Source organism: Phoenix dactylifera, chromosome 3, assembly GCF_051530095.1.
Source record: "Phoenix dactylifera cultivar Ajwa chromosome 3, Ajwa_hap1_PhDact_Kaust_v1.1, whole genome shotgun sequence".
Lineage (NCBI taxonomy): Eukaryota > Viridiplantae > Streptophyta > Magnoliopsida > Arecales > Arecaceae > Phoenix > Phoenix dactylifera.
The window spans coordinates 49,047,661-49,116,968 of NC_143192.1; the positions used below are offsets into that span (position 1 = coordinate 49,047,661).

Consider the following 69,308-nt stretch of genomic DNA (forward strand, 5'->3'; position numbering starts at 1 on the left):
TGAGGTGGCGGGAGATATTTTTAGGAAGATGGAAGTGGTTAAGGTCGCCATTAGCGACCTTCAAACTAGAGAAGATCAGGAGGGTGAGCTTTTGGAGATTGACATGATGCGCCTACGGGGGCTACTTGCTAATCATCCCTCGTTACTACACCAGCATGAGATCTTCTGGAGACAGAAGTCCAGGATCCAGTGGGTTAGAGAGGGAGATCGGAATACCAGATTCTTCCACCGGATGACGGTTATCAAAAGGCAGAGAAACGCGATTCGTTCCCTGCGAGATGGGACAGGTCGGCAAGTGGAGGGGGAGTCAGAGGTCAGTCAGGTATTGCTTGATTTTTTCGGTCCAGATGGACGGAGGATAGGGATTCTTGGGATGTCGGCCAGCTCCCGAGGGAAGACACGCAACTCGGAGTGTCATAGAACACACTCTTGGTGCGGCCTATGACAGGGAAGGAAGTGCAAGAGGCGGTCTGGGCCCTGGCAGGGGACAAGGCTCCAGGGCCAGACGGCTTTCTACCTTTTTTCTTTAGGAGATATTGGGACATCATCCGGGTTGCGGTGATGGAGGCAGTGCTGTATTTCTTCAGTCAGGCAATGATGCCCGATGACTAGAGAGCTACCTTTGTCACGTTGATACTGAAGTGCCAGGATGCGAGGGAGCTTAGCCACTTTAGGCCTATCAGCTTGTGTACAACCCTTTATAAAGTTGTGGCAAGGATAATGGTAGGCAGGATGAAGCATCTGCTGCCAGGCCTCATCTGCCAGGAGCAAGGTGCTTTGTGGGAGGTAGGAATATCTCTGATAACGTCATGCTAGCCCAAGAAATGATGTGGGATCTTTGGTTTGCCTCTAAGCGACAAAGCCTGATGGCTGTCAAGCTAGACATGGAACGGGCTTACGACAGAATTCGATGGAGCTTCTTGCGGCGCGCTTTGGAGTGCTTTGGCTTTCATGAGATCTGGATTGAGTGGGTGTTGGGGTGCGTCCGGGGGTCGAGGTTTTCCATCTTGATCAATAGCATGTCTTCCCCCTTCTTTAGGTCTACTATGGGACTTAGACAGGGATGTCCTTTATCCCCATATTTGTTCATCATCTGTTTAGATGTCCTATCTCAGGCTCTGCGGGGTGCTTGTGCTAACCGAGAGCTGGAGGCGTTTGTTCCCACCCCAGGGTCTCGGTCTATATCACATTTACTGTTCGCAAACGATTGTCTACTCCTGGCCAGGGTGCGGGCAGCGGATGCACGAGTCCTTAGAAAAATATTAGCAGAGTACTGCGGAATGTCAGGCAGAAGGTAAACCTCCAGAAGTCAACCATCTCTTTCAACCCTAGCACTGAGCATAGGGTCAGACAGAAGATTCGGGGGATACTGGAGATGCCGGTTCAGGATGAGACCTGGAGCTATCTGGGAGTACCCATTGCGGGCAGAAGGTTGCGGGTGGCCGAGTGCTTCGGTCTGGTGCAGAAGATTCAGAGCCGACTGGAGGGCATCTTCGCTCTCTATGATGGGTAGATTGATGCTGATTAGATCAGTGCTAGCTTCCATACCTATCCACTTCATGGCAAACACAGTGGTTCCGAAAATAGTGTTGATGAGGATCGAGCGGCTACTTTGGAGCTTCCTGTGGGGGTCGTATGGAGGGGGTCATGGGACGCACTTAGTGGCACGGGAGAGTGTCTGCCTACCAGTAAGGGAGGGTGGCCTCGGTGTGTCGTCTCTTGTGGAGAGGCACGAGGCGTTGATTGTCCGATATGCAGCTCGATTCATGTTGGAGCCGCAAGGTTTTTAGAGTCAAACCATGGCTGCCAGATATGGCCGAACGAGCACTGTAGGGACGATTCGTAGTAGGCGTCGTTGCTCATTTATGTGGCGAGAGATCGCAAGATACCTGCCCACAGTTGTGGAGAATACTAGATGGTTGATAGGCGATGGACGGAGTATTGATGTGGTTAGAGACCCATAGGTGGGTGCCCTACCTTTGAGACTATGGCTGACTATGGTTGATATTGAGGCAGTGGAAAGACTGTGGGTCTGCGACCTCTTTGTTCCGGGCATGGCTGCTTGGGATGAGGCTAGTTTGGGTCACACCTAGCTGAGAGGGTTCGGTCCCTTCCGATTCCGGGGTATGCGAGTCCGGATACCCGGGTGTGGAGCACGTCGTGTAGGACCGGAGTGAGGGTGGGGGAGCTCTCCCGAGTGCTCCGGCCATAGCATGAGCCAGGTCCGGAGTGTGCCTAGGTCTGGCGCCTAGGCCTCCATCGGAGGGTCGCACTGTTCTTATGGAAGGTCGTATGGGATCGGCTTCCGACGAGAGCAGTACTTATCAGATGGGGATTGAGGATGCCCCCTGAGTGCGGGGCATGCGAAGCCGATGAATCGGTGGACCATGCACTGTTTCAGTGCAAATGGGCGAGGGCGGCATGGCGTGCGGCAGGGCTGCTATGGGAGGGTTGGTCTCAGGGGGACCAGTTCTTACGGACCATCCGTTGGTGGTCAGGCAACCCATTGACACGCCAAGAGGCGGTTAGAGCGACCTGCACAGCATACCAGATATGGCTGGCAAAGAATGCTCGAACCTTCGGGGAGCAGAGCATGTCGCCAAGGCTCGTGGCGGAGAGTGCCCAGGCGGCAGAGATTAGTCATTTTCCTCCTTAGAAGGACTTTTGATAGCTCGAGATATCTGGAGTTCCCATTCTGCGTTAGCAGCTTCTCGTACGGTGTTTTTCACCTAGGAATCCCTACCCCCAAGCTTCCTCAAGGTCAATTTTAAATGAGTCAATGCTGGATGGTGGCACAAAGGGTAGCGGATTTCTTCATTAAAGACCCGAACTCCAGGGTCGTGGCAGCAGAAAGCTGTCAGTAATTTGACTGCATGGTTCCTGGAGCAGAGCTGAGAGCTAGTTGGGGGATCTTCGACACGCTCAGCGTGTGCTCTCAGCTAGTTCAGTCATTTTGGAGGGTGACTCGGCTACAGTCATCAGCAGGATCCAGAAAGGTCCGAGGATCGGTGCTGCTGACTATCCTTTGATTCGCGATATCTGAATAATGATGAAGGACGAAGGGGTGGTCCAGACGAAGCACGTGTTTAAAAAAGCCAACGAAGCTGCAGATTGGATAGCTACGTATATGGCTAACCATGCTAATAGTACTCTATGGACGGAGGATGGAAAACTACCTCGGAAGCTCCGTGATATTTTGTTTTTCGATTTTATTGGGTGCATCTATATACATGGTGTATAAATCACCCAGTCTAGCAAAAAAAAAAAAAAGCAATCAAGAATAATATCCAGCCTATTTATGTATCAAAATCCATCAGAGATGCGAAAAAGAAAAGGATAATCTGGCAGTTCACGAAAACATTCGCACTGTTTCAGCTAAAAAAACAAAAAAAACATTCGCACTGTTTGACCAGTCTTCTTGGCAATGATAACGACAAGAATTGTCTATGTTCGAGGCTTGGAGCTCTTTATGTGTTCAAAAAATCTGACAAATCTATGAAAACTAGTATTTTTCACAATAATGAGATCTGGCAGGCATAACAAAACAAGCAACGAGAGTGAGATTCACAAGAAAAATGCGAAGCAAACCACCCATTCATCTGCAATTCTGATTAGGAAAGCTTGTTAGATGTTTGGAGCAGTAGACCCTTTACAACAATTCTTTGTAAATATTATAAAACAACCCATCCATGAAATTCGTTATGTAATCAACATGTAAGCATGCAAATGATCGGAAAGGATCAACAACTTTCAGCAATGCTGCACACTATTTTTCTGCAGATATTCCTGAAATCATGCAGGTGGACGACAGCTCATCTTCAACAAAACCTACCCAAGGATTCCAGAGATATGTATGCACAATGATCGCTCACCAGCAGAGTTTCCACCATTTGCAACATAGGCAGAAAGAACTGCCATGACCCCTTCCATCTAGGCACAAGATGCTTCCTCCAAATCGCAACTTCTATTAACACAACTAACATAGCTTCAGGAAGAAAAAATGGGGTAATCCTTTCGTCAGCGCTGGCTGTGCCCGAGGCTAGTGGCAATTGCCATCTCAAACTTCATGCCCACCATCAAAATCACCTTATAACTAGTGTGCCATGATGTAATTGTGAGAAGCAAACCCCTCCAACCTGCAGTTTTTCATGCACAAGACTGCAGAGGCATGTGTCAGCACAACCATGTTGCCGGACGCAAAGAACTTATCCCATCACAAATAACATCCCCCTGTAGCTCAGCCATTGTAATGAAGTTTCTGGTTGGGCGAGCTCTGACTTTGCGGATGTGGAGGTTGCAAATTTTGAGGCTGAGTGTTGTAATGAGCGAAGGGTTGAGAATAGAGAGGATTCATCAGGCCCTGAACAACTCAAATAATTAGGACTTCATAATTTACAAAGAAAACAAATTAAGAATTCCAGAAATGAGCACCTGCGATTGAAGAGGACCAGGTCCAGTCATGCTAAAATGGCTCTGAGACGACTCATCCTGTGAAGGGTCATTGATTCCTGCTTGGGTTAAAAGACCTTGCGACCCATGAGGCATGTAGTCCTGGATAAAACATTAATGAAGATTCAGCCAAGAAATGAAGGATAAAAACACAAGACTCTTTTCAGGAGCTCATTTAATTGGGCAGGAACAGAGGAGTGATTTTGGAGTCCACCTACCTGCGATATGAAATCATTTCCGGTGCCCAAATGGGAATATCCTGGCTGTGAATTCTGGTTCAAGTAACTCCCTGGGAATCCAGCCTGTCCTTGAGCAACATAATCAACACCATAACCACTCTGAGAAGCCTGTACAATGCAGCAGAAAATTGTTTCACTTGAAGCACAATCTAGAATCCAAGCAACATAAATGCTGCAAGGGCTTTCTAGAGGAGTAAAATAAAAGGTCATTTGATTGAAACATAACGTTCAAAACAGACATTTGGGAAAAGCACAATAAAGTCATTTAAATATGAGCACTCCACAGCCGGTTTGTTTTATGTTGCTTTCTAAAAAAGTCCTTTCTGTAACTTTTAAAAGCCAAAGTACGTCCTGTTGAAAGTAAGTGTTTTGCTACAAGAAAGTCAACAGTAGTTTTAGGAAAAGCTAAAAAAAACTAGCTTCTAACTTCTTTTGTTGTCAACAGTAATTTAAAAAGCAGAAGCTGCACCAAAAACACCCCTAGACTCCTAGAAGAAAGTACCACTCAAATCTAAGTTGTCACCAGAGATCAAGGTTTGAAATGAAATACTGTAGTGTCATGTCTCGGTAACGTACATACTGCAATGTGCCTCGATATCTACTCATGGTTCATCCTATGTTTGAAATACCGTGGTATGGTACAATCTACACCCTCAGAACACCACCATATGGGGAGTTCATATTGTGGTACAGTCAGTTTTAAAAATTTTGTGGGAAATTTTGAAACATTGCATACTTATGCAAAAAATACACATCTCAAACAGCATGATAGAAAGTCCTAGATAAGCATATCATATCATGATACATGCACTTCAAAAAAAAAAAAAAAAATCATCCACTAAAACTTGCAAAATGCTAGGAACAAAAAGCATCTAAATTCTCTGAAAAAAAAACATATATAAGAATAATTATCAGATATGTAGAACATGAAGGTAAAGTTTCACAGTACAGGCAAACATGACTGAAGTGCATTGCAGATTAAAAACATAGGGCAAGTCATGCACTAAGTTCCAGCATAATTCTACTGAGAGAATCAAAAATGAGGCAACCAGCATTGTTGACAAGTCATACCAAGAACGCTTATAAGACATATAACAGGTATTAATTATCAAGCAGAAAATACAAATGATCTGACATATCTGAAGTAGGCATACCCAAAATCAGCACCATTCACAAGTCGTACTAAGAACATCTATATGGCATGTAACAAAGTATTAATTATCAAGCAGCAAATACATATGATCTGACATACCTAAAGTTGCTAGATGCACCCAAGGCAAAAAAATTAAAACTTATAATCAAGTTGCCAAATTTCTAAAATACACAACACACAGGCTACACTATTTCCAGGTTAATTGAAAACATATGCATTGCAAACCAGCTGAATGCCTGCTGGAATATCCATGCCATGATTAGGAACCATCAACGTTAAGGTACAATTACTACTATCATGGGTATGTATAATACTCCTTTTATCACGTCTCATATCATAAATTTGCTAAGGATAATGCTCCAGCATGTTTGTGCCTAGGAAAATCATGAACTGTAACCCTTCCAAAGCACTCACCCACCTAAAGAAATTTTCTGGGATGAGCAATGTTACTTGTCCGACATGGTTCAAATATTGCTTCTTCAAAATTATAATGGTACAAGTGCACAATACTAAGGCCAGATAGTATGTTCAAGCCAGATTAGGAATCAAAATATTTTAAGAAAACATGGAAAATTGTGAAATGAAAACAAAAGCTTGTTGTAGTTGAAAAACAGCCCAAAAGCAAAAAGGACAATGGGCCTGGGAAAACATTAAAAAGAAAGACAACAATGAGAAATGCCTGAAAAATATAATGGTAACATCTGGTATGATAACGAAATACAGAACAACCCTGCACCCTTCTTCTTCTTCTCCTCAAATCCCATGCAACCCTTATTAGACCATATTCAAATAAAGAAAATGAAATAAGTGAGAGGTACACAGGGCAGGGCAGGGTGTGATCAGCCGATATTGAACTCCGAGGTGGCTATCTGCTATCTAGTATTATCCATCAGCAAATTTGAGAACAATGTCCAAATATAAAAAATAGAAAGAACACGTACCAATATAAAAATTCAAAGAATCAAGATGGGTTTTCAGGAAGTTTTTTCATTTAGGGCGTGCTTGGATGCAATTCCCATGGTTCTCCATGGGATTGGGGTATTTCCATGGAAGTCATCAACCTCACAGAAATAGAATAATCAAGTCTGTTACAATAAGATTTTAAAGATCCAAAAAACTATTGAAAGAAACAGATTCCTCAAGAAAAATAAAATCCACTCATTTTGGATTTTTATTTCCCACATTTGGCGAGCAAGGTGCATCCCACTATTTCTCAAAACAAAACAACACCCAGTTGAAGCCAAGCAGCATGCTCCCTCAGCCCATCCTTACCTCATCTGCCCTCTAATCTTTCCATCTTTTACTCAAATGGGTACTTCGGCTTCTGATTTGCAGGCATGAGCCTACCAATCCCCCACCCCACAAAAGTGGAAAAAAAGGGGGCAAAAACATGTTTGGAATTAAGGTGGGTTGAAAAAGGAAAAATAATTGGAATTAAAGTGGGATGAAAAAGGAAACAAAGAAGAAACAAGTTTTTTATGGATAATTAAAGAAGAAATAAGATAAGAAAGAAAGGAAGACGATGAAGAGAGGGTTATATTCTGGATGTGTCCACGTGCTGAGATATCTGTCATCATACCTCCTTTTGGCTTTTCTTTGGGAATGGCCATTTATTCAATGTATCTGCATGTGATTGCTATATGGGTTAGAGAAGGAACGGTGCTTAAGTTTTTAGTGCTTTCCCCCCTTGAGATAAGAGTTTTGCTCGAAATAAGAATATACTTTCCTATTTCAACTTCATTGCTTCCCTTCGACAACAAAGAATGCTAGCTGTTCTCTTGTTTGGAAAACTTGATGCACCAGCTTGCAATATAGTTGTGTTGGACTTGTTTTCAAATATTCAAGATTTCTAAACTTTCTTTAGGTTGACATAATTTTGTATGCCCTGTCATTTTTTTTAAAGAAAGAAAGAAATTGAAGATAAAACTAGATTGAAGTGGTAAGACTGGACCTAGAGATTCTTGCATAAATAATTGAATTTTAACCATATTATATGGTTGCTAAAGAATTCAATACCAGGACTCAACAGCCTCATCCGTTTAATTACCCCTCTGGGGGCACGGGGAAGGGAATAGGACATTCATATGGGTATAGCGTAATCAAGGGAGGAAAGCAAAAAGAGTGATTGATCAGGTATCATTTCGATCCTGATAGAAGAAGAGTACGCGCACTACGGTGCCTTTCGCTAACCTCTTTTTCCCTGTCAGCAAGCACCCCATTCAAAGGATCAGATTGAATCTTTTTGTAGATAGTTTCCAACTCAAAGCGTATAGAGTTCACATATCTTTTGATATTACCGTCAGTCTCTCTGTTCCAAAGCTTGAGTGCCTTTTGGCTTCCGGTTACCAGAAAAGGGGCCTTCGCCCAATTATATGTCTTCCGGTTTACAAAGGGGCAACCTCTACTCTAGGGTTTTACAAGAGGCGAGCCCTTACTATACTATACAGGAGCTTCTCGCTTCGCTTTGAGCGAGGGTGTGATGCTGAGGATTGCTTCTTATTACGTCGCGTCGAGTCAAAGGTTGTTTGTTACGTACGTAATTAAAGGGCACGTCAGGCACTGTGCTTTCAGCCAACGAGCTTAACTACTAGATGCTATTTCGACATCATAGACTCCTTCCCCTGGAATAGTGGAAGACTTTTGATCTTTTAAGGATTAGTAGTTCCTGATCCCGCAAGTAAGTTCGTTAGCTAGGCTAGAAGTACTTCTGGCCCGAGAGTCAGTGAAGGACTTTCTCGGGGAGTTCCTGAAATCATAGTTCTCACTACGCCGCAAGCCGCAAGAGTAGGCTTTTTGGCTGCTTGTTGCTGATTAAGAGCATCATTAATTAGCTCGAATACAGGGAACCCGCTGTGACCGAGAGGTCTAATGTTCTGTATACGATTTTCTGGAACGAGTAATAAAAGACCAACATATGTCGGGGAGGCCTCCGCTGATTGTGTACGAACAAAATACGAGTCCAAAGGTAGGGTAATAAAGGGTTTAGCTAATGGCCCTCTCCCGAATAGGTGTGAATTGGTTGGTGCAGCATAGCATGAGCGGCTTAGTCTTTCGCTACTCATGTGTTCCTGCGCTAAAGCACGAAGTAATGAATAGTGAATGTGAAAAAAAAAAGGCTTCAAAGACTTTCTCGATCATCAGTCTAGTCTCGTTGATAGTCAAAAGAGTCAAAGTAGTCGCTCTGTCAGCAAATCATCTCTCTTTTTTGCTCTCCTCCTTAGCGAGACGAGAATTTCTTGTTTTTCGCTAGTGGGATGGGAAAAAAATGATCTTTTTCTCGGGTTCCATACCTTGGGCCTTTATGTTCATAACGACGTCATGCTCGCTTTTGGTACTCCGAAAAAACAAATCTTGATCGAACCCATATTTGCCCAATGGATACAATCCGCTCATGGTAAGACTTCTCAAAATTTCCCATTTTTCACTCAACGATGGAACTTCGCTTATTTGATTTTTTGAAGATCGACGAATCAAATGATATTTCTGTTCCAATTTCTGCCGCTTCTTCTCGATTTTTGGCTTTGCCCAAGGTTGATGGTGTTGGCTAAAAAGGGGAAGAGAGGAATTGATTAAGTTCAAAAAATCGGTTAGGAATCGTACCGCTTCTTTGAACCATTTGCTATCGACTCCATTCCTCTTCATCTCGTCTATACTATTTCAAACAGATTCGTCGAGGTCTGGTTAGGAAAGAACAAAGGTTGACGCCGAAAAACAAGGGGAAGCTCTTCTCCTCTATGGAAAGAGAGATCGGAGGGTTGAATCGGATCGGGGAAGGAAAAGAGGAAGAACTCCAGGGGCTTCAGGTGCACTCATTACCATTAGCTAGATCAAAAGCGAAAATCCGTCTTTGTTTACGGCTCAATTGCTCTCGCTGCTTATCCTGCCACGAAGAAGGGTTGTGATAAGAAACGCTCAATTTTTCGTGCGAGCTAGGTTACCGGGATAAATCCTCTTCCCTTTTTTTATGCTAATCGATTGAGTAGTCATAGGAGTCGCATTACTGCTTCCCGAAACTGACCTGCTTACACTGCACTGCTTCTTCCAACAATACTGGAAGTGGGGCTGCCCTATATGGTCAAGCCAAGCAAAAAGGGAGTTTCCTCTTTGTACTATTTTAGTTCAGATTTGACTGATCGTATGACGAAAAGGGTTGTCGGTTAACCAGTAGAATCGGAATTTATGGATGAATAATTGAGTTTCCTTCTTTGTTTTGTCTTTTGCCGTCAATTTCGTCGTAGCACTCTTGGACTCATTGGTGGGGGACTAACATGACTATGTTGATTATCAGTTACCCCTCGATCAAGAAAAGATGTACGAAACTAACAGTTAAGATTGGTAAATTTCAGAGGATTCATCTTGTGACAGTGGAATACTAAACTCCTTAGTCCCGTACCCTTCCTTCCTGAGAACCGCCCGAACGAGCAGGTTTTCAAAAGAAAGCTTCCATCAGGGTACAAAATGAAAGGGCAACTGGCTGATCCCGGTGGCAAGCGGTTTCCATAAGGAGAATGGTTGGAGTTCTACTTTTTTGAGCGAAATCTGTCTTTCCGACGTTTGATTTAATCCATCCAATGCATTCGAAGATCCAGCGTTAATTCGTGCTACCAGTTTTCGAGGATATTGATTCGAAAACAGAGGCACAGATTACAGATTCAGGTATCCAGACGATAAGGCTTTGGGCTCACTCTTTCACACTAGTCGAGGCAAGCAATTCTGACTCCGAAAAAAGAAGACTATGACGACGCTTTTTTTTTTAGAGGCGTGTAGAATGACGGCGATCTTCTAGGTCAATTTTTCGCTGCATTAAGATATACCGCTTGGGGACTTTTTCCCCATCTTAGCCCCCAACCAATTTCTTACATAACCGATTCTTTCCCTGAATAGGTTGCTAGTGTTCGGTCCTGATCCAAGATGAGGAACCAAACCAAGTCGTCGAAAGTCTTCCTCAAGTGAGTACTGGTCCACCTATCCAGTATGTGAGTGAGGAAGGGCTCCTATTGAAACGCTTTCCCAAATCCGCCACTCACTCATTGGTTGGTGTTCCATTCTGTTATGTTAGACTATGCCTTCTTCAATTCCATTCTTCGTCTCCCTAGTCGCAGTCTTCTTGCTGGCCCAACCCAACATGCATTTTAGAGATTAGGAAATTATCTTACTGTAGGCCTAGACAAAGAGACTCTTCTTCTCCCTGCCGATTGATCCGAGCTCCCGCTCTCCTCCTCAGGCAAGAGCTACGGAACTAAAGCACCAACGGCTCCTCTTCCGGCATTGGCTACTGGGTCTGAACTCCTAAATAGATCCTTCTTGGCTTGCCCACTCTATTGCTATTGTCGCCTTCCAGCCCGCCTTTGGGTGGCTTTCTCTTACTCGTTCTATGGAAAGGGAATCCGGGTAGTTGTTTTCAAGCGTGACCATCAATCGGGTTAGAAAAGAAAAAGGAATTTCCCTTTTTGGAAAGTGCTAATTGAGCCGTAGATTGTGAGTGAGCTTACTGATTGATTCAAATTGCCTCGCCCTTCTAGAGAGTGATGGCTTATTCATCGTTAATTGACGGACGAGATGGCTTTGTCACCAACGCCTTCTCCCATTTGTTTAGTCTACTTCCTAAGTTACGAGCATCAACCCTTCAGGTTTCTAATCTTTGGCTTCGGGAAAAGAAACCCTCTGGGTTTCTTATCCCGAGCATTGAACCGAATCGGCGGCCATTGATTCATTAGATAGAGGGACACTTTCCTTAATGAAGGCAGTGAGCTCAGTAATTTGGCGACCCTTTTCTTTTTTTTCAAATATAGTTGGGAGACTTTCCCCAAGAAATGGGTACATAAAATGAAAAGATCGGAACATGGGAATAGATCTTATACCTATTTTTTTCAATAAGAAAAGCGCTTCCCCAGATCCCACAAAAGATCGTTGACAAGCCTGATCCCTAATCGTGGAATTGTGACTTTCGCTCCATTTCTGCCTCAGGAAAGATTATTTATACTGATACTCAAAAAAGAATTTTCTCAAGTAATGGGGACACTATAAGTATTCCATTAGTTATGTATCAACGTTCCAACAAAAATACTTTTTTGCATCAAAAACCTCAGGTTCGTGTCCAATTCCGAAGTTAGTTCTATACATATGACCAGCAACGAGAAAAATAAATGCAATAGCTAAATGATGATGAGCAATATAGGTCAACCATAAACTTTGCGTTTGTGAATGGAATCCCCCAAGTATGGAGTATAGCCAAGTGGTAAGGCATCGGTTTTTGGTACCGGCATGCAAAGGTTCGAATCCTTTTACTCCAGATTATGAACACCCGATCGGATTTGTCAAGAAGACAAAGAGAACTGGGCTTTTCCAAAGAATTACTGCAGCTTTCCCACCCCCTTTATTCAAAAAAATAAGTTGACTACTTCCCGACCCCTTCGAGACCATTCACCAAATATATTGGATTAGATAGAGCCGATGAAGAAAAGGAAAGCAGGTCAGTTTCATCGGGTTATTTCCATTCGACGTTTGGATCAAGGGAATCAGAAATCGAAAAAAAAAAAGACTCCCGTTTCAAAAATGGAACGTTCTAACTTATCGTTAGACAACATCGAATTGAACCACCATTTTTCCATAGAGTCTTCTTGCCCCCTATTTGATGAAAATACAATAGATGAATAGTCATTCCATGAATAATCATTTATGGAGTTTTTTTCGGCTTTTGAGTCAGGAAATCGCTCCACTTTCGGGCAAGTCAAGTTAGGGACGCTCGTCAGTAGAGCTTTCAGTTTGCTTTCTATAGATTGAGGATATTTTGAAAAAAGGGGGGGTACCCCCACAAAAAAACCCTCAATATTCTAATAAAAAACGAGCTTTACATCCCCCACATGATTGGAGATGGAAGGATTGCCTCGCCCTTCTAGAGAGTGACGGCTTATTCATCGTTAATTGACGGACGAGATGGCTTTGTCACCAACGCCTTCTCCCATTTGTTTAGTCTACTTCCTAAGTTACGAGCATCAACCCTTCGGGTTTCTAATCTTCGGCTTCGGGAAAAGAAACCCTCCGGGTTTCTTTTCCCGAGCATTGAACCGAATCGGCGGCCATTGATTCATTAGATAGAGGGACACTTTCCTTAATGAAGGCAGTGAGCTCAGTAATTTGGCGACCCTTTTCTTTTTTTTCAAATATAGTTGGGAGACTTTCCCCAAGAAATGGGTACATAAAATGAAAAAATCGGAACATGGGAATAGATCTTATACCTATTTTTTTCAATAAGAAAAGCGCTTCCCCAGATCCCACAAAAGATCGTTGACAAGCCTGATCCCTAATCGTGGAATTGTGAAGGTTTGGACCGGTACCCAGAACCCAGATTTTGAGAAAAAAAATGGACATACCGTGCGTACCCCTTACTCGTACAAAAACTATTTCATTGGCTTAATGGCAGCAGTAAGCACTTTTTTCCTTCATTCATTTTATCTCTCTGCTGGCATCATGGAAAATGCCAATTTCTTTTCCCATAATTGAGTCTTCCATCCGGCCTCCTCCATTTTTTGGGCTTCTTTGAAGATTGAGGAAAAAATAGGACAATTATGCCATTAGGAAGAAGTCTTCTACAAAGGGAAAGCCTGTTACGAGTAAGTGGAGAGGAAAATCTTGTCTTGCGGTCGGCCCGGTTCTCTCTCTTTCCCAGCCGGCCCTCTCTTTCACGCTGGTGAAGCAGCCCACGCCTCTTACGACGCCATCGCGCAGGGGTACGCGTGAGTAGCGCGCCTTCACGCAATCCAACGAGACCAAGGCTTGGCTAACCCTTGCTCCGGTGGATGGTTTCCATCTCAGGGCCCTAGTGATGGACTGAGACAAGCTTTACAAAAGGGCTTAAAAGAGTTGTTTGATAAGCTTTCACTGAACTATCAGCCCTAGCTTCCCGCAACGGAAAAAAGACGGATTCATTCTCTAAGCTACGGAATTGCTTTCGATGTCAAGAGTTCCTCTTCCAATGCCTCTTTCATCTTCCTCAAACGAGGAGAAGGAAGTAGAATACTTAGAATGCCAATGCTTTTCACACCTTCTCTTTATCTTTCAGTTCTTTCATTGGAAACGAGCAAGGTCGGTTGATTGAATGATTCGAAAAATGAAAAGCAGTAGTACTTCACCTAGAGAGAGAAAGCCAATAAGACCGTGCTAAGTAAGAGACGGAAAGCACTCACTGTGATGAATAGTTACGTACAGATCTGAATCGAGAATAGCAATTCCATTTCTGGAACCACAGATATAGACTTTGAAATGGTGAGCAGCTACCCGACGGCCGAGATGTGCGTTCGTACTAAGTAATTTAGTTGGCGAGTCAGTCTTCCTTTGTTCAGCAAAAAAAAAGAAAAAATCCTCTGTTCCTCGTATCGCGCGCATCTATCGAGGTCGGTTGGATGGGTTAGCAAATGTGCTAGTAATCATTCTTCATCACTATAAGGTCTTAAAGAAAGAGTCCGATCAAAGGGAAAGGGGACATCCCTACGTTCGGCATACACATTCACAAGTTCCATTCGGTACCTTTCTCTAGATGGAATCCCGATTCGACTTTGAAATGCAAGAGCAAGAATGCCATGAGGGAGCCCTATCTCAGAAATGCAAGGACAGATCCCACTTTCTTTAATCGAGCAGGTAAGGGAACCGTATGCCTGTAAAACCTTTTTCGCGTTAGGTACGTGCTTGCCCTGTCCGCTCATCTGATCGAGAATCTCGAATCTGTTTAGCCTTGCTATCATCTGCCGGTCATCCCTTTCATTCAATCTGCGTCCCCCTCGGGGGGATATCCGGTGAATAAGTCTACCTAGAAGGGGGGGAGTGCTTTCTGCGCGGGTGCGTGGGAAGCACTTCATTCTTCAATTTATTCCCCCTGTGAGGGGGGGTAACTCCGGAGTGAAAGAGGCCATGGACTACTCAATCAATCGGACAACCCAGCCCTCCGAAAGTCTTGTTGATCCTTGTCACGATATGTTTTATTTCTTAGGATACTATAGTGATACCTTTTTAATTTCCCTTTTAAGCTACGATGAAAGCTTTAACCTGAAAGACTAGTTAAGTAGCCAATTTTAAGTCAAGCTAGATTATAGTCCAGTGTTCGACTAATTTTGATTATGATAACTTTTTCTGGCACATTTTCCTAGAATTAGCCAAACAACAAATACCAAAAGATACCATGGTCAAAACTTTCTTGGTTTTCCCTTCCAGCATCATTCTAATCCTACATTTTTTTTAATTCTTTGGTAATTTTCATCCAAATATCCAAACAGGTCCTTAAAGGTTCCAACTTTCAGGGACATGGTAACCAACATAATGGCTGACGTAGGGGGTTGCGGGAGCAACCTCTAAGTCCCACTGAAAAGACATCCAATAACATGTACATTAATGAGAACCTGACTTATTATAAGCCCAATTTGAAAAGAAAATTAAAACAAATTATTGTGATCTAAATAATCAGGGAACGAGCAGCCCATCCCTAGAATTGCTGTGACCAATGGTCTTGTATTGAAGAGTTAGAGAGGTCTATAAACGATTGTGGTCTCGCATAATAAAGATTGCGAGTCAAACCACAGCATGTTGTGTTTTAAGGCATGTTGGGCCTTGGTCGGAGGGTGCAACCTCTCTTACATGCATGTCTTCGACATTCGACATTATAAAATGTGATGTCACATGATTAGAAGACAAAACAAGAGTATGGATGTGAGGCCTAGCCTCACTGGGCCGCCTGTTGGCCCGACCCCACACCAAGGAAAGGCCCTCTTCCCAGAACAGGGCAGAGCCCTGTTCAACCATGCGGAGGAGGAAGAGTCCTCCACCGCAAACACTGTCGGAGGCTAGGATAAGCCTAGCCTCCACTCTGATCGAGTCTATTCGTCGTGATTCTCGTGGCGGAGCAATGGCCCCGGGCTTATCTCTTTAGAATTTTTTTTCCTATAAATTCCCCTCTTCCTCCGCAATTGATCCACCTTTGAGCTTCGCTGAGCCTTCTCTTCCCTCTCCTCCCTCCTTCTTCGGTGCCCAGCTTGCCACCCCGACAGAGTACCGCCTTAAGCCCCCTTTCACCTCTGGTTTTGTCTGAGCGCTCCGTTACCTCTGTTCCGAGATCTTCCCCTGTTTCGAACTCCGCCGCCGCTAGCCACCAGACCTAGCCGCTTTCGGATGAGATCCACCACCTCCGTCGCCGGTAAGCTTCCTTCCCTCTGCTTTTTGATTCTTAGCCGAATCGAGCCTATTTTCCCTTCCTCTGTTTCAGGCTAAATCAAGACTGCTCTCGGTCTTCCCTCCTCGTCGGACGCCACAGCTGCCGCTGGGTGCCGGCTACTGGCGATGGATGGTCGTCGACCACCAAGGCTTGGCCGCTGCCAGACCTTCTTCCCCGGCCAATTCCTCTCTTCTCCCCTTCCCTCTCTTCCTTCGCAACTTCTTCTTCTTCTTTGTTTTTATTTGTTTTTCTTCCCATTCTTTTATTTAATTATTAAATCCCTATAAATATATGGCATCTGTTGTTCTTCCCTAAAATTGCTAATTTCTCTTCCTGGCCCATGGTCAGATGTTGTGATGGTTTATGCTACTATGACGAACAAAATTCAGATCCCTGACAGAACCCGAGCTGAGATTCTCTCTCCTCTCCCTTTTTCTCCCTCTAGACAGGCTCAGGGATCCTCATGCAGGCCTTGTTATTCTTGTTGCTCGGATCTAAGTCGACCCAATTTGGAGATCCTAGACTGCCCCGGCATCCAAGCAATAGACCGGCCCATTACCTCAACCTCAGCTAATTTGGCCACTTTTGATCTTCACTTGACCTGTTGAAACTTTCTTGCTCGGACCGACCTAAGCAGTCGAGCACTGCCATACAACTGACCTAATTTGAGGGCATGAGGTCGTTCTCCAGTAGTGTTTGATTTTAACTTCGCATGACTTATGGAATGATGATGAAATTTATGATGTAAAAAAGGTGCACCTGACCCATCTAACTAAAGTGGAATTTTGAAGTGATAAGAGATAAGAAATCTAATGCTTCAAAGCAAAAATTGCCGAACCGGTACCAGATGCCGTACCGATCGGCGCTCGGACCGGTTCAAACTGAACCAAACCAAACCGGTTGGCTTGGTTCGGCAATCCTTGGTCTGGTTCACACACCCGCACGCCGTATTTTTATTTTTTTGGAAGTTCTCTCTCTTTTCGAAATTTTTCTATGAATTTAAGTCTAATTTGATAGTTTTTGTTGTTTTCTTGATGTTTTTTATGCTTTCTGATGTTTCTATGATCCCGGTTTAAGCTAGATGATGTTTTTTGATGTTTTCTGTAGCAAAATTAACCGAACTTGGTGCGAACCGACTGGTTTGCACAGAGTCCTGGCCAAACCGTACGGAACCATCCGGTTCGCTCTTGTATCAGCCGAAATTCCTGTGGTTCTAACCTCATAAAGACCGAAACTGTTTTCCATGCACGAACCGACCTGGTCTGACCGGGCGGTACGGCCCGATTTGGCAATCCTTGCTTCAAAGTATATTTTTTGAATTTTTGGTAATATGATAATTATTTGATTAAATATTGATTATGATATCTGTTTTATACTTAGTTAAATGGGTCAAACATGTTGATGTTAAAATAGTAATTATTTTAAAATATACTGTGTTATGTTTCGAAATCTGAAAAAAGTGAAAAATCTGTTATATAAATATGTATTATCAGCACAGTTATGATCTGTTCTGGCCCTGCTAATGGGGATTATTCGTTGGCCCTATCGACTTATAATCTGTGAGAAACTGGTTTCGACACCGCGCCACCGGTGACTAAAAATAGTGGTTTTGGCACTTTGTGCATTCTGACCCATGCCACTACGTTACGTGGCCATAGTTTGATTTCTGACTTCTGATTTCTGTTATGGCATTTCTTGTGAAAGCTATAGTATATTTCAAAAGCAATATGCATTATTTGAGCAATGATTTATTTTCCAATCAATATTATGTTTTTAACTAAATTATTTGGCATGCTTTGACCCCACTTTAGGGTATTATATTGCTTACTAGACTAGTGTAGCTTATTATTATGTCTTTGTTTTTCATATTCGGATACATGATTGCTCGGGACTTGGGGAGTGCGCTAGTTCTTTCGAAGATACTTTCAGTCATTAGAGTTTTAGTCAGTCTAGTTAGAATATTTTATTTGGATTATGTTAGTAGTTAGCAATTGTTGACTTGTGTCACCTTGAAGATATTGCAAAATTTATTTGAATAAGATGTTGATTAAGTAAATTTTCAGAAATAATTTTTGTTTTGATATGATCTGCAGCTTTGCATGCCTGTATGGTCCACTATATAGCTGTGCGGCGTCTATCGCGCTCCGGATTTGGGGCGTGACAATGAAAGGGGCAAGTAAAAATCTTCAAAGAAAAAAATGCAGTTGCTTTGGTTGATGAAAGCCCAACATAGATGCACGGCAACCCACATCGTTCCTCACATGCAACTTGCATGCGATATGGATAAATAACAAAAAGAAATTACAGTGGAACCTGTCCTCCATTAAGATAAGTTCTCATTCAAATTTCACATTGAATTTATTAATGGACCTTTAGAAATCCAAAGAAAGAAAAATGCAGAATAATTACATACCTGTGTAGAGAAATCCGTAACATTATATGCAACATGTGATCCTTGACTTTTAAAGTCATCCGCCAAAAAATCCTGATAAACAAGGGTAAGTCCAACATTTGGCAACACTAACAAAGAACCAGAATAAAGAGAAGCCTAATCTGTGTGTGCACATCTACCTGAGACATGCCACCCATAGAAAATCCTTCACGAAAAGTTTGACTGAGACCTTGAACCGGTACCTGGAGGAAAGTAAGCACAAATTCAAAATGCAATCAAATATCTACGACTGGAATGTTGGATAGTGGAAAGAAGGTGGGAAACCTGTGTCATTAGTCCTGTCTGGGATAATGGACCCCCAGCAGAAGGCTGACTGTTTGGATGGTCCAAGGCAGGGAAATTAAAAGCAGAACCGATACCACCCAAAGCTTGTTGGGAGGTTTGCTGATGTGCAAGGTGGCCACCAATAGGGCCACCAGCATGACCACGACCAGTCCCAAAACCCCTATTCCCAGGTTGCGGGACCTGTGAAACAGCTCCGATAGGTCCATGAATAGCTCCACGAGTTGGAATTGCATACGGCTGAGAGTGGGGGCCTCCAGGGAAAGGTGGAACAGGGATTCGAGATAGAGGATATCCCGCTGGGTGCACACCAGGCTTATGAGTACCATTTTGCGGACCAAATGGCATATAGGAGTGACCTGATTTGCATAAAAGTCGAAGAATTAGGAGAGCAAAATAGCAAGATAATAAAGCCTGTTCATACATTCATAAAAGCAGCATACTTGACATGAGAGACACAAAAGCTTGAGACAATGTAATGAAAATGCTCAGCCTCTGGTGAATGAAATTCGGATCAGATATGAAGCATATCTACTCATCCAACAGGTTTAAATAGCATACCTTTACCGCGTCCACCCCTCCTGTCAGCATTAGGGCCTGAAGAACTGATGGACCCAAAGTTATCAGAATGCATGATCCCTGGACCACCCCCAAGGAAAAGTCTACGGTCACTGTAAATCTGTTGGGCATCAAAAAAATAGCGATTAGGACATTATTTCCAATCAAATGCTGGTTCAGCAAGAAATAACATGTCACTATACAGATCTAATTGAAAAGAGCATTGAAAGTCAAGAAAATGCCATAAGACATCCTTTGGGTGTGGGCAACAAACCTTTTTGGGCTTTTGAAATTGTATCATACTTTGCTTCAAGTTGTTCAGAGGCCCTTCTACGAGGCATTCATGCTCCTGTGAACATAAAATTATTAGAAAGAGTCGGCTGCACCTGCATGTGCTTAGTAGTTAAATTCTGTGTGGATATGGGCATGAGAGTTTGCTCACCACACATAACCAAGAATCCAATTCGACAAGAGGAACAAAATTAGGTCAGGACATGTAGAATAAAGAACAATATCAATAATATTGTATTCATGATTTTTATGGATTCTTTTATATTGTAAGATTAGATAATTAATGCAAACTATTTCTTAAAACAGTCCATCCTCTGCATACAATCAAAAAAGTGCTTCTTAATTTCTGAGTCCCAAATTGTTCCCAAATGATTATTTTATAGTTTTACTGTGGCATTTTGTAATGAGTACATAGAAAAGTGAGTTTTCAGGAGATCTTATAAAGTGCACACAAGAATTCTGTTGTCCCAATTGTACCAATCCATAAACCATAAAATCAATGAATTTGATAAGCATCTGAAGTTTCTGGCACAGCAAACTTGCAGATACATATTGACTGGGAAAATTCAGGTTGGATATGAGAATCCATGCGGCACTGAATCAAAGGCTTCGGCAAGCAACGTCAGCATCCCAAAAAATCCATTTAGAAGACCCACAAAAAAAAACACCTTCAATCATCACTAATTTTGATAGGCACTTAGTTAACAAATAGTGATGAAGAAATTTATATAAATAATCTAACTGGTGCATTTCCTTCATGATTTATGTTAAAACATTTAATTTTAGTTCAACCTCCACCAAATTCATGAAATGAATAACACTGCTCCAAAGGTAATTTCCCTAACTGATAAGGCGTAACGAGGAACCCTTTTTCACTGTGGCTAAATTATTGTCTAGTGAAACAAAAGACAGTGAAATGACCAATAAAGACAGCCCAACCAGAATAAAAAAGGTTAAGCATTGTCAATATTATTTTCTTCAGATGACAGCCAAACTATATGCCACCAAATTGTCTGCATCAATATTTTCAGATTCATAATTTTGACTTCCACTGAATTTCTTAATGCACTCTGAGGGTGTTCTTGGTCGCGTCAGAAAGATCCAACCTTTTCCTTGGATACATGACTCCAGTTTACAAAGCATCCACAAAGATCAATCCTCCAAATATTACAAAGGTGTCCCAAGCAAACCGTTTCATATAAGCCTAAAGGTGCAATTACATGCTAAACATTTCTTTAGGTCCATAAAGTCTTCATAAGTAGGGGTCTTCATAAATAATTCTGAAGGCAAACCACCTTCAAGGGGAATTCTATAGTTGAACCACATCATCCCAAAAGTAATTTTCCAAAGAGCTTCCCTCCTCTGGAAAGCAAGTTTAACACATTTAGTGAGATGAATGAGTTCACCACGGGAAAAATTATCAACTACAGAAATCTATGCTAAAATATCCTAGCTTATGAACATAGATGTATGAATTCACCTAAGCAGATAACAATAATTTCAACCCAAATATAATCAAAAATGTATATATATAGCATATTTTAATTGTTTCTGCATAGCTAGCTCCTATAACCAATAGCAAGGTCCGCAAAATCAGTACCGGTAACTGTACCGATAAATTACTGATTATCGTACGGTCGGTATGGTATGCACCTATACCAAGATAGGCTTTCAACACTTTGTTCCCACTCCAACCATCCAAAACCGGGCAGTATGGGTGTTATTGGGAAGTTTCGCTTGGTACGGTAGACTTTGACCAACAGGTTTCAAACACCAATTGACAAAAAGATCTCAAATTCTCAACTTTCTTTATAATACTGGTTTTAACCAAACATCATTGGTACTTACCAACAGTGAATCCCAATCAGTCCTCCAATTATCTTAACAAGAACAATTGATCAGCACTGAGAAACTACCAATGGTAATAGTGTTTGTTCCAATTAATCAATTTTGCTTAAATCCCAAGTTGGCCCCGAAGACTGAGAGAAGAACCAAATTCGCGATAGCAGAGGCATCTTCCAAGTTAATGTTGCTTTCATTGTGCATTGACAGGCAATGAGAAAATTAACATTATTTCATCTACCTCATGTGAAACCACTCCCACTTTCTCAGAAAGGATGTCAAGTTCTCCATCAACCTCTCAATCATAACCTTATAATTTCCTAGACATCACATAATAGACTAACAAGTTTGAAGTTCTTGAGATTGAGAATTCACCTCCTAGAAAATTGATACATAGTGCAAGAGATAAACTTACAGCCTCTTTAGATGCCCGAATAATCCATCCACCAGTAAATTACGATTGGTAGTTGTCACCACCTCAATAGTGCGATGGAAAGAACCACTGGACAGGTTTGGTTGGCCTCCAAGCACTCAGAAACCTGCTTTTTTAGAGATAATAGATTCCATTGAAAAGATGGTTTTCATTACCCTATATAACAGGAATTTAGGAGCCCAAGATTTCCCTCATCATAGAAGAATATCTCTCTGCCCAGATAAACAAGGGACCAAGCTTGTTCTATTTACTATATTATACGAAGTTCATGTAAAAGCCCACCAAGAAAACAAACTGCATGAACTTCTATCAGCACTAATAAGAAAAAAGCTGGACACCCCATCTCCAAGCACACTTAATCTCCTTGACCAATTATAATCATGTTGGATTTAGTTCATTCGACACAACCTAAGCATTAGTGAAAAATAATGGGGTTGGGCAACTTAGAGAAAACAAAACTGTAGAAACAAATTTAAAGAAGAGATGGTGTGGCTTTGCATGCTTCGCATGGGCACCTAAAGAGGCATGCAACACATAGCACATGCAACAAGGAACACACCCATCATTTTTATTTCATTCATGCATGGTATGTCGTACCGTACCAAACCGGACAGTACAGGACATACTATACCATACCAGTTCAGTATCGGTACGGAAGATGAAATTGGACAGTATGAAGCATATCGTATTATACCAGTTCGGTGCCGGTATACGGTACGAGAGGTGTACCGACACTCGGTACGTTGTACCAGCCCCATACTGTACCGTATCAACACGGTGATAGTGCAACACCGGTACAGGGCTCGGTACCGAGACGGAATACATTGCATTCAAGGGAATCAAAAGTTCATATAATGAATTTTGTGACTTAATCTTATGAACCTTCATCTCATCATGAAAATGATGTAGTCAATGTTTAGACTTAAGAGTATTTCAAGAAATTGTTGTTATTAAAGAAATTAGAAATGAACAAGAAACAAACTTGTGAAAAATGATTAGTCATAAAATTCAAATATGCTGTATTAAAAAAATGCATAGACATATGAAGCTCATAATATAACATGTAATCGCTAGCTCATATAAATTCAATCCATTTGGAGGATGCAAGTCATGACTCAACACAAGATTGGCAGTCATGCAAGCCTAAAACATATGCTTGACATGCATATGCAACCTTCAGCAAAAGAATAAACAAATTGGGCATAACTAAGCATCTTAAAAATAAATAGCACAATCAAATATTTTATTCTTTTGCCTATATTCCTGGTTGTGTAATAATTATATAGCTAAATGGATATGAGAACAGGTACCTTGTAATGTGTCAATAAGCTATTCCATAATGGTTGTTTGCTAAGGACTTTCGGATTCCCCAAAATAACAATGCCATAACGAGCTCGAGTTAGTGCAACATTCAATCTGCGAGGATCATTAAGAAATCCAATACCCTGAAAAAAATACAAACAAGGAGCAAACACCAACAATCTCAAATGTTAACATTCCATAAACTAGCAGCCATACACATAGCAAATATAGTTATCCAAACAGAAACGATTTTTTAGTAAAATTGAAAAGCCGATGATATGAAATTCAAGAAATCCAGAGTCCCTCCTTGATCCTAAAAGTTCTACAGCATTAACTGCAAACTCTGCAAGACAAGTACTAATCATGGGATTTCAACCAGCATAACCTTATTGATCTTCAAGAGCCTATCAAGGTTGCTACAATCTGGAGCAAATTTCAAATATGGCAGTGCAAGAAATGTTTTACCAGCCTATTAGCTGGAATTGTTGAAAGTGTTAACCATAGGCATGATGTAGGCATATTGCAAGCCATCAATAATTACATTCTTATCCAAATATATTGTAGATACAGCCCAGCAATATGCCTTAGAAACCAGGAGTCCCAAAGAATACTGGTGACCGCACACAAGATGTTCTTCAATGCAAATGTTACAGTAAGTTAGAGTTTGATACCTATATGAAGAGTTTATGCTAAAATGTAATATAATGTGTTATAGAAAAGTGATTTATGCTCATCTGAATACTTTCTAGCTATTACACAAAGGCCTGAAGTTGTGAACCTAATGTTCAAAGTTCATCATTCTTTATGTGCACTTTATACACGATGGTTAATGAGACACTGTAGAAGATTTGACGTAACTGCAAAATTATAAGAAGGGAACCACAAAGGGAGAATTGGACAGTAGTAAGGGAAAAGAGATATCCAGCAGGGCACATACTAAATGTGGTTTTTCCCATTTGGAACAAAGAGCCATTTATTTTCACATATTTGATGATGTCTGGCTCCTACTCAAATCTGGGTGCACAATGGCATATTTAAAGATCCTTTTTCTTTTTTATTACTTTAATAGTTTTTGGATATGTTAACTGAGAATATGCCAACTCCAAGTTAAGGCATCTATCATCACATGAAAAAGTAAAAAAAACAAACAAGTTCGATGTTGAGATTCTAATCAACTATCAAGATCTCTCAAAGCAATTTGGGCCTCCCAACCATGATATAAGGTCTTCCACAACATCTTAACATTCAACTTTTCAAGCCTTTTGAGATATTGGTACAAATCTTGAAGTCAACAATAGATGAAGCAAAATATATCACTCTTTCCACAATGAATGCATAGGTAATCTGGCATCAGACTGCTAAGAATTTTTATATGACATACCCCTACTCCAGGTCCTGTTTGTTCCCCCTGCATCCAACTCCAACTACGCACCACTCCCTATCCTCATCAACTTTTCAGACCTTGATATACAGACCCACTATAAAAATGCTAGCTATTTGTGAACAAGATGTACCTGGTAAGTAGGCATTCCTTTTCTCTCTCCTCGAAAACCAGATTCTCTCTTTCAACTCTAGAAGGCATATATCAAACACATGCACGCTCACATGTGTTTGAGTTCTAACTTCTAACATGCAAAATTGCATTAATTGAAATGTACCAAATACCATCAAGCTACATTTTCCATATTTTTGTATGAAAAATATACATTCCACAAATACACAAGCTAGACAAAGTGCAAATTCATATTCAACAAGACAAACTAATGGCTGACAATCACCTATTTTGTTTTCCTGGTCAAAAGCCTGTGAACTTGTTATATCCTTGCACTCACCAAACTATCTCAAGAATTAGCCTGTTTGGAAGCTTTTTGGGATACAAACTAGATGAATTAAAAAAATCACGCAATGTAGATACATTAGGGAAAGCATATAGCTTATTAACTAGGCTCCAATTCAAATAGGTCTGATTCAATTATCTCAATATAAAAAATACTTCAAATATAATAATGTACCTTAAAAGTCACCCAACGATTAATTGCCATAAAAGGTAGATACACGCAATTTCTGATTCACCAAAGTACAGCAAATGGATGCATTATCGATCACCTTCAGTGCTCATATTTTATTTTCTTAGTTAAAAGAGCTTTAAATTCAACATATCCTTGCAATCACCAAAGCAGCTCAAAATTTCGGCTCTTAAGAAAGCTCGGCCCAAACAAGCCAGTGAGATTTTACTTTCTTCAGTAGAGATGTGCTAGGAAAAGATTGTAACTTATAGGTAGCCTCCTACTCATACATGTCCAACTAATTTATCTAAATGCAGATTATATTTGATAAATGACTAAGTAGATTAACATATAATTAACTTATTATGACAAGCATTACTCCAATGTCATCCAATGGCATCAAGTGCAATTAGCAATGGACAGAATCAACTGAACAAAAAACCTTTCTGAAGCATTTTCTTCATGAAATGGAGATTGATAAATTAATAGCCTAAATCAATCAAGAAGCTCCAAGTATCCACTGTACATAAACTTCAGAGTAGAAAATTCCTCCACATTCATTGCATGTCTGATTTAAGACCAAACTATGATTACAGTTCATGTTAAGGCCATTGCACCAAATTATGTAAATTATCAAATCAAATGAATGGTCCAAGAATAGGGTCAAATCCTTCAGATCCATTAACTAATAAATAAGATAATACCTGAAGAATCCACTAAAAAGATTACAATTAAGGAAAAAAAATCAACCTGATGTTCATTGCTCCGTACACAAGATAAAATAATGTAATCTTTTTCTCTACCCTGGAAGGAGTCCACACTGGCAACCTGCAAGGAACATACATGTTGAAGTAAAACTATCTAAAGGGCAACTAACACAGTGAAGATTGATGTTAACCTCAATTTCCTTATAGAGCTGTTGCCTAAGAGCACCATTCCTTGACATATAATTAACGATATACGCCCTTTGCCCTTCATATGGCGTTATAACACCGATCTGCATGATTCCAAAGAAGATGAGTATCAACAATAAAGGCAAGGATATAGTAAAATTTATGTATAAAGGTATCAGAGAAGCTTGACCACCTGACTAGGAATGACACCACTTCTCAAAAATGTTGTAACAATTTTTTCAACATTTGCAGCCTCGGTTCTATTTAGGTAAGATGTTCCACTTGCACTTATCTCCTCTTGTCCCATCTAGAAAAGAAGATGCAGTTTTAGCAATTTCCAATCTAGACCCTCCATAACATAAATTGCTGAAAGTGCACAAATGGATAACAAAGACGTTAGGAACAAAGATATCAGATACCTGGACATAAAAGAACATAGGACGATTGGGGACCGGCCAAGGAAAATCAATGCCAGATGATTGCCTTTCATTTATTGTCACTCCATTTTGAAGGGTGCCCTCATAGAAGCTATTAGAAGGAAATTCTGAGAGGGAAGGATGCATCCGATATTGGACCTGCAAATTCAAACAAGCTTAGGAGTCGATAAATAATCTCCGAGTCGAACAACAAGAAACATATGACCGCAAGCAGTGGTCTGATCAAGTGAATAGAAAACTAATTTACATCAAATAACAGCGGAAAGAATTGCAAAGAGTGCATCTCTCCACGAGCATACTAGGGAATTCAAAAAATAAGTCTTAGAATATTCTTCAGCATCTGCTTAATTAGATAATTCTTTTCTCTCAATTTCTGATCTCTTCGGTGTCATGTGAAGTCTGCTACTTCATTCTTAGGAATGCCCGGTATGAATTAAAATAGGCAAAGTGATAAAGATGTTCGGGATGAAATTTAAAAGGAATACAAGAAATTAAGAATGGTCCACAAGAATGCATATCAAGAACAATTTCAACAAGGACATTCAAAACAATAGGCATTCACCTGACCCATCATGAACAATAACAACATTTCTAATGAAGAGACAGAAACTTGGGCGACAAAAACTTATTTTAAAATTAAACCATGGCATGTGAAGTCTGCTACTTCATTCTTAGGAATGCCCGGTATGAATTAAAATAGGCAAAGTGATAAAGATGTTCGGGATGAAATTTAAAAGGAATACAAGAAATTAAGAATGGTCCACAAGAATGCATATCAAGAACAATTTCAACAAGGACATTCAAAACAATAGGCATTCACCTGACCCATCATGAACAATAACAACATTTCTAATGAAGAGACAGAAACTTGGGCGACAGAAACCTATTTTTAAATTTAAACCATGGCACATGCTGAGTTGACATGGTGATGTAAACAACAAAAGAAAAAAAAATAGATCCTTAATTAAGACCATTATGATGGAGATTATAACAGCATCTAATGTATGTACATATGCACGAATGCATGCATGCATTCAAATATGCAAATGTAAAGCAGGTCAAACAAAATCATTCTTACTGCCTTTATAACATAAGAAAGCTACTATATAACCATAGCATAGACATGCGTCTACTCTGGAATTGGCAGGCATAATAGACAACAAAACTTCCCGCACAATAATAAATTACTTGAAGCTTGTTTGATTTTTAGACAAATAAACAGCACAAGGATCCAAAAGCAATAAGATTTCTCACTATTAAAGTATTGCCAGAATAAAAGCTTTATCTCACAGCAAGAAGCTGCAATGGAGCCTTGTAAATAATTTCTTCCCAACACTTAGTATCAGCTGACAAATAAATAAAGGAAATGAGCAGTCAGCGTGGAAGCAGAAACTGCTAAAACATTCCATGTTCATGCTCCACCTTGCATCTAGTACCACCTAATTATAATCCCAACATTTTATAAAAGGGCAACAGAAAGACTTTGAGGAGAAGTTTGTTCTACTCAGAAACAGAAAAAGGGCCTGCTCTGCCTTAAAGATGCTACATGGACATTTTGGTTTAAAAGTACAAGAATTGCAGAACTATGAGACATGGGAACAGAGTACAGAAAGCATTCAGCATGGGACCACTTTTAACAGAACCAAATTAGGGGTCCCATATGAGATAGAGATGCATAAGAATTTTACATATTTCTAGTATTCTTTAGCGATTTTTGAATATTTAAAATATAGCATGTTGGTATTTTGTTAATTAAGTAGTTAATTTGATTGAAACAGATGTTCAAAAGGTGATAGTAGGTCTGTAACATTATTCAGTTCTGTTACACCATAATTCACAAATAAAGATAAAAAGTACATTATGCAGTTGTAACCAAAAATAAGTTTCCAGTTCTAACCCGCTACAGCAGATCAGGGATACAACCTGAAATATAGTCCAACACCCATCAAAGAATAGACCTTGGCAGCAGCATACCAGGAAAATGGCAGCCGGCAAGGATAATATGTATTTTTGGAGCAGCCTGGCTTTTAGGGCAAAAATAGGTTTAACTCTTGTTTCAAAAAAGTCAGAAAAAACACTACATGCTTCTCATCATAACTTAAAAATCCATCTAATATACCAAGTAGACAAAGACTCTATAAGATTTGATAAGAAAAAGGGATATATCAAAAAATGACTACAGCATTTTTTGGAAGGGAAAAAAACTAATTTCTTTCCAGTATTAGTTGAGAATTTTACTAGTAAAAGTCAAAGGTTCAAAAAAATGTAAAGGTCTTTGCTAGTGGTTTTGTCCATGCTTTTATAAAATCTTCATCGGTCCAGAAATCTTCTTGTTCAATGATTCTGTTGTTCGCACCTCAATATCAAACACATGGCAGAAACAGTGGTCAAGAGTCATGACAAATAGAGTCATGACTCATGACAAATAGAACTGGATATGCACAGGCCTAATCAAAGAAGACAATGCCCACTTAAACAGCGAAACAGCAGTCACTTCCCTGAAGTGCAAAAAAACCTAAAATAAAGAACAGAGGTTTCACCTGCAGTCTGAATGGTTTAAGTCCAAGAAGTACAAGGCGCTCAAAAAGAGACTGCGCTAACCCAGCACGAGCTGCCTTTTTACACATTATCACCGGACCAAGCTGACAATGATCTCCGACAAGAACAACCTAATTCAAATATTGAAAACAGTTCAGAAAACAAGTCTATGAAGATTAATGCATCCTAATATTAATTACTATCATCACCTACCTGTTTGACCCCGAGAACTAAGGGAATAAGACACTCAGGTTCTGTTGCTTGGGTAGACTCATCAATAAGAACCTGAAAATGAAATCAGTATCAGGTTATCATACAATTCTATATCATATGTGACATGAAACTTGAATATTTCAGCATAACATAATCCACCTGGCGGAATCGGAAATTTGCCAGTCGAGGATCTCCAGCACCAACACAGGTGCAACAAATGACATCAGCATTCTGTAATATCTCCCTCTCAGTGGCCCTTTTCAATGCCTTAAACTTTTTCTCATCACTGCTCGACAATTCACCTGTAAAGGCACAAAATAACTTCATTTCCCACTTCCTCATCATAGGTAAGATAATTTAATCCTGGCATGAATACTGCTGCCCCTATTATAAATTAACACATGGCAGTACAAGATAATCCCATGCTTTGAGAATTGGAAATTTAAAAATGTGCTCTTCTTTTTACTGAAAGGCATTTTGAGAAGATCGTAATGGCAACAAATGCTCTAAAATGAGCTTCCAGCAAAAATAAAAAATAGGGAGTCAAGGAAAAAGCATGGAAAAAGTTAATGGTAAAGGTGCTTAAAAAACAACTGAAATAGTTAGAAAATGAAAAAAAGAGATGCCATAGAGATCGGTCTTTTTGGTCCAACAGGTTCTGTCCTCAGTATAGCACCGCAAAATAAAACTCATTCGAGCATCAGGGGTTCTAGGAATCCAATACAAACCGGAGAACAAGAAGATCTCTTAGTTTAAGAGGAGGAAGGTTAGATGGGAAGGACAACCTCTTTTAGCCACTTAACACGAGACTTTCTGCAAAGATTGATTCTTGAAGAAAAGCTTTATCTAGGGTTTGGTTTGTTAAGGGGCAGTCATTTTGTCAGAAGTCTAAGATAGTTATAGCCCAGCTTGAGATTTCAAAACCTCATCCTCAGGTCGCCTGATGTTCTGAAACAAGGCACCAAGAAACTACCCATTCCATGGCTGGAGAATGCCTTTCATTGCAGCTTTTTGAAAAAGATGAAATGAAAGATGATAAGACAACAGGGGATTCCATTCCATTATAAGAATAACAAGGAATACTTTGCAAGTACATTCTACGGAATGACAAACTAAAAGACAACAGGGGATTCCGTTCCAGTGAATAATAAGGAATACCTTGTTCATCCTTTAGCAGTTGGAGCTTATGAAGTTCACTCTTTTCAGATGTATCAAGATGTCGAACCTGCAATATGAAGAGAATATCAGCGATATTACCTGCAAACCCCTTGTGAAAGTTATTTAAAAAGAAATACAAACTAATTTACCTGATAGTGAAGTGTCAGATGCTCAACAGGAGACATAACAGCTTCTCTTGATTTAGCACAAAGCCTAACCACCTATTGCATAATGTCAAAGGAAAATAAACGTTACCACAAAAATAAACAACTTACTGGTAATGCCACCAATACCAAGAAATTTGAAAATATTTTACCCCCTAAATTTACATAGGTTGTGATGAACTAATCTTATAGAACATAAGATAGAACTGTAAATACTGAATGATGGCTGTAAATGTTACAAGAGAGGAATGGAATCAAACAAGGAAAATAAATAGTAGTATTCAAAATGAAAATTAAAATACATTGTTTAAGGCAACATGTTAGCATTATCATCATTTTCAATTCCATTAACAAATGTGTATTTCTTAATCATGGAAAAATGATATGAAAACTCACATAAGTATATATTAAGAAAACAACACAGCCAAAAACAAAGAGTAGAAGAAGAGATGCATTATAAATTAGTAAATATGTGTTAGGAATTTTAACCTTTAATCCTGTTGAACTTATCTTCTCAGCCAGTTGGTCAACAGCCACATTACTTGGAGCACATACCAGGACCTGAAATTAAACGAAACATCAAATATGATGAGCATGCACTCCATCTCAAAATGTCACATTAGCAGTGCAAGTCATATGAAATCAATTACCTGCCCTTGTCCTTGTTTAGCCATGTGGTATACAATTGCAGCAGATGTGACGGTTTTCCCTGTGCCAGGGGGGCCTTGTATCAAACTAATTGGTTTCTGAAGGACGCTTTTCACAGCAAAAACCTGCATAGGGGGGAAATTCAAAATGAACATTAGTCACAGGTATGAAAAATATATTTTTCAGGAAAATGTTCCATGAACATACTGCAGATACAACAATGACATGCATAAATTTGACATAAAAAATAATCTTTAACAAATTGATTCGTAGATCTCTTCAATTTTTATGAAATCTAAAGAGACATCAAGTCAAAAACAAACATACTTGGGATGCATTTAGTTCTGGTAAGCCAGGGGCACCAAAGCGGCGGGGTAGCGTGTTACGAACTATTTGAAGTTCAACTTCATGACCTAAAAGGTGATGGTATATGTACCTGTACAGAGAAAGAAATTAGCATATACAACTAGCTATGCAGTTACCCAATAACTACAATCTACTACTGTGGCCACACTTCAACTTGCAATAATCCAACTAGCATACGACATAGTTCTAAAAGGTGGCCACATAGGGGCACAAATGGGATAGCCTGCAGGCCAACTATTACACTGTTCAGGCCAGGTTTCCAGGTTGGCCCTATTGAATTTGCAAATCCTTGACCCAGCATTGCCCAATTGCACCTATTAGGAGACATGGAGACAGTAACGCTTAGTCCAAGGCAAGGTTCGCCGTACCGGTACCGAACCCCGTACCGGTGCCGCACTAGCATAAGCGTATCGAATGTCGGTACGGTACGGTACGCGGTACGTCAGGCGTACCGACACTGGCGTACCGATACCGGTATCCATCGGTACGGGTACGGTACGCCCGGTACCGACTTGTACCGATCGGTACAGCATACCATGGTCCAAGGCATGACCAAACATGTCAGGACCATTAGTCATTCTGCATTATGAAATGTTGTAACATCAAGTCATAGTGCATTTTGTAGGCACAAGCTTTGCAGAAAAGTTTTTCCTGCTCGTGGACACAGTTGCCATTTCATTTACATGGAACCATTTACGAAAACATGACATTAAAAAAATATAAATTACAGTTATTCATCGAAATTATTAAATAGCAGACAAGAAACTCACCCACTGGCACTAGTTTCATCCACGGCAAAAGTTTTCATTGCTCCTTGCATTCGATCAAAGCTGGTACTCTTCCAAACAAAATCTACACTAAATCCGTGGTTCACATCAACAGGAACTCCCTGATAAGCATAAAAGGCAAGCATGTAAAACAAAGCTAGAAGTCAAAATGAACGCTAATGTATTTAATTTTATGGCCAAACCTGATTAGCACGAAGTTCAAGTGCAACCTCCTCCTGAGCAGTTAGCTTGATCTGATGGCATTGTTACAAATATATGAGCACAGATAGTAAATATCGGGTGACATGAAGCGGCTAAAACAAGAAAAAAAATCAAGCAATATCCATAAAAACTTGAAAGAATGAATACACAAACTTAGATAACATATCCTTGTAAATACGTTCTATATCTTCTTCACAACCATACCACATGTCCCACAGACTGCCATGCAGGATGAGCTGCATCTCCTGAATAACGCAAACGCAACTCATCTCCCGGGACAAGCCTTAGTTCATTGTCTTCCTGTAAGATTATATATTGCTCTAAATGTCAGCTAAAAGAAAATGATTGAAAATCAAGAGGTACGTACACATAAAGCAGTAATATCACATGAAAATAAAATTTTCTACATGCCAGATAAATAGAAGAATTACTTAAAACAACCTTGGGGAAGACGAAGTAAGCAACGCGTTTCTTGTTAAGGCCAATATCCCATCGTACTGTCACGTTATCTTTACTCTGTGACTCTTTCATCGTCTACAGAATGAGTTCATCAACAAAACATAATCAAGAGAATTAATTAAAAGATTAAAATACTTAGTTCAGGACAATGCATAGCAATGATAATAGCCCATAATAATAAATTGGTAAGAGTAGAAACAGTTTCCAGATGCAATAGATTTCTATTCAACATTGGGATCCATGCCTCGGATAGCAACATAAAAATGGCACGCATACCTTATCATAATCAGCTTCAAGCTTGATGAGTGGTGCAAAGACATTTTGATACTGATAAAAGAAAGAGGGGACAACAAAAAAATATCATCAACCTCCTGAGACAAAACAGAATACTGAAGAAGACCAATTCTATCAAAGCTTTACACAAGCTTTAAGACAAACATTCAGATACAAACTATCATCATACAGAGTTTCAGTTTTAAATTTTCAAAGTTAGACTTGCACAAGTCGAATCCAGAACCTGATAAGCGTCTTCATACTTCAAAGCTACAGGCTGAGGCTCATCATCTACTCCAGGCTTCTCAAGATCTTCTAGAGTAGCATCAGGGTTTGTCTTCCACAGCTCTTCCACTTTGTTAATTTGCTGAGCACTGATATGCCGTGCTCTCAGCTGTTCCTGCTCAGAAGGGACCTGAAGACAGAGCCCAATTAATTATGAACCTTATGGGAAATGTGATACCCACATAAAAGATGAAAATGAAGATTAGCAAACCTTGACAAGCCATGGAAGGAAACACCGATCGTCAATGAGTGGACACCATTGGCTGAGATCCCAATTCATGTCTTTCAATGCATTGACACTCAAACAAGGCTCTCTGCACAAGAGCACGACAACACTCTCTGTTTTCGCAGAGATAAAGCCAAGAAGGAAAACATTGCGGCAGCCACAGTTATAGCATTCAAGAATTGTTTCTCCTAACGGGCTGTCTTTGTGGAGACAAACTTCCTTGTGTTTTGCTCGAACCTGGAGAGAAGAATAGAAATCTGTTATGAGAAGACTACTACTATCCTTCAGTAAGATAAAAGCCTAAATGATTGAGACAAATTTGCTTGTATAGCACTTCTAAATATTATTATCTGTTTCCAAATATATCAAGGAGTGCAGTTCCCTATACTAAATTTTCCCCTATTTTCTCCTTGCTTGAACTTTTGCCAAGTCGAGAATAACTTTATGATATACTCTTAATTTATATGAGCCTAAATTGCAAAGCAAAGATAAGGTTTCCAGTCTCCTATTCTCAGACCAAAAATAAGCATATGAATATGACAAATGACGTTAATTCTCCTGGAAGAGCTCCTAGCATTCAATTTAAACACCTGATAGAACTTATCTTCTGATAACAGGCTTCCTAAATTCAAAACAACCTTAAATGTGCATACCTGGACTGCAAAACAACATTCAGCATCTTACAGAAGACTGAAGTGAAAAATACTTCCATAGAGAGGTGAAGTGAAATCTAATGACTAATATTATTAACCAAACAATATACATGTATATAGAGAGAGAGAGATCTTCCCAAAAAAAGTGCTAGGGATATCAAGTACACATATGCTCTGGACAATTTAACAGACATAATTTATCCACATAATCAACTTCAATTTTTTGAGGGATATTATGATACAACCATTGGGAAGAAATGAGATGTCTGCATTAAAGAAATTTCATGAGGGAAGTAAGCATGAGTTATTCTTTCCCTTCTCTCTTTACTACTTAATCCAGCATTTTTCCTACAAATCCCACAAGAGTAAGAGAAACAGAGAGTTGTGAGAGATAGGGTTACATAAGAATGGTGATATTCTGTGCACGTGAAACTTTGAACTGGTTATCTTTAATGAATGGATAAGAAAAGGAAGATTGTTTCAAAATTTCTTACACAGCTACCACTACAAGATGGATAAAAGTATCTCTGCCAGCTACCACTTCAAGCACCCCACCACCCAACCCACCCCAACACACCATGCACACATGCACCCTCTTTCTCAAAAGTCTCATCTCATGCTATATGCACAAGACAAATGAGAACAATATCTTAACAAAATCTCTGGTGTCAATGATAATTCCATCTAACTTTTTAAATACTATTCAAGGTTTACGTTTTTGGCTAAATTGGATTAGCATCAGCTGAGACCATGCCAAAACTAACTACTAGGTTCGGATTTCAGTCAATTTCAGTGGAAGCTGATCAATAACAGTCTAGTTTCAGCCATTCAGTATTTGACCAATGATTCTATAAACCTTTTTGTCTTCAAATACCATTTTGGGATCATTTCTTGTTTCTTTACATATATATGCACAATCAACATTGATTCGGTCCATCTTAATTTTCTGGCTTGCAAGAAAGGGCTTTGACTATCATAATAGCCTTTCTCAGGTAATTCTCAAACAACCCAAGTATTATCAATTTTATTCACAATTCCACAAAAGCTACAAAACAATGCAAGACTAAAAAGAGTTCATTGACCATCAAGAAAGAACAGGAAACTATGAAAACGTCCCTATCAAAGATTGAATTGAACGCAATTATAATAACAACTCCACTGGTTCAAGGAAACTCTGGCCTTCAGACCATATCAGTTATCTTGTTCCAACTAGATGTCGCAACAAGCACCGGATAATGGCAGACTGACTACTTTAAGATTCAACAGATCATAAAATTACTGCCGATTATGCATTGTTCCTTTCAAAGTTTAACTCACAAATCAACTAGAATAAAAGAAGAACTTTCTAAAAAAATGAAACAGAAACTAACCCTTTCTCCTTCATCTGGTTTTAGACCATACTAATTACAAATCCAAACAAAGTATCACAACTTGGACGTACAGATGTTAGCATTTTAAATACATTCTAACATTAGAATTACAATAAGATGACATTGATAGAGGAGAAAAAGAAAGGAAGAAATCAAGAATTGTTAAAAAAAAGATACCAGCTAAGTTTTGTAGGAAATCAAGAATTCATGTGTTTTCAATAGAAAGAAATATCCGAGAGAGAGAGAGATACAGAAGGGCAAGGGATCTTTCACCACGCACCAGGTGATTGACGATGTGGGATCCCGATGTATTTCCCCTCGAGTTGCAGAACCATTTCCGGCACGACGGGATGTTGCACCTCACGACACATGCCGGATTCTGCACCCCACAATACCGGCACGCATGCTCTGAGAAATCCGCCTTCCCATATTCGTAATTCTCGTCCTCCACCGTCTCCTCGAAGCTAAGCCCGCTCATCCCCGCCGCGAGGGCATCGGCCGCCGCCTGATTGCCGGTCCCGCCCCTGCCCTTGGACGACGAGGCGGAAGCCGACGACCCCGCGCCGGCCTCGGGAGCCAGCCGATCGGCGGAGGGGGAGTCCGGCACGGCATCCGGCGCCGGCGGATGGGGCCAGGCTGGGGATCGGGTGGGCTGTGAGAGCTCTCGGAACTCGGGGTAGTCGTACTCGTCCCCCTGAGTGTTGAACTCGAGGAAGGTGTAGGCGTCGCCGCCGGTGTCGGGCTGCGACGCCGTCTCGTAGAGGTTGTTGACGACCGAATCGGCCGCCATGCCCACAGTTAGGGTTCCCGCGGGGGGCGCTCTCTCCCCTTCTGGATGGCGCGAGGGAGGAGCTAGGGTTAGGGTTTAGCCCGGCAAGGACAGAGAAAAACGACAAGAGGAGTTAATTGGGAGGTTCGGTAATTTTGGAGATCTATAGATACCGGAATCAGATCGGAGGAGGGGCGACCGACACGGGAGACCGTGGTTAAATACAAGGTTCAGCCCCCGGTTAAATCTGACCCTAGCTTAGGTGTGACGCACAACAAACCAGTTTAATGCTTTGATACGATACAAGAAGGAAGTTAGCTTGGGTTCAACGCTTACGAAATCTTTTTGATGATCAGGGGTTGGCCAATACTAGGTCAAATTTGAGCAATTGATGCACAACAATTCCCAGACCAGAATGGTGAATATGACAAATAGATTGCTTTTGCATAATTATGCAGCATATCCAAATAATTAATTAATCTAATGTCATGTATGTCAAAAACAAGTCTCATTTTGGCCACTTGCCAAACACTAGGGTGTTTGGTTGCATAAAACATTTTTAGTCATGAAGTGTCACGTATACATATCATCAATCAACTACAAATATAGCTGAGGCTGGATGTAGGGACATAAAGAGGTATATCAATCACGAAATATAGGATTGGAATGATTAACATATTTTAGGTTTAGATTTGAAAGTCATATTCAAAGTCTCATTAAGCTAACATTTTCACTCATTTAACATTAGTTTAAATTGTACAATTCTTGCTACCGAATCCATGTTAGATTTTTCATACTTAATGCCGTATTAAGTTAGATTTTGCGCACAAAATATAACTTGATCGTATGATATATGCGTTCTATTATGATGCACTTTTTTTTTTTTTGAGATAGTGCTTTTAGATATCTACCATGCATGTTTAGCGTTGCTTGTACATTTTAAACAAATGATTCTCATAAAAGAAGTCAAATATTTAGAGTTCAGTAACCTATATTGTAAAACGAGGATGAGTTCACTATATTTGAAAGATATAAAGAAATATTATAAGAGAAGCCACTTATCTCGACCATGAGTATGGATTGTATGCTACCCAAATAGCATCGTCCGTCTTCATGCAAATATTGTCGACTAGGTACAATGTTACCTCGATTGTTAATACTTAGCCGATAAATTTTTTTAAAAAAAATTAATGATTATGAATCTGTAATTTAGAAAAACAATGTCGCTAAAAAATTATCATAGTTTTAAAAAGAGTTTTTTGCATGGATACCCTTCTAAATATCAAATTTTGCATGAATACCCTTCCAAAATTGATATTTGCATGTATACCCTCGTAAAATTCTGTTATTATACAAATGCCCGTAATATAATGGTTGTTTTAACGATATTAAGAAAAATCATATTTATATTAATTAAAAATAAAATAAAATTTTAAAATTACGCTATTGTCCATGTCTTCTTCTCCCGTTATCGAGATCACAATCTATTTGCATGTCTATTCATTAAGGGTATTTTAGTCATTTTAATTTGAAACTGTTAATTTTTTAACATCGTTAGCTAGCATGGATACATATGCAAAAATAAAAATAAAATAAGAGTAGAATGGCAAAAATAAGTGTTTCATGAGGATATCTATACAAATATTAATTTTGAAAAGATATTTATGTAAAATTTGATATTTAGATGAGTATTTAAAAAAAAAAAGAAAAAAAGAGTGCAATAGACGATGGAAAGCAAGTTCTTCTTATAGAAGCGAACCCAAACAAGGCCAGTCACAGGGAAGAAGAAATGGTGCCAAGAAAGTAACACATCTTTTCTACACACCGCAAATTTCAATGCCATTTACGCTTACAGTACACGGCACGACAATCTCTTCTATCCGTGCACTGCTTGCTTCTTTGCTGCGTGACATGGACCACATGGTTGGACGTCAATTCTCGAAACATGAGAATTCTGTACGAGAAAATGCATGTGTGCCGCACGTGAATACTTGGGTGGAGCTAGAATTTATGACAGCGGCGGCCTCATAGTACTCCCAGAGTTGGTGGGCATATTTATTTGCTACCTTTGGTTGCCAAGAGGCAGGAAATTTTATGTAATTGAAACAACGCCATTCATTTGGACCGAACTGATGAGAACAATTAACTTGCATGATTTAATGCTAACTTAGAAATCTAATTTGAACGATTATGTGATTCAGAAGAATTGCCAAATTCGGTATGGATAACTTTAATTATTAAAGGTATTCATAAAGATAACTAAAATTGATATGAACTGCTTTGGCTACTATAAGTACTCAAAAAAATAATCAAACTTCATATAGACCATTTTGACCACTACGGATTTTTGGAAGAATCATCAAACTTAATGTGGATCATTTTAGTTATTATGGATATCTAGAATGATCACTATACTAAATGTGGACTATTTTGGCCAGGAGCGAAATCTGCCACATCTGGATGCCAAGCCAAAAGCTAATTTTTCGGAGGTCATAATTTTTTGATATGATCTTGTTAGATGTATGCCCTAGAAGCCAATCTGGCGGACACATTATTAATTCTGGGACATAAATTTGTACTTGACTTTATTATTATTGAATAATAAATGGGCATCTTTTCATTCATATTGTTTATGTGTCTATGAATCGTCCAAGGAATTAATAAGATGATGATACATATTCTCAAAAGTTAAGAATTTGAGCCATGTATCATTGGTGATTAATTTCTAAATGCTCCTGATCAATGGATCATCACGAGGACGGTGATTGATCCAATCAGTGCACAGATCGCTTTCCTTATGGATGGACGAGACTCGAGTCCACAGTGTAGGGACACTGAAGTGATAGTGCAGGTGCTTGTTAGAGAACAAGGGTACTGAGCGTGACCAAGACAAGAAGTCACTTGGATGTCTATCCACTCGTCAGTGACTTACTTGATGTTGCAGTAGTGTGACTGGTCCTTTGACCTGCGGTGCTTCGGCTATTCACAGTAAGGTTATTGTAGTTTGACTGCACATATACATGGTCTCTAGTCATATGGGTCCTTGTTGTGTAGATTGGCTGCAGTAAGTTCACTGTAGGAGTAGGGTATGCACTTACATAGAATCTATCGACCTTGATAGATGAGGAGTGATCCTATGTGATTTATTAGACTGAGTTCTAAGACCTTGGCCAGGGCAGTAATATAAAGTGGAGAAAGAGTTTTCCACTATCGAACTCAAGTCGAATAAATCTAGACATATGACAGACGATGGGGTTTGACGAGTTATCCATGACCTCCGGTCTGTAAAGATCCACGATAGAAGGACTGTATCATATGATAACTACACCTAGAGGTTCATCATTCTATTCTGCTGGGTAGCCACTATATACTGCTAGGTGTCACTGGTGGATGGTGAGACTCACAGGGATCATCTCGATGGTCGATAATCCCTAGTGAGTTGAGTTGGAATTGTTTCAACCCATTGAAAGGAGTTTTCAATGATATTGTGATAGAGATCGTAATATATCTCACTACTAGTCAGAATAGAACTTATGGGGTCACACACATTAGAGGTATTGACCGATCCGATGGTTGAATGTGATTAGGAATCACAAATAATCAATTAGATTAATAAATGGATAACCCGCTAAGAGTTAGTGGTTAGAAGAAGGAATAATTGCAATTGGATTGCAATTTAATTTAATTAATTGGATTTAATTAATTAGACTTGATCACGAGTCCTACTTGGAGTAGGATTCATGGAGTCCTAATTGGATTAGGATTTCAAATTAAATTAAAATCCTATTTGGAATAGGATTTCTAAAGTCCTAATTGTCTTAGGGCTGAAATTTAATAAGTCCTAATTAGATTAGGATTATTTTAAGTCCTAATTAATTTTAAAATTAATCTAATTAATTTCATGACTCCTAATTGGATTAGGATTGAAGAGTTGAATAGAGTCATGGTTCAATTAAATCCTAATTAGATTAGGATTTGGAGGAAATTGAAATGGGTGCATATAAATCCTATTTTGACTAGGATTGGACTCATGCAATAGACCTAAATTAAAAATACCCTTTAATTTATTTAAATGGCAGATTTAAATAGATTTGAGGGAGTGGCCCACGCCCCTCCCTTTGGGGTGTGCGTGGAGAAAGAAGGAGGGGCATACGCCGCTCCTAGCTATTCAAATAATGGGATAAGGATGAGTTCCTAAAAAATTGGAACTTATCTTTATCCATTAGTGCTTTAAAAAGAGGAGGGATTTCGGCCCCTCCTCTCATGCTTTCTCTAGGCATTTTGGCAGCACCCCTCCTCCCCTCATTCCTCCTTCCAGCCGCAAGAGAAAAGGGAGAAAAAGAAAGGGTGGGGTGGCCTTCTTCTTCCTCTTCCTTGGGTCCAGCGTAGGAGAAAAAGAAAAGGCTGCGAAGAGCCTTTGTTTCTTCTTCCTCCTCTCAAGCCAATCAAAGGTTGATTCAAAGGAGAGGACCTCAGCCATCTAAAGCCATCTCTGCAAGGGAGCTAGCATCCCGGGGAGATCCAAAGGTTTCGATCGACTCACTACCTCGTGTGGATATCCGTAGAGGCCGGACACGTGTGCGGCTTCCATCGAACCTTCTACAAATCTACGTAAATCAGATTTGCGGAGACCATCTACCCGCACAAGGTGAAGATCTGATCTTCTTAATGATTTTAAAATGGTTTAAAATAATTTAATTCTAATCTATCTACAAACGAAAGGTTTTAAAATACGTTCATGCGATGAACGGATCCCGCATATGTTTTTCCGCTGCAATCTGAAAATTATTTCGAAATTTTCATGGCATATGAGGGATACTAACAGATCTTTTCCTTCAAATTGAATAGCTTTGCGAGATCTACAACAACACCTTTAAGGGTTAAAACGGGTTAAAATTTCATTATTTGGGTCTTGAAATAGGTTGATCAAACTAGAAGTTTCTTTTTCGGAAAGAATCTTGATTTAGCGTATCTTCCGATATGTGAAAAATAAGGCAAAGCGACAGAAGAACAAGTTGATATAGAAGTCTAGATCTCCTCAAGCAAATTTTTAGTTTTTTCATGATTAATTTATTTAGTTATATTTATTTTTAGAAATCTTATTCTATTCAAACTAGGAGAGAAATTGAATCATAATTATACAAGAAATAACTTCGCTACTATTATAAATAAGAATTATGTACCTCAGTTTATAGTTGATGGATCGTTAATAGAGAAAAAAGAATACAAAACCCTATTTTTGAATTTTTTTCATTTCTTTTTAATTATCCTTTGAGTTTTTGGAGTTCGGCAGGTTGAAGATATTCTTCTTTTTTTTTTCTTGTCGGTTCATTTTGTCCCAACATTATTAGGAAATTAAAAAAAGAAGAATTATGACTTAATAGATATAGACTAGCACCACTCTTTAATTGTTTAACAGAATATAGATATGGGTTGATTGTTTTTTTAAAAATTATTTTTTGATGATAACGGGAGGTGGACCCACCCAGAATTTATTTATATAGGTGTTTTACAATGATGATCGAAGTAAGTTGAGAACGGCCCACAAAGCTACCAGGCCAGAATTTATTTACATAGCTTCTGCTGGCCTGTTGGATTCACTCTTGGGGTTTTCCACGTTGGTACGACCACGCAACGTGATTTCCAGGGTCCTTGCATCCCGGCCTTTGGCAGTGGTATTCTTAAAGAGCAGAACAACTCGAGAGAGAAAGGATGGAACCGCTTGGGTGCTCTTTAACTTCTTCTTCTTGGAGCATTTATAATTGCGATCCATCAGTTTCTTCAGCCTCCCCAACGTACCTTCTTTTTTTTATTTTTTTATTTTTTAGGATGGATGGATCATATCTGACGAATACGGATACATCCAATAAAATCAAAAAATAGGATACCTCGAAATGTCAAGAGCAACTCCCCATCTTCAACCCACAGAATATCGCTGGAGTGACAGGCTACATAAGCAGCCATCCAATCCATAGCTGTATTGGCTTCGCCGTATACCTGCTTAGCCTAAAAGATCCCTCTAATCCTCACGATCGCCCAAATGTCACCGTAGCTCCATTGGTGTTTTGTGCGCCTTCTCCCGTTAGAAGGGTATTGCAGGAATCTTTTAGTAACTGTTTTGAGTTTTCCATCCTAGTTGGTTGTCCAGTCATGCAGGAGAAAGCAAGCTTTTTGGCGCACCAGAATACTCCTATTGTTACGCTCTTTCCAAATACACCAGCAGATGGCAGAGACCAAGCAATCCCACCCAATCCATTGCCTCTGATCAGTTTCTCTGTTTCTCCAGGTAGTCCACAGTTCCTCCATCGATGGAGGAAGAGGGGCAGAAGATATTTTGCAAAGGAACACTTCAGAAAACTATGATCAGTGGTCTCATCCTCTACTCCACAAAGAGGGCAAGCTGGCGGGCAATTCCTGTTTCTCTTCTTCAGATTTTCCGTTGTGAGAATTTTGTTTCTGAACGTTAGCCAATTGAAAATTTTCACCTTCTCTGGCAGTAGCAGTTTCCAATTTCTCTTTCCAAATGCCAACGATACGCCTCCATGACCAAGGAAGTTATAGCGCCGTTTTACCGAGAACGTTTTAGATTTGCTCCATTTCCACTCTACAGAGTCTTCCTCTGGCGTGAGAGAGACCAAGTTCATCTGGTTTTAGACCCTACTAATTGCAAATCCAAACAAACTACAAAAGAATAAATTCTAACATGGGAATGCTTCATTAGAACAAATTCTGTTATAGGACTCTCACCGAAAGTCCACCGGTGAGGCTTTGTGCAGGTCAGCCGGCACGCAGGAAGTGGCGTCCCCATTCTATCATGATTGTTAGCTCCCCCGACTCCTCTGACGTGGTCACCCTTGGGCCGAATTTGAACCACAACAGGTATATTGTAAAACACATAACGGGAGATCATAAAGTTATCTATTTATCATGCATTGTTCCTTTCAAAATTTAGCTCATAAATCAACGTAGAAGGAAAACATTTTGAAAAATGAAACAGAGACTACCCTTTTCTCCTTAATCTGGTTTTAGACGCTACTAGTTACAAATCCAAACAAATTACATTAGAAAAAACTCTAACATTGGAATGCTATATTATAAAATATTAGAATAACTTTTATTATATAATGGGAGGTCTCTCAGAAGATAGATCATTAACATTATAAAGATTGTTAGTGTAGACTGTAATTTTTAACCTAAGACTTCACCTAAAATGGCTAGCTGGAAGGTATTCTTTGGGTTCATTGATATTGTATAAGTACCTAAGATCTACCCAACGAATAATCGATGTGAGACTAAACATACATCCACATAGGTCCTCACATACTTTCTCCATTCAAGTTTTGATGTCCTCATCAGGCTAAAAATTTGAATTAATTCAAATCTAATCACAAACACCTCAATCGGCCCGTGGTCAGCCCCAATAGATCTGTGCTACAGTATTCCTTAGTTCATATAGGTTATGGGTTCGATCCGCTCTGATATCATTTGTAACAATTCAAGATCTCATCCAAAATGATTGGCTAAAAAATATTATTTGGGTTCCTTAATCCTATATAAATACCCAAGATCTACCCAGTAAATAACCGATGTGGGACTAAATATACGTCCGCAAGGTCTTCACATAGACCTTGGATGAGGTACCAAAGAACTCATGTAACCACCAAGGTGGTAGCACGGTGGGAACGGGTCTTTGATTCCACCGGAGTGGCCCAAATTCGAAACGCACGGACGTCGATTAAATGCGGAGACCGGATACCCCCGCCTGATTTGCTCAGTGGAGTCGCTATCTGGTCTGCCGGTACTTAGGTGGTGCTGGTGCGACGTACTTATACGTGGGGCAGCCCACTAGTGGGAAGGGTATGAGTAAAACTTATCTACCCGTATCGAACATTCTCCAACGAAAAGGGAGCCAAGTGGAAGTTGCTATGCGGTTGAGGTCTTCCTCTCCCCCCTCTTTCCATTTTTTTTACCTAAAAAAAAAGAAAAAAAGAACTCATATATAAATGATCATCATATATCATTGTTGGGCACTTGATTTAACTAAAATGGCCTGACCAACTAATTCCAAATATATTGCGAATGTTCTTGATTGCTATAATTATTTTTATGGTGCATTACTTCTTACGTAACAATGAAAAAAAGAAAGCTTCCAAATCTATCCAAAATTAATTTCATCAAATATGTTATTGTGAAAAATCATTCAAAACCAATCTGACAGCGGACCACTGTAAATTTCCTCCCTTCTTTCCTGGAGACCATCAGAATTGCTATGGAAAAAAAATGAGGCCTTCCATATCTCCCTATCTTCCTGCTCCTCTTCTTCATCCAAAGCTCCAAGAGTCAAAATTATAGCATACTTATAAAAGGTTAACTACACAAGTACATGTAACCAGAGCAGCAATCTAATCCAAGATGCTAGTAAGGTTATATATATATATATATAGGTCATCTTAGGAGTATATTAGTTGAGGATGACATATGGGTAGTGTCCTCTGTAGCTTACAAATCCTCATAAATACGTGCCTGAAACAGACAGCTCACAGAAGTAATTTCCAAATCCATGGTCATCAGGTGAAATTTGTAATGCATTAAACAGTTGGAAAACAGCCAGCTCTTAGCTCCATCCTGCCTCTTCTGCCCTGTATCTCTGAAAATGACAAGAAAGTCCCAGAGCATACAAGAAAACAATGATCTGATTCCAGATTTGCATTTGATTCATCAGGATTATATGATATAAGGATATTTGACGTAAGGAGAAAAAAATCTAATGATTTTGTGCTTCTATGTAAAGTCAATTTGGGAAGTTGAAAGGCAACTTTGGAATGTCTTCAAAGTCTATGATTGCCGAAGTTTTTGCACCCAATCAGCTACTTCTTTATTTTCTTTCTTTCCTTAAATTTCCATTTCTTTTTGTTTGAATTAGAGTAGGCTTTTATTTTAAGATATATTTTAATTTCATATGCCTCACGATAAGAAGAAGAATGCAAAATGGTAGTGAAATAATTAATAGTTGGTGGATATCCATGCTTCTCTCAAAAAGCTTATATATATATATATATATATATATATATATATATATATATATATATATAGTTTGTGGAGATCTTCCACATACATCTTGCTGGTTAGAATGAAGTGGGCATTCTCTCTCTTCTTCCTTGCAGTCTTCGTCTCCATTGCTCTGCATGTTCATCGAGTCAGCGGAGATGCAAAAATTTCGAAGACCATCAATGTCAATCTCGATGGTACAGGAGATTTCAAGACCATCCAAGAGGCCATTGGTTCAGTGCCTGCGAACAATGGGGAATGGATACGGATTCATATCTCGGCAGGAGTCTACAAGTAATGCCCGTCTTATGATGAGCTTGATTAAAATTCAAACTTTCTTTTTTTTTTCCTAGTGGATACAAAGTTATGCATGCGTAGGTTTCATGCAGGGAGAAGGTGTACGTACAAGAACATCGCGGGTTCATCCTACTGGAAGGGGATGGGCGTGAGAACACAGTGATTGAGTGGGCGGACTATGCCGGCGATGCCGAGAAGCATGATACCGTCTCCTCTGCCACCTTCACATCGCGTGCCCACAATTTTGTCGCTAAAAAGATTACTTTCAAGGTTTTTCATCACAATAAGATTTGTGAAATCTTGTCATTCATTTATATATTTATTCTTGTTCTGGCTACAAAAATATAAGATTTTTGGTCGAAAAATCTTTGATAGTCGTAACACACCATTGCATTTTGCGTTGTCCTAGTTTCAGCTATTGCTCTGAAACAAATTTACATTTGAAACCATGCAGAATAGTGCAGGCGCTGTAGGGCCAGCAGTGGCAGCTATGATACGAGGGAACCATTCCGCTATCTACGACTGTGGCTTCATTGGCCTCCAGGACACACTTTACGATCAAAGGGGACTGCACTACTACAAAGATTGCTACATTGAGGGCGCAGTTGACTTCATATTTGGAGACGGCCAATCTATCTATGAGGTATGGAGGAAAAAAACCTTGTTGACCCATGTAAAATTGGCTTGGTAATTCATGGTTCAACCAAAAATTTCTTACTTTCTATGTATATATATTATTTAAACAAGACCCGTTTGACGAATCCAAGTTGGCTTTACGCTTTACCAAGGATCTTTGTGGGTCAGTTTGAAACCTAACTCAAAATATAGACCTAATTACTTGGTAGACTCGTACCAGAAATTTAGGGTTTGAGTAGCAACAGTGACAAAATTTAGGCAGTTTGTTATCTGATCCATGTCGACGAGTCAAGTTGGCATAGGGGTCGAGACCTGGCTAGGCTAGACCTTAAGTCAACCCATGCCATTTGAGCCAATCTAATTAGCTCGATTCACCGTTTGTTATGCAAAATTCTTGACCCGAAACTTACCGCAAATAATGTGGTCTGCTAACAATTAATTTTGCTTGTTATAAATCATGCAGGGATGCACCATATATACAAAACACCAATCTGGCTTTGTGACGGCTCAGCAAAGACAAGGCCCTACCGAGGGGAATGGGTTTGTCTTCAGGTACTGTAATGTGACTGGGACTCAGAAAGCCGAGTTAGGTAGAGCATGGGGACCTTATGCGCGGGTTATATTTTATGAAACGTTCATGTCGGACATTGTGAATCCTGAAGGGTGGAATGCTTGGAACTCCAAGGAGTAAGTTAATCCCTCTTGGTTCAGTTATTTGCATGTATAATTTCCAAACTATTTTTCATATTTGATTGCCATGAAGGGCCTTCACAGCTTCATTTTGCAATTACCTGATTTATGAGTCATTTTACATTTCTTGTCAAAGTAAAAAAGTTCTTTTTTGCTTTGGTAAGATCAATCAACACTGGCTTCAATGGCCATTAAGATAGTATGCTACCTGGTTTTCTTCTCCAAGATGCTGCAAAGTTTTGACTTCCTTATTTCTGCTAGTAGATTAGCATTTGTATACATGCATCATAAACATGTTGACTATATCCTATAACCTGTATTTCATAGTTTAATATGTACAAAGACATATGCTCTTTACCTTTCAATTGAATAATTTTTATTTGTAATGATGCAGGGAAGATTTAACTTTTGTGGAATTCAGATGCACTGGACCCGGATCAAATACATCACACCGGGTGAATTGGATGAAGAAATTAAGTCCTGCAAAGCTGAAGAAATTTACTGACATAACATATATTGACAGTGAAGGATGGATTAGCGCACAGCCTTAATTTTAATTGTATTCAAACTGATATCTAAAATGGAATATGTCTGATGTAAGCTATCACCTTACGTCGTTGCAAGTACTCTCTCCCTCTTTGTTCGATCGATCACTGCAGGTTATGATGACATCTTCTTGTCTAGAAATTTAATAAAAGCAAACGTTCTATTATGAAATCATCATATAAATAAGAAAAAATATGGTAGTTACACTTAGTTGTTTGCTATTCAATGATCTTGATTTTTTGAACAATTCCTGTTGAAGATCAACAATTATGATCCATCATTCATCCACACGAATGGTGTTATTTAGTTGTATTTTATAAATTAGGATCATTGTTGAGATCTGCATTGCCAAGGAATATCGATCTCTTATACCTTCCGAATGCCGAGTAGCAATTTTAAGGGTGTGTTTATGACTGCAAAAATAAATGATGAGGTAGCTTGGGATATCCATGGTGATAAGATCTAGTCTAACATAAGTCTGACGTCCGGGAGAAACTCTTGTTTCCTAGCCATTTCTTGAGGTGGCCATTTTTGCTAATCTTCAGGAGCACAAGGATCAATTGAAATATCATGCCCGCTGTTGGTTCCATCAAAGAAGAACCTCTGTGTTCTTCTTTGCCATTTTACCGAATATCTCTCATGAGTTGAGCCGCATGTAGTGTATCTCACAATCTTGGGCTGCAGTTTAAGACATGGCTAAATAGAGAAAAATAATGTATCTATTGGACTAAAACAATACATAATTTAACATTTTTGATCTTCTTATTTATGTTATGCAGTCTAAGGTTAAGCAAATTCAAGAAGGCTCTATGTAAGTTTTTTCAATAGAATATCTTGCAAACTTGAGAGCTTAAAAGGACTAGCACGAAAAATAGGACTGATTTATGAATAACATAATTCATTATGGCTTAGAAGAACTTATATGAAGTAATTTTTTAAAAATAAAAACATAATTCAGTAAGGCCATTCTTAGCAGACTTTTTTGTAGAAGAATATTTTAGTTAACTGGCAAATTAATCAATGTCTCATATAGATCAATCCCTGAATTTTTTTTATATTTATGTAGTAATCTCTATTTTAATATATTTCACCTCCCGAGTCTCGAAACTAATTATTTCTTATATGTTCCTCAAATTAAATTAACTAGATTATAATAGAATAGTCTGCTTATATTTCCCAACTATATGAATATCATATGTCTCCTGGATATTATTGCCCATAGTACTCAAACTTAACTGACCCCTTAACTCATTCACATAGATACAGATTTAGAAAATGTGAACCCGAGCGATGCTATGAAGAAGCTGTTGAACGCACAATAGGTAGGACTGCAGGAGTGATCCATGGAAGCACCAGAGGGTCGGCAATTCGATCAAACACCATTTGCTTAAAAGCGTTAGCACAGAGTCCATTTAAAAGAAAAAATCCCACTTCCATCTGCTCGACGCTTTTTTTTTTTTTTGCTTAAGCGGGTGCTTTATACAGTGCGTGTACGAATGCACTCAATAAAATCAAAATACAACAGCTCGCAAAGTGCCAGTGGCAGCTCCTCTCCCTCTAACCAAAGGGTGTATCCTGAGTGATGGGCCGCGTAGGCAGCCACCCAGTCGGCCGCCTCATTGGCTTTTCTGAATACATACTTGGCCTGAAAGGCCCCCCCATCTCTCACCATCATCCCTATGTCTCGGATCAAGAGGTGATCCGTGCTCTCACCCCTCGACCCCCTCTAAATCCACCCGATAATCGTGGCCGAGTTGCTCTCCAGAATGATTGAACTGGCCTGCAGCATCACCCGCACATGTGGAAGACCCGCCCAGGCAGCTCGCAACTTTGCCTTCGGAACCGACGTATCAAACAGCTGGTAGCCACCTACTGCCACCACCCTGAAGTACGGGTTCCATATAACAAAGCCTGCACCGACCCGCGTACCGCCATCCAGCACGGACCCATCGAAGTTAACCTTGAAGAAGCTCGGGGGTGGGGGCTCCCAAGTGAAAAATACCGTCTGAGGAGCTGCCGGAGCAGAGAAGAAACCCCATATGTCCCGAGCTGTTAAAAGTTTATCTGAAGAGGGGGTGAGCCTGATCTCTGTAGCCTGTGCTCAAGCAAATTCCGCAACAAACCTTGGTGACACTTTGCCCGATACTTTTGCGATGAAAATTGCCGATACTTATAAGCACGTAGTTCCGCCATTGTTACCATTCTACTGTGCTGATTTATTGCTCCAGCCAACCAGGGAAACATGCTGTGATCCCAATTCCGAGGATTGCGCCTCCCACAACATTTGCTTCGATCGAGCCATCAAAATTAAGTCTGAGCCAGCCGGGACGAGGTGGTGTCCATTCCAAATAACAGACAAGCGCCAAAACACAAGAAGCGTGGGCATTTATGCATGAAATCTGGCAATAAAAATAACTGTAAGCTCCACCAAGAGTAGCATATATTAAAACAAAACGATGCATGGTAACTGATCACTGTATTATGGTATTGTTTCAATGTTCGGTCGACACTTGCATTCGTCCAAACCATTGAACTTTGACAAATCATATATTTGTTAATAGATCTTTGGCTTGATTTCTGGGTGTAATTGCAGTGGGAATATTCTGATCCATCTGCATGTGAATTAAGCTCCCTTGGCCAAATTTCTACAGTAAAGATCTACCTGCGATTTTCTTAATTTCCACAATGGAAATCTCAAATATACATATCTTGGAGAAAGCTAAATTGTAAGGATTATAAAGGAAAATATACCATATTTTTACCCTGCCATAATGGGTTTTTATGCTAATTATGAATAAAAGTTTTTGGCAACCCAACGTTTGCTTATATATATATATCTATCTATCTATCTATCTATCTATCTTCCACATATACTAGTTAATTTTTGTCCAATTGGCCGTATTCCATATTTCTAGCTCGAATGAATAGGGCATTCTCTCCCTTCTTCCTTGCAGTCCTTGTCTCCGTCGCTTTGCATGTTCATCAAGTCAGCGGATTAGATGCAAACATTACGAAGATCATCAAGGTCAATCACCACGGAGCAGGAGATTTCAAGACCATCCAAGAGGCCATAAATTCAGTGCCTGTTAACAACAGCCAATGGATACGAATTCATGTCTCGGCAGGAGTCTACAAGTAATGCCATCTTATGATGAGCTCGATTAAAACTCAACCTCCTTTTCTCTAGTGGATGCTAAGTTACGTGACTTCATGCAGGGAGAAGGTGTGCATACAAGACCATCAAGAGTTCGTCCTACTGGAAGGGGAAGGGCGTGAAAAGACGGTGATTGAGTGGGGGGACTATTCTGGTGACTCCGGGAACCATAATACCCTCACCTCTGCGACCTTCACATCGCGTGCAGACTATTTTGTCGCTAAACATATTACTTTCAAGGTTTTTCGTCACAAGAACAGCTGCTACAAGAGTTGTGAATTTTTGCAATTTATCTATGCATTTCTCTCTATATATATTCGTTGCAACAATACAAAGACAGGCGAGCGTGGATATTTATTTATACTTCAAACCATGCAGAATAGTGCAGGTCCTGTAGGGCAAGCAGTGGCAGCTTTGTTACGAGGGAACCATTCTGCTTTCTACGGCTGCGGCTTCATTGGCGTCCAGGACACACTTTACGATCAAAAGGGACTCCACTACTTCAAAGACTGCTACATTGAGGGCTCGACTGACTTCATATTTGGAAGCGGCCAATCTATCTACGAGGTATGGAAAGAAAGAAAAATAAAAAAAAAACTCTGGGTTATTCCTGGTTCGACCAACTATGGTACTGTACTATGTCAAAGTTTCTAGACCTGAAGCTAACATCCTACCATATATAAGCATCATTCTTCTTGATTAATTTATCATCGAAGTCGAATAACGATTAGTTTGCATCTTATGAATCATGCAGGGATGCACGTTATTTACGGTTCTACGACCTGGCTTTCTGACAGCTCAAGGAAGGCAAGGCCCTGCCGAGGACAATGGGTTCGTCTTCAAGCATTGTAATGTGACTGGGACTCAGAAAGTCTTTTTAGGTAGAGCATGGGGACGTCAAGCACGGGTGATATTTTATGAAACTATCATGTCGGACATTGTGAACCCTCAAGGGTGGATTGCTTGGCTTGGGCAGGAGTAAGTCGATTACCCTTGTTATAATTATTCGCGTACATGCATGGTTTCAGAACTAGTTTTCGATAATTATCATGAAGGGCCTTCGTGCCAGCTTCATTGTGAATTTTCCATGCATCATTTTACATTTCCTGTCGAAGAAAAAAGTTCGCTTTAACTCGTACGAATTGAGGTTTGGCCCTAGGATGAAAAGCCATTACATGTTCAAGCACTAGATTTCCATGGCCATTTCATTTTTCAGTCTTTGTCCTATGTTACAAAAAAATGGCAGTACCTCTTGTCAAGTCTCCCTCTAAATGGGAATATATTGATTACCCAGTACTCCTTCGATAATGTAGTGATAGTTCTTTAGAATAATTTCAATCAAGATGGATTTTGAGGGGCCTGCGGAAACTAGGCTGCCATCAGGTATCCACTTGTCGAGTGAGTTTATGGTAGGTCTATAAATATGCTAGAAATCCACATATTCACAACAATAGCTGTGTCGTCGGAGGGCTCATGCATGAATGCAAGATTATCAAGATGTTTGCAGATAGGATGAAAAGGAATTAGTATTGTTCTTGCGATTGTCGCCTAGCGGACTAGAACATTTGCATTAGTTTCGAGAATGTGGGATCGAACAACTTGGGCATCTCATATACATCCAAGGGATTTTATTGATTTTGTTAGGGGCTGCTAGCTAGCTTTTATGACTAATTTCAAAGAGTGACATTTGATCCTTGTCTTCACAACGAAAAAGGTCATATCAATCACTACATGGCTTCAGCGGTCAATAAGATATATAGTTTCTTACCTCGGTTTTCCTTTTCTAAGATGCTGCAGAATTCTACTTTTTTGTTTCTGTTAGTAGATTAACAATCATGTATATGCATAGAAACATGTTGACATTGTTCTGGAGTCTGTTTCTCATAGTTTTAATATGTATGAATATGTATGCTCTCTATCTTTCTATTGATTAATTTTTGTTTGTAATGATCCACCAGAAAAGAATTAACTTTTGTGGAATCTGGTTGCTATGGACCCGGATCGAATACATCACAACGGGTGAAGTGGATGAAGAAACTAAGTCGTGCTGAGCTGAGGAAGTTCACTGATATGACATATATTGACCGTCAAGGATGGCTTAGTGCACTCCGCGAAATTTAATTTTATTCGAATTGATCTTAATTATGCGCAACTTCGATCTGATGTAATTTGTCTCCTTACATTGTTGCATGTACTCTCTCCCTATCTGTTCTACCGCTGTAGTTTATGAATATGTTGTCTTGATTTGAAATTAAATAAATTCAAGCATCCTATTTTGTATTCATCACATAGCAGGAAAATATGATAGTTATTCTTAGTTGTTTGCCATTCAATGGAAATCTCAAACAATTCTCTGGTTGAATAAGGAAGATTTCTGGGAGACATTGCAGCAACGATGTTCTTAGACATGTAAATGTGAATTAAGTTCAATCCCCTTAGGGCTCGTTTGGTTCGCGGGAAGTATTTTCCCTCCTACGAATATAATTTCTGAAAATCAGATTCTTAGGAAGAGGATACCTAGAGAATTACTTTTGGTATGTTTGGTTGACCATGGAAAAGTGACAAATTTTCAAAGTGCTTATGTTTGGTTGTTCATCTACTTTTCTGGAAAAGTTATGTATAATTCCTATTATGTCCTTAATAAAAATTAGGTTTTTAATGCCTCATTAATGCTTCTTTAATGCTGAAGGGTCTTTTTGGAAAAAAATAAAAAATGAGTGATTCCCATCTCATGGGAAAGTAACTTTTCTATATTTTTCATAGGAAAGACTTTTTCATGAAATGTGAGAATCATATTTCCATGAGAATACAACTTTCCGATCTTTCTTCTTTGAAAACTCCAACCAAATAAGAGGCATCTCATTACTTTTCCATTAACCACACTTTCCCCCTTCTTTTACTGCGAACCAAACGAGCCCTTAATTCCCACAGTGGAAACCTCATATATATATACGTATATGTGAGAAGGCTAAATTGTAAGACTTATAAATTAAGGAAGATATTAAATATACCATATTTTTTCCCTGCCATACTGGATTTTTATGATAACGAATTAAAGTTTATGGCGGTCCATCATTTTCTTACATGTATGTATGTATGCATGTATGTATGTATGTATGTATGTGCATATCTTCCCCATACACTTGTTAATTTTTGTCCAATTGGCTGCACTGCATCTATCTAGCTAGAATGATATTGCCATTCTCTCTCTTCTTCTTTGTGGTCTTCGCCTCTATCGCTTTACATGTTCATCAAGTCAATGGAGCTCCAAATATTGTGAAGACCTTTGCTGTCCATCAATGAGGCATGGACAGAAAAAACTTTTAGGGTGCTGGCCATTCCTGCAAAAAGTTTTGACTCGTGCGAAGTTGGCTTGGTTATTCCCGGTTCAAAGTTTCTTGAGTCACACAAAACCACTCATGCCCCATGGCCAGAAGAACTTTCTGATCTGAGGAAGTACACCGATATAACATATATTGATAGAGAAGGATGGGTTGGTGCACAACCCTAAATTTAATTATATTCGAACTGATCTTAATAAAACATGACTTTCTATGAAAGTTGTTGCCTTACATCGTTGCAGGCACTCTCTCCCTATCTGTAATATCATGGGATGCTATGATTACGCTGTCCTGTTTAGAAACTTAATGAAGACAAACTTTCTATTTTGTTATCACCTTATAGTAGGAAAATATGGTAGTTATTTCATAGTTGTTTGCCATTCAATGGTCGTGATTTTTTTTTTTTGGAAAATTACTATTGAAGATCGACGATTATGATACACTGGTCGTTGGCAAGAATGGTGTTATTTAGCTATATTTGATAAATCAAGAACATTGTTGGCATCCTCTGAACTATTATGGAAGAAGATTATAGGCTTCAATGCGATTCTTTCTCCTTTGCTTCTCGTGGCCTCGACCTCTTTCTCTCTTCCGCAATCGCTATGGTATTCCAACCCTCAACGGTCTTTTCTCAGCCTGCTTCCATCCGGTTCTGCCGCTCGGGCATCTTAAGCTCTCCCTTAGGCAGACCAAGTTGAGGATTGGGATTTCGTGATCAAGTTCGGTAAATAGGCCCACGTCAAAGCTAATTCTGGATATTTATGAATATAGATCTAGGTCGGTCTGTAATTCTATAATTTTACTGGTTGTACTGATCCAACCCATGAATCCCATAGAAGTTTTGGCCCAATCATCCAAATAGATCTTAAGAAAATATTTAGGAATAATGCAAGCATAATTATTTCAAAGAAAACTTGTTTGGTGAGCAAAACATCGCCAGCCTGGGTTTATTAGAGAGATTTTTAGCCCATCAAGAATGGGATAACTAGTGATTTCCCTGTAAGAAATATTTGTAATCTACTTATTCCTGAAGTAAACCCAATGTATGCTTTCCCAATGAATTGAAAAGAAGCTGGTCTCAAATGCAGTTATGAATGTATTTAGTTGTTTCCATCCAACTGCAATTTCTTTTAAGTTATTAAGAAAATCCAAAAATGTCTATCTTGCAAAGTGATTAAGTACTAAGAAAGAGAGAAGAAATATTAACATATCTGATAGAATAGTATTACCATGTAAAGTTTTCGCATTATTATTTTTTTTGTGTGTGTAAAGTGGTGGGAATCTATCCTCATTTCGGCGAGGTATGAATGGGTGCAAAAAGGACTCGAGCATCATCCTACTAGTCATGCCCATCTGGGTTCGAGTCCTGAGTAATATCATCCCTTAAGATTTGGCCGTCGGCCAGTTCGGTGGCCGCTCAGGTCGGCTCCATCTGTTAGCGAACTCGGCATGATTGCTGCTTAGTGGAAAAGCATGCCAGAGGCGAAGCTTTTAAGGTTCTTAATCTTGATAATTTGGTATTAAGTATAGACAAAAGATTAATAAGCTATTAATATTTTTTACCGCCCCATATCTAAGGTGTAATATAATTTATACAGTAATAGCTAGAATTTGTTCTCCTTCCATTGAAAAGTTTTCTTTGAAATGGAGATACTTGACAAGAGAAGTTTACCTAAATTTTTCTTGAGGACTCGTTTGGTTCATAGAAAAAGAAAGAGAAAGAGTGGAGTCAACGAAAAAAAAAGAAATGCTTTGTATTTGGTTGGAGTTTTTGAAACAACCCAGGATCTTACCCAAAATGGCTAGCCGGAAGTTATTATTTAGATTCCTTGATCCTGTATAAGTACCCAAAATCTACCCAGCGAATAACCGATGTGGGACTAAACACACGCTCGCATGGGTCCTCACATAGTCCCCCCATTCAAGCCCTGACATCCTCGTCAGGCTAAGGGTTCAAATCTATTCAAATCTAATCACAAACACCACGATTGGCCCGTGGTCAGCCCCAATGGATATGTGCTGCAATGTCCCTTATCCACATAGGTTATGGGCCGGGTCCGCTCTGATACCATTTGAAACAACCCAGGATTATCCAAAATGGCTAGTCGGAAATTATCATTTGGGTTCCTTGATCCTATATAAGTACCCAAGATCTACGCAGCGAATAACCGATGTGGGACTAAACACATGCTCGCACGGATCCTCACAGTTTTAAAAGAAGAAGAATGGAAAAGTAGCTTTTCTATATGAATAAGTTTCACATATTTCATTGCAAAGAAAAATCTATATGAAAAATAGAAAAGTCCAATTCTCACCGAATGAGAATTGGGATAATTTTTTTTTCAAAAATGTCCTAAAGATTCTATATAGATTAGAGTAACATCTTTTCTTTTATTAAGGGTATAACAGGTATTTTATACAACTTTCCTACATAAATAAATGTTCAACCAAATATAAGTCGCTCTAGAATGTGTCATTTTTCTATATTCAACTAAATATGCAAAAACAACTTTTTCAGGCATTAGCTTGATAGAAAAAATATTTTAGGGGGAAAAAATTCATTCCGCAAACTGAACAAGTCCCAAATATGCTATATGTTGCTTGGCATGTCATCTATATTGTGGAAGGAGGTTGTATCGTTCTTGCGAAAGAAGGATTCACCTTCCTTCGCTCGACTGCATCATTGGATCACTCCCCACAAAGATCTCAAAATGATCCAAACCATCATTCATTAGCCTGCATAGATCTTAAAGCGACTAGCAGATGATGTTGCGGTATATTTGCGCAAAGATCTCAAAATAATCCTTCTTTCGCCCGGAAGTCCCTATATTGTCATCTTTATTCTTAGATTGCCATCTCTAAAGATAATAATTATAAAAAATTATAAATAATATTTTTAAGGTATAAGCTTATGTGTGTGTGCATGAACTTTTTTTTTTTGTTTGATGATACCTTGGTTCCCTCTGGGCTGGTTTGGTCTGGCCGCCGCACGCCATGGGTGCGCCTCCACGCCCGGCCGGACGGGTGTGGCATTAAAATTTTCTAGGAATGCCTCTCAGATCTGCCTGCATAAGCTGCACAGTGATTCTATTCAAGTACCATGGTTCTAGCTTTCTTTTTCTCCATTTTTCTCTTAATTCTTTCATTATCAGCTTTCTACTTAATTGTTTGCTTCTATGCCATGCATAACATTTCTTTGATTTTTTTTGTCTTTGTATATGATTGATAGCTTAAAATTGAGCAATTGATATAAATTTTATCTTATTGCTTATTCTTGTTTTCCTGTTTGTTTTACTTCACAATTTGCATGTTCCTCCAGAGCTCCTTTTCTCCAAATGTTGTGAATTTATTACCAAAAGAATTAAATTTGATGGTTGGTATGATGGGCAAGCAATTGAGTCTTTGAAACTTAAAAGTTGCTGAGGTTTATTTCGGTTTGAAGACAACATCTAAAACCAGCGAGTGAGCTGCATTTTTACTGCTTTCACAAATAGCCGGAGCTTAGAAAGACCGACGCCGATAAGAATGTTTTTATTTTCTTTTAGAGTGTAAAGAAAGGTATTTACCACCCGGCCTTTAATTCAGATAGGGCTCGTTTGGTTCGCAGGAAAACGAGGGGGGAAAGTATGGTCAACGGGAAAGTAATGAAATGCCTCTTGTTTGGTTGGAGTTTTCAAAGGAGAGAGATGGGAAAGTTGTATTCCCATGGGAATATGATTCCCACATTTCATGGGAAAGTCTTTTCCATGAGAAACATGGGAAAGTTACTTTCCCATGAGGTGGGAATCACTCTTTTTTATTTTTTTCCCAAAAAGACCCTTCAGCATTAAAGAAGCATTAAAGAGGCATTAAAGACCTAATTTTTATTAAGGGCATAATAGGAATTATACATAATTTTCCTAGGAAAGTGGATGATCAACCAAACATAAGCACTTTGGAAATTAGTCACTTTCCCATGGTTAACCAAACATGTCAAAAGTACTTTCCTAGGTATCCTCTTCCTAGGAATCTGATTCCCAGGAATCATATTCTTAGGAGGGAAAATACTTCCCGCGAACCAAACGAGCCCATAAGAAGAGAGGTACAGGTAGGTAGATTGAAAAACTATTAGTTCTCTGGTAATCTTGCTTGCTATCCTTGTTACCCTTTAGAATCTTTTATTTCTTTATGTTCACGGATTAATGATTAAGACAAAAATTTCAAACTTTGCCGTTCTTAGGTCTAGAGTAGATTCTAGAGTAGATTCTTTGATTCGATCTTTTACTTCAATCAGAAAATACTTTGATTACTCTAAAATGAGAGATTTTTTTTTTGGATGATTTAATTATTTCTGCAGTGGTATTTATGAGCGAAACACTGATGTAGATCAGTAAATTATTTCTTTCTTCAATACTCGGTTAATTATTGGTTGTGTTTATAAAAAAATCTTCTTTTCGAGCATCATGATACATGGTGCAATTCTAATCAAAAAAGTACGGGACCTGCGCTTGGAATAGTGGGTTTCTTGTAGTAAATGAATCAGAACATATAGGTAGCCCCCTACGGACTTAACCGAATACTACCTGAACCAATCTGCATCGTCACCATAGAAAGTACGAATCCGATCAATTTCAACTTCATTGAAGTTTGATGGACGTACACGCTCCATGATAAACGCCCTTACCATTCCATACTGCTCTGCAGTCAACACTCCCAAATCTGGAAATGCTAACCAAAACTTCAATGGTAAAGGAAGTCTGCACAGGGGGTTGTTCACCTTTGCTTTTGAAACTTAGCTACATCGGAAAAGCCAGATGACTTTCTTACAAACCTCCCCCCAAAAACCCTTCGATGACTTATCGGCTGCCTTGCTTGAGGAAGAGTGTCACTAAAATGGAGGTATAGAAAAAATTACATAAACAAAGTGAGGTAAATCTCACGATACGCATCTCTTTAAAAGGCAAGGAGAGTATTGGCAATCAATTGGATTAAAAGTACTAGCGACAATTTTTAGTTAGTATTGGTTTGGTTCCTAAAAAAAGATGGAGAAAAGTGTGGTTCACAAAAAAAAAATAAAAAAAATGTCTCTTAGTTGGAGTTTTCAAAAAAGAGAGATTGGAAACTAGTATTTTTATGAAAATAAATTTTCATATTTTATAGAAAAGAAATTTTTTTGGAAAATATAGAAAAGTATCTTTTTTACAAGTTAAAAATTAAAGTCTTTTTTTTCAAAAACATTCTTAAGTCATCCAAATTTATGAGTAAAATTTTTTTCTTGTAGATTTCAAGATCCGGCCAATGAGGACTAGTGAAAGCATCAATTCAAATAAATTTGGAAAAGAAATGATCGAAGATATTGAGGTCTTGGGACTAATCTGTAAAAACATATAAATCAAATAGGCTCAGCAAATATTTCAATCTAATCATACTTCAAGAATATGATCTCGCGGCCAGAATAATCCACCACCTATTCAAAAAATGATGAGAAAGTCCGCACGGCCATGGACGGTCCGGATCAATTCACCGCTTCCCCCCAAATACCTACCTTCAAGTGGAAGAGAGCGCGAACCGTTTAGGCCAAGGCCAAGAAACGAGGGGCTCGACGCCCTCGCTCTCTCCCCCCCTATACAAAACTCCCCAAATCCCCCGCAGGGCCGACCATGGCGGACGAGCAATGCCGCGAGGGAGGCTACTCCCAGCTGAGAGATCTCCGCATCGGCCTCGATCGAGGAGGCGAAGGCGGCAAAGGAGGAGGAGAAGAGGACGGCGATAGCGACAGCGGCTTCTCGCTCTCTAACTCTGCTCGCCCTTCTTCTGTGATCCTTCGTCAGGTCTTTTATCCTTCTTTTCCGCTACATCGATGACTCTTTTTTTTCCCCTTTATTTGTTCTTTTCCGCTAATCAAGCCAATTTCAAAAAAAATGAATATGCAAATTCCATTCTTTCTTTTTATCACAATTAGGCACGTCCAAAGTTTACATCTTAGCCAAGATCTCAATCAAGACATCCAATTGATATGGGCCATTAACAAATATGGTATATCTAAAATTTTGTCCGTATTATCTTGGCCAGCGTAAAACGATTTGGCCGATATAAGCAACATATCCGAGATAATGGATGAATAAAAATCATTATATCGATGGATAGTTTCTGATGTTTATTTTACTATCTTATTTGGGATTTTACTATCCGCAATTTCCTTTTTGGTCTACCTTCTTCTTTTATTTTGATAATGCTCGCTAATAATGGAAGTTTTTATACTACTATACTTAACGTGATGCATATTGCCTATTTTTATAAATTCATGTACTTAGTCTAATCAAGCCAATTTCAAAAAAATGAATATGCAAATTCCAAAAATACTTCACATCTTTAAATAACATGAGCTCCCAAAATATTTCATCCAACAGACCAAATGGGTATAATTTATTTTAGAATCCACCCGCTCTGATGCCATTGATGGAATAATTAATTTTAATGAATCATAAATCATACCTTGACTCACTAAATTCATCATGAATTGAACTTTGAGATGCCTGCAATCTGATCTGCAGCCGCGACCAACCGAGATTTGCTCTGATCTGGACAAAAATTAGGAAGAGATTTTCTGAAGAGAAAGCTCTTAATGCATGTATTAGAGAAGGAGTCTAACAGGCTATTTATACCCTTTTTCAGGGATCAAACGCCGTAGTTAGTTACATCCGTGAAGAGTCACCCCCATCAAGGTAACTTTTCGATGGAATTACCTTAATGCCTTTAAGATTATCAGAATTTACGAAATTCAAGGGACACTTGTCAAATGTGGGTTCTAATTAAACGGGATCAGGGTTTAATTAAAACGGGATCCAACAGATATTTTTTCTTAGTGTTATGGATCTTTCACACATGACTATACAGCATAATATATCCTTACCTTGGAAGATAAAACCTTGAGGGATGAAGGTGAATCAATGACTTGTTGCTAGTAGAAGACCCTACTATTTTTTTTCCTGGTAATAAAAGTTGTGTAGAATATTATCTATAATTTTTTTAAGTAATGCAATTTCCTTTTTGGTCTACCTTCTTTTATTTTGATAATGCCCGCTAATAATGGAAATTTTTATACTACTATAGTTAATGTGATGCATATTGCTTATTTTTATAAATTCATGTACTTAGTCTAATCAAGCCAATTTCACAAAAATGAATATGCAAATTCCATTCTTTCTTTTTATCACAATTAGGCATGTCCAAAGTTTACATCTTAGCCAAGATCTCAATCAAGACATCCAATTGGTATGGGCCATTAACAAATATGGTATATCTAATATTTTGTCCATGTTATCTTGGCCAGCATAAACCGGCCGATATAAGCAACATATCTGAGATAATGGATGAATAAAAATCAATTTATCGATGGATATCTCAGAGTTTGGAACTCTTGTATGCATTACCTTATGCCTATTATTTTCTTTATTACTACCAAGTGCCAGCAGTTTTGAACATTTTGACATGAGGCAAGCTGACACTTGTTGGCACTTTGGAAAAAAGGAGTCCAAATCACATTAGTCTGCAGTGTCAAAACATTGCACATGATTTTTGATGTCCTATCAAACAACCTTCTGATGCAAGTCCTATGACTTTTGATCCTCTAACTATTCAAAGTACCAAATAAAATATATCCAAGCTCTCTGGACAGTTTTAGTGGAGTATACGTCTTTATATTCCTATATCAAATATAGTGCATCAAAATCAAGTTTTTTCTTTTCTTTCCTCGTTTTGTGTTGTTAGCTAGTATAGTGTTTTTCTAATGGAAAGCTGGATGAATATGTATTTTTGCCATTTTAAATCTTGCAGATATATTCAGAAAATGAAAATGAAGTTCCCTTTCTGGCTCCGAGCAAGGAGAACAAGCTGACACTCTTTCCTTTGATGTTCTTACATAATGAAGCTCCATCTACTGGCAGTGACACGCCACGCACATCTGCAGAGATCTAATGCCCACTGGGGAAATGGGTTCATGTTGGATGTGAGGTATGTTGTTTCATGAGTGCAAGTTCTCGTTATATAAATTAGAATCTTCACTATGTGAAAAGGTTCCTGTCTGCCTCTTTCTTCAGTAGCCATTCATTGGTCATCGAACAAAATTCATATGAATTCAGAGGCACATGCTTTCTCCCTGAATCCTGAAGATTTCAGGGAGAAATTGCAGGGAAAATGTTCTTTTTCATGTGAATGTGATTTTATCTTACGTGGTTAAATGTCTGCAATAAAGATATACTTACAATCATCCCCTTAATTCCTGCAATGAAAATCTCATATATACATATACATATGGAGGAGAAGGCTAAATTGTAAGGATCCTAATGGAATGTATTATTGCCGTACCTTTTCTGCCATACAGGATTTGTCTAATAATGAATGACTGTTAATGACCACCCAACATTTTGTTATATATATACATATTATCTTCCTCAATCACTAGTTGATTTTTATCTAGTTGGTCGTATTACATCTATCTAGCCAGAATGAAGTGGGCATTCTCTCTCTTCTTTCTTGTAGTCTTCGTCTCTGTCACTTTACATGTTCATCAGGCCAGTGGGGCTGCAAATATTGTGAAGAGCATCATTGTCGATCTCAATGGTAAAGGAGATTTCAAGACAATCCAAGAGGCCATCAACTCAGTGCCTGCTAACAACAACCAATGGATACGGATTCATGTCTCGGCAGGAGTCTACAGGTAACACCTTCTTATTATCGGCTTGATTAAAATTCACGCTCCTTGCCAATGGACACTAATTTATGTTTAAGTTTCATGCAGGGAGAAGGTGCACATACAAAACGATCAACAATTCATCCTACTGGAAGGTGAAGGGCGTGACCAAACAGTGATTGAGTGGGGGGACTATGCCAGCGATCCTGGGAAGCATACTACTATCACCTCGGCGACTTTCACGTCAAGTGCAGACAATTTTGTTGCTAAGTATATTACTTTCAAGGTTTTTATAACAATCCTTAACATTTATAGCTAGACCACAGCTGTTATATGAGTTGTGAATTTTTGCTATTCATTTATGCATTTATCTCTATATTTGTTGCAACCTTACAAGAGCGGTGGGTGTGGACATTCTTGAAAAATCATTTGATAGTCTTATACAGCATTGCATATCGAGATGTGTGCGTGAGATGCCTATGGTAGATTCAGCCACACCATGCTGCTCCTTTATTGCTTACTTTCTTTTGTACGGTGTCTGAAACAAGTTTATATTTCAAACTCTGCAGAATAGTGCTCAAAATGTAGGGCAAGCAGTGGCAGCTTCGATACAAGGGAATCATTCTGCTTTCTATGGCTGCGGCTTCATTGGCGTCCAGGACACGCTTTATGATCAATTTGGACTGCACTACTTCAAAGAATGCTATATTGAGGGTGCGGTTGACTTCATATTTGGATGTGGCCAATCTATCTATGAGGTATGGAAAGAAAACTTTGGGGGTGCTGGCCAGTCCCACAAAAAGTTTGTTGACTTCCTTCCTCTCTCTCTCTCTCTCTCCCTCTCTCCCGTTCTTCCTCTCCCCCACTTCTACCGTATCGATACTGGGCCGGCACGGCATGACGCAGGGCCGTATTGACACGTGCCTCCGGACAACTGGTACGGGGGCCCATATCGGAACAACAAATATTGATCTATGTAGAATAGGGAATATCTTTCGTTTTTGGCAACCTAGTTGAATAGATAAGCCAGGTTCAGATCCAAATTCTAAATGCAAAAACAGTTTGAGTTAAGACCTACCTAGGCTGACCTCAAGCCGACCATGCCATGTGCACCAATCTGATTAGCTGCATCGATTTCATACACGAAATTCTAGACCTGAAACTAACTAGCCTATATTTTGCTTCGCTAACAACCTACAATAAGCATAGTTCTTCTTGATTTATCACTGAAGTCCAATAACAATTAATTTGCTTTTATAAATCATGCAGAAAAGCCTGATATATACAGTTCAACGAGCTGGTGTTGTGACAGCTCAGGGAAGGGAGAGCCCTACTGACGAGAATGGGTTTGTCTTCAAGGGCTGTGTTGTGAATGGGACTCACAAAGCCAGTTTAGGGAGAGCATGGAGAAATTATGCACGGGTAATATTTTATAAAACCTTCATGTCAGACATTGTGGATCCTGAAGGGTGGAATGCTTGGGGGGGCAAGGAGTAAGTTGATCACTCTTGGTATAATTATTTGCATATATGATTTCTGAACTATGTTTCGTTAATTATCGTGAAGGCCCTTTACAGCTTCATTGTGAATTTTTTATGCATCATTTTAAATTTCCTGTGAAAGAAAAAGTTCATTTTAACTTGTGGGAATTATGCAGTCACCACATAGATATAACTTGCTCCTTTGGGCTCTTGCGTTTATTACCTTTGCCTCTCAAAACCAGTTTCTAAGTTCTAGGAAACTGAGAAGCCAATACTGTTCCGTGGTTGCTTGCTGGAACTTGCTTGGGGGTTTTGGGCTAAGGGTTAATTCTCTACCCTTGTATTCTCATCTCATCGACTCTATGAAATTTGGAGTTATCCACCGTTTTGCTTGTAGAAAAGAAGAAAGAAAATCAAGTTGCTGACTGGAACACTCGCTTCAGGGTGGAGAATGTGGGATCAGACAAGTTGGGTATCTCATATCCAAGGGGTTTTATTGATTTTGTTAGGGGCTCCTAGCTTTTATGACATATTTCAAAGAGTGATATGATCCTTGACATCCTTGTCTTCACATCAAAAAAGGTCATATCAATCACTACTTGGCCTTCATTGGTTAATAAGATACTTGGCCGCTCGGTTTCTTCTCAAAGATGCTGCCAAGTTCTTCCTCCTTTATTTCTTTTAGTAGATTAATAATGTGCAATTGTTCTGTAGTCTGCCTTTCATAGTTTAATATGTAAAAAATTGTGTGCTCTTTACCTTTCTATTGATTAATTTTCGTTTGTAATGATGCCACAGAGAAGATACAACTTTTGTGGAATCTGGTTGTCATGGACCCGGGTCAGATACATCACAACGGGTGAAGTGGATGAAGAAACCAAGTCCTGCTGAGCTGAGGAAGTTCACCCATATAACATATATTGATAGTGAAGGATGGATTAGTGCACAACCCTAAATTTAATTATATTCGAACTGATCTTAATGATGCACGATTTCCTATGTAAGTTGTTGCCTTCCATTGTTGCATGCACTCTCTCGCTATCTGTTCTATCATCGGAGGTTGTCATTACGCTGTCCTGTTTAGAAACTTAATGTAGACAAACATTCTATTTTGTTACCATCTTATGGCAGGGAAATATGGTAGTTTTTCTTAGCTGCTTGCCATTCAATGGTTTTGATTTGTTTTGGAAAATTCCTATTGAAGACCGGAGATTGTGATATATTGGTCATTGGCAAGAATGGCATTATTTAGCTTGTATTTGATAAATTAGGATTATTGTTGAGATCAATTCTCTCAGAGAATATTTCCTATGAACTATTGGAAGAAGATTATGGGCTTCAATACAATCCATGTGCTCGGTCAGCAATTTTGAGGTGTGTTTATATGCTAAAAGCAAAGAGTCCAGATTCAGATTTTGGTCGTTCCTGTTTAAATGCTAAAAGCTCGTTCCTGTTTAAATGCTAAAAGCTCGTCAAGATAATGATCTTGTGACATGCTTGGTGTCGGAGATTGGGATGGAGGAGAGAATAGCAGGGAACGAAATACAGAGAGAGAGGTTGTTTTTTCCTCCTTTAAACTTTCCTTTTTTTTTGGGGGGTGGGTGATAAACCTTGCTCCTTATTCCTCTACATCTTCAGTTTGTTACCACCGGGCAGCTTGGAGATTGATTTGTGGATTTCAAGTGCTTGGGATGGAGTGTTGGATGGCTGCATGGGACGCAACGCCATCTCTCCTCACTCTTCTCCTCTCCTCCTACTAGTGTAACAATTCAGGACCTCACCTAAAATGGCTAGCCGAAAGGTATTATTTGGATTCCTTGATCCTGTATAAGTATCCAAGATCTACCCAGCGAATAACCGATGTGGGACTAAACACACGCCCGTACGGATCTTTACATACTCCCTCCGTTCAAGCCTTAACGTTCTCGTCAGGCGAAGGGTTCAAATCTATTCAAATCTAATCTAAAGCACCATGATTGGCTCGTGGTCAGCCTCAATAGAACCGTACTGCAGTGTCCCCTAGTTCACATAGGTTATGGGCCAGATCCGCTTTGATACCATTTGTAATGGTCCAGGACCTCACCCAAAATGGCTAGCCGAAAGGTATTATTTGGGTTTCTTGATTCTGTATAAGTACTCAAAATCTACCCAGCGAATAACCGATATGGGACTAAACACACGTCCGCACGGATCCTCACAACTAGCCTCGAGCTCTTTCTCCTCCCATTGCTTTCAATCTCTGTATTGTTTCTATCCCTCAATGATCTCCTTTGCCAGCTACCCTCAGATTCTACTGCTCGGGCATCTTTATGAAGATCCATTCACTGTCAGTAAAATAAATAAAAAATATATTATATATTATTATATTTTTATCTCACCATATCTTGAATTCTATAAATATTACATTACAAATTTTATTCTTAATCTACCAAATTGCATGTGCATAGCAAGCTTGCATTCTCTTGTAAGTGCAAAAATAAATGATGAGGTGGCTTGTAGTAGAAGGTGATAAGTTCTAGTCTAATGTAAGTTTGCTGTCTGGGAGAAACTGTTGTTCTCTCGCGATTACTTCAGGTTGTCTGTGAAGCTTAAAGAGCACAAGGACCAATTGAAATATCATTGCTGTTGTTTGTTCCACCCAATTAGGACCTCTGCATGATTCTTTGCCATTTTACTGTTATCCCTTATGAGCTTAGTACCATTTAATATTGTATCCCTAATCTTAGACTGCAATTAAACAGCCGGCAGGATGAAGGAAAATAATGTATCTGCTAGGCTAAAATACTATGTAATTTCACATATTTGCTCTTCCTATTTACTTTATGCAGTATAAGGGCAAATTTAACGAGTCCATTTCAAGAATTCTCTGTTTAAGTTTTTCGATAGCATATATATTGCAAACTTCAGAGCTTAAAGGGACATGTATGAGAATATAAGTAATTTATGAAGAACATAAGTCATCATGGTTATGTTCCACTAGATTTGTCTAGGATAAGCATTTTTGACGAATAAATTGAATGGGCATGGCAATTATGTAAATGCAAAAATTTAACTAAGCACCGCAACCATACAGCAAAATTTTCATCAGAAAAAAAAAAGAAACACAACCATACATCAAAATGGTCCAACACTCGATCAAATTAAGATGAGAAGCTAATATAGTCATGGATTATTTGGACCATTTCACTGCTTCTCCACCTAATTACTAATCCCAAGTGGAAGGAGAATAACAAAGAGGATCCTCTTCTTTCTCCCAAACCACCAACCAACGCGAATGAAAAATCCTGCAAGACTGGTCTTAGTTGAGATTTTTATAAGTTAGTTTTGATCAGTGAGGAGGCGAAGGAGAAAAAGGCTGTGACGGTTTCTCTCTTTTTGTATACCTCTCAAGCTCTATTATTTCTTTTTTTCCCAGTCCTTCTATATCTTTCTTGCTTGTTTTCTCTCCCATGGATGAAATAATGGAAGACCTCTTTAGCTCAGTCCTTGCTCCTTCGCGATGTTTTCATTGTGTAGCTGTTATCAGCTCACCTTGTCCTAGAAAGTAGAGCATGAGTAATTATCTCGTGAAAAAAAAAAGGAGGGAGTGACTAACAAACAAATTTCTAGCAAACGAGTTGAATACATATTTCTCCTTCTCAAATAATTGTTAGATGATATAGTAGTCTAACTTTCACTCATATTTGTATGTGACCCTTCAATATCATGCTATAACTTTTTTTTTTTGGGTAACGGATGGGAGTAAAAACTTTCCTTAATTTTCTGATACTTCAAAAAAAAGTTTTTTTTTAATAAGATGATATAGATTATTTTTATTTTATTATGAGAAGGCTTGGTTTGCCGCCACTCATGCCACTAAGTACAAGCATTCCTCAAGAGATTTAGGTATAGGGGTGTATCTGCTGATATACATATAAAATATGACTAATATAATGTACATTAGGCTATGAGGTATAAGTGGTTTGTAGCCATTTTCAAAATTATTGATAAAATCCCATGCACCTAAAAAATATTTAAAAAAATCTATTTTTTTTAAATCCTTAATTATGTGTCACTTGAGCGTTTGTATGCATGGTTGGATAAACAGAAACAAATTATCAACCAGAACGGGTTACTATAAAAATTTCTTATCCCTATGAGGCATAAATAATCAAATTCATTTCAAAAAATGCTGCTTAAGTTAGTAAATTTTAGATTATACTATGCACCCAAGAGCTTTGAAGTGGTTATATCAAAATAATTTGCTTTAAAATGAAAACATAATACACTAAAGCCTTTTTTTAGTAGACATTGTGTGGATGAATAAATTAGTTAACCAGCAAACAAATCAAAGATATTTTTTTTATGTTTTTATGTTAATTTCTATTTTTTTAATTATATTTTAATTTTCAAAATCTTGAAACTTATTGCTTGTATATCTTTTAGGTTAAATTAACTAGATCATAATAGAATATTTTATTTATACTTTTCTGACTATATCAACCTCAAATCTTCTAAATTTTTTTGCTTCCAGTACTCAAAATTAACTAACCCCTTAACTCATATCCCTTCACCATTGGTCCTAATTGGCAAATTCTGAGTGATAAGACGGTAAAGTGAACAAGAAAGGCCAAATCTGGAAGCTTATCTATTGCTAAATTGAGAATATTTTTACCTTTCTAGAATCTTAGTTCACCTTCATTAGGATCTAGTCAATGAAAACCCGATGAAAGCATAGGTTTGCATAAATGGAGAATATTATAATAGTTTTTATGTAAATATGAAAAAGATATAATCTGAAAATATTGAGATTGAG

At 39.1% G+C, this 69,308-nt stretch overlaps 4 protein-coding genes across 5 annotated transcripts; 3 read left to right on the forward strand and 1 right to left on the reverse strand.

The window, feature by feature from the left end:
* Positions 1-3,576: 3,576 nt before the first annotated feature.
* Positions 3,577-36,840, reverse strand: LOC103703577 (regulator of nonsense transcripts 1 homolog). Of its 2 annotated transcripts, none has more exons than XM_008786484.6 (29): positions 36,161-36,840; positions 33,843-34,094; positions 33,591-33,761; positions 33,350-33,400; positions 33,056-33,148; positions 32,819-32,914; positions 32,596-32,646; positions 32,396-32,514; positions 31,587-31,695; positions 31,262-31,384; positions 31,101-31,172; positions 30,597-30,668; positions 30,448-30,514; positions 29,449-29,591; positions 29,290-29,361; positions 29,079-29,207; positions 26,521-26,676; positions 26,295-26,408; positions 26,107-26,205; positions 25,959-26,036; positions 23,211-23,345; positions 19,609-19,683; positions 19,338-19,455; positions 18,759-19,135; positions 18,614-18,676; positions 18,456-18,527; positions 4,668-4,796; positions 4,432-4,551; positions 3,577-4,360 (listed from the first exon to the last, which is right to left on the reverse strand). In XM_008786484.6, exons 1-29 carry the CDS (start codon positions 36,668-36,670, stop codon positions 4,238-4,240), a joined length of 3,789 nt encoding a protein of 1,262 aa, XP_008784706.4. In that variant the 5' UTR covers positions 36,671-36,840; the 3' UTR covers positions 3,577-4,237. The 2 variants fall into 2 exon arrangements, with proteins under 2 accessions (XP_008784706.4, XP_088574912.2); XM_088718786.2 differs by having other exon boundaries at positions 4,224-4,360; positions 4,436-4,551.
* An 8,936-nt stretch (positions 36,841-45,776) lies between these two features.
* On the forward strand, positions 45,777-47,871 carry LOC103703607 (putative pectinesterase 10). The gene is made up of 5 exons (XM_088719353.2): positions 45,777-45,991; positions 46,087-46,286; positions 46,468-46,637; positions 47,094-47,317; positions 47,715-47,871. The coding sequence occupies exons 1-5, from the start codon at positions 45,780-45,782 to the stop codon at positions 47,869-47,871; spliced, it is 963 nt and encodes a 320-aa protein (XP_088575479.2). The 5' UTR covers positions 45,777-45,779.
* A 2,915-nt stretch (positions 47,872-50,786) lies between these two features.
* On the forward strand, positions 50,787-53,240 carry LOC113462501 (putative pectinesterase 10). The gene is made up of 5 exons (XM_088719354.2): positions 50,787-51,001; positions 51,083-51,260; positions 51,399-51,587; positions 51,775-51,998; positions 52,979-53,240. The coding sequence occupies exons 1-5, from the start codon at positions 50,787-50,789 to the stop codon at positions 53,139-53,141; spliced, it is 969 nt and encodes a 322-aa protein (XP_088575480.2). The 3' UTR covers positions 53,142-53,240.
* A 9,127-nt stretch (positions 53,241-62,367) lies between these two features.
* On the forward strand, positions 62,368-65,630 carry LOC113462500 (putative pectinesterase 10). Its single transcript, XM_026803184.3, has 5 exons — positions 62,368-63,059; positions 63,141-63,318; positions 63,602-63,790; positions 64,302-64,525; positions 65,312-65,630. Exons 1-5 carry the CDS (start codon positions 62,848-62,850, stop codon positions 65,466-65,468), a joined length of 960 nt encoding a protein of 319 aa, XP_026658985.2. The 5' UTR covers positions 62,368-62,847; the 3' UTR covers positions 65,469-65,630.
* Positions 65,631-69,308: the final 3,678 nt, after the last annotated feature.

Coding starts and splice junctions, on each gene's coding strand:
- LOC113462500 (XM_026803184.3), top strand. CDS start 62,848: ATGAAGTGGGCATTCTCTCTCTTCTTTCTTGTAGTCTTCGTCTCTGTC. Junction 63,319..63,601: donor CTAAGTATATTACTTTCAAG/GTTTTTATAACA, acceptor CAAACTCTGCAG/AATAGTGCTCAAAATGTAGG. Junction 64,526..65,311: donor AATGCTTGGGGGGGCAAGGA/GTAAGTTGATCA, acceptor ATGATGCCACAG/AGAAGATACAACTTTTGTGG.
- LOC113462501 (XM_088719354.2), top strand. CDS start 50,787: ATGAATAGGGCATTCTCTCCCTTCTTCCTTGCAGTCCTTGTCTCCGTC. Junction 51,002..51,082: donor GTCTCGGCAGGAGTCTACAA/GTAATGCCATCT, acceptor GACTTCATGCAG/GGAGAAGGTGTGCATACAAG. Junction 51,999..52,978: donor ATTGCTTGGCTTGGGCAGGA/GTAAGTCGATTA, acceptor ATGATCCACCAG/AAAAGAATTAACTTTTGTGG.
- LOC103703607 (XM_088719353.2), top strand. CDS start 45,780: ATGAAGTGGGCATTCTCTCTCTTCTTCCTTGCAGTCTTCGTCTCCATT. Junction 46,287..46,467: donor TTTTCATCACAATAAGATTT/GTGAAATCTTGT, acceptor CAGGCGCTGTAG/GGCCAGCAGTGGCAGCTATG. Junction 47,318..47,714: donor AATGCTTGGAACTCCAAGGA/GTAAGTTAATCC, acceptor GTAATGATGCAG/GGAAGATTTAACTTTTGTGG.
- LOC103703577 (XM_008786484.6), bottom strand. CDS start 36,670: ATGGCGGCCGATTCGGTCGTCAACAACCTCTACGAGACGGCGTCGCAG. Junction 29,362..29,448: donor CAAATTTCCGATTCCGCCAG/GTGGATTATGTT, acceptor TTTCATTTTCAG/GTTCTTATTGATGAGTCTAC. Junction 4,361..4,431: donor CTGGTCCTCTTCAATCGCAG/GTGCTCATTTCT, acceptor TGAGTTGTTCAG/GGCCTGATGAATCCTCTCTA.